The sequence below is a fragment of the Phyllobates terribilis genome, unplaced genomic scaffold (assembly GCF_046119375.1).
Source record: "Phyllobates terribilis strain yellow unplaced genomic scaffold, ASM4611937v1 Scaffold_42__1_contigs__length_11168841, whole genome shotgun sequence".
In the NCBI taxonomy this organism is placed as follows: Eukaryota; Metazoa; Chordata; class Amphibia; order Anura; family Dendrobatidae; genus Phyllobates; species Phyllobates terribilis.
This window is the reverse complement of record NW_027362802.1, coordinates 4,734,852-4,806,940: the sequence shown is the minus strand read 5'-3', so window position 1 is coordinate 4,806,940 and position 72,089 is coordinate 4,734,852.

The window sequence follows — 72,089 nt, the reverse complement described above, 5'->3', positions numbered from 1 at the left end:
CCACACACTGCTAGAAGCTGAAATATTTTTTCAGAGCTAGATGCAGAAAAAAATTATATTGAATTTGCAACCTGATGGAGGTCGGTATAGATGGACTAATAGACCAAGTCCCACACACTGCTAGAAGCCCAAATATTTTTTCAGAGCTAGATGCAGAAAAAAAATATATTGAATTTGCAAACTGGTGGAGGTCAGTATAGATTGACTAATAGACCAAGTCCCACACACTGCTAGAAGCCCAAATATTTTTTCAGAGCTAGATGCAGATAAAAAATATTTTTAATTTGCAACCTGGTGGAGGTTAATATAGATGGACTAATAGAACAAGTCCCACACACTGCTAGAAGCCTAAATATTTTTTCAGAGCTAGAGGCAGAAAAAAATTATATTCAATTTGCAACCTGATGGAGGTCAGTATAGATGGACAAAAAGACGAAGTCCCACACACTGCTAGAAGCCCAACTATTTTTCAGAGCTGGATGCAGAAAAAAATATTTTCAATTTGCAACCTGATGGAGGTCAGTATAGATGGACTAATAGACCAAGTCCCACACACTGCTAGAAGCCCAGATATTTTTTAAGAGCTAGATGCAGATAAAAATTATTTTTAATTTGCAACCTGATGGAGGTCAGTATAGATGTGTGGCACCCCAGGGGTCTGGTTTCCACAGTAATGTAATGTTATGTCTGAGAGCAGGTGGGAGGTCCTTTGGTCAGGGATCCTGTGCATGCCACACCTCCTGCCCAGTCTTGGGAGGGGAAGGACTTCCCCTATATAAACCCGGGGCTGAGGCAGGGTTAGTCAGTCAAGGAGAGTAGAGACGAGAAACAGTCATAGGAAGAGACAGCAGAAGCAATACTACTACGAGTCAGGGGCTGGCAGCTGCAGAGCTCGCCCTGACTGAGAAGATTTCTTACCGGACCCGGAGTCCGAGGCTGTGGGGACTAACTCCTACCCAGCAGCAGAAACCGACCGGCAGGGGATTGCAGGTCCTCTGGCCCAGAAACCCGAAGGCACGGTCACACGCGTGGGACCAGCACCGCCATCGTGGAGCGGAAGCCATTAGAAGGCCCCGAGTCACCGGCCATACGGGTGAGCACCACACGGTACACTCAGGGACGTGGGCTACTTTTACCCGCCTCTAGCGAGGTAGCCAGAAGAGTACAGTTAGTTGGGAAGGCCTACAACTCCGCCTGGCCAGGGGAGATCCCATCTGCTCAAGGACTGACCAGGCCCCGATTGCTAGCAAGTACTCCGGGAGGGTCTATCTTTGTCACCAGTAAAGACCCTGAACTACACCGCATCGTCTCTGAGTGGTTCCTGCTACCCCCATCATCCACGTCGGCTGCCCTGAGGCCATACCCCTCCCGTTGGGGGTTATACCATCCACGCTGCACCATCCTTCCACCAGCCTCAGCGGTCTGCCCTGCAGCGGCAGCTCCATAGCTGCATTCAACGGGTGGCGTAGTCATCCAACATCCACTGCTAATTTACCGCCACTTAGTCTGACTCCCTGGGCACGGACCGGGTCACCGCCACAAGACTACTACCCTCATCTGATCCGGCTCCGGGTAAGCTCCCGCGTGCGCAACGCAGCACGACACAGGCCCAGGGGCGCGTCAGATGGACTAATAAACCAAGTCCCAGACACTGCTAGATGCCCAAATATTTTTTCAGAGCCAGATGCAGAAAAAAAATATTTTTAATTTACAACCTGATGGAGGTCAGTATACATGGACTAATAGACCAAGTCCCACACACTGCTAGAAGCCCAAATATTTTTTCAGAGCTAGATGCAGAAAAAAATTATATTGAATTATGCAACCTGGTGGAGGTTAGTATAGATGGACTAATAGACCAAGTCCCACACACTGCTAGAAGCCCAAACATTTTTTCAGAGCTAGATGCAGATAAAAATGATTTTTAATTTGCAACCTGATGGAGGTCAGTATAGATGGACTAATAGATCAAGTCCCACACACTGCTAGAAGCTAAAATATTTTTTCAGAGCTAGATGCAGATAAAAATATTTTTAATTTGCAACCTGATGGAGGTCAGTATAGATGGACTAATAGACCAAGTCCCACACACTGATAGAAGCCCAACTATTTTTTCAGAGCTAGATGCAGAAAAAAAATATTTTTAATTTGCAACCTGGTGGAGGTTAGTATAGATGGACTTATAGAATGATGCTATGCCCAAAAGGATTTACTTCACTAGGTGCAGTAAAAAAATTGGTATTCTATACACAGGTGGTGTAGCTTGCAACACATATAGGCTACTCCACTGACTAACACACTCTGCAATAAGCCAAAAAGGATTTGCTTTGCTAGATTTAGCCAAATGCTGCGAAAAAAACTTGCACAGTACTGGCACAGACCTGCCTGGAATAACTGATAGGAACTGATGTAACTTTGTCCTGAAAAGGACTGCAATTACAATTAGTCTTTACTCCCAACCTATCTATTTAAGAGCACAGACCTGCCTGATAAAACTCGTAAGAAATGCTGTAACCTAGTCCTTTAAAGGACTGCAATCACAACTTTTCCCTACTCCCAAGCTATCTGTAGATTTGTGCGAAAATTGGCTTGAAATTAACAAGGTATAGCGCACACAGCAACAGCGGTGCCGTCTAACACGCAGCTGCAGCAGTGAGAAAATGGTGGCGACGTGGAAAATGGCTGGGTCTTATAGGGCAAGGACATGTGACATACACTGCCAATGACACATGCCCTTGCTTGTGTGAAAAAAAGCACTTCGCTCCGTGTGTGCACTGCTGATAGATTGACAGATTGCACCTCCCGACTGTAAATGTGTGAAAGAGAAAAAAAAATGGAGATCTTCATTATTCCTGCAGAGATCCATCCCCTGCCCCTCCCCCCGCCCCACTGTACACTCAAATTGCATATTAACATTAATTTTCAGCATTACTGAGAAAAAATCCAGTTATGATTTTTGTGCACGAACAGTTATCGAACATAACCTCGAACAGCCAAATTTTTTTCAAATCGTTCGTGATCGCCGAACGGCTCGAACACCGCCCAAAACAGCTCGAATTTGAGATAGGCGAACAGTTCGAGTCGAACACCGCTCATCCCTAAATATGACATCATCATCGCCACGATGACCATTATGAAATCAATGTCGCCATGACGACCATTATGACATCATCGTAGCCTTGACGACTACTATGACATCATCGTCGCCATGACGACCATGATGACATCATCATCATCGCCATGACGACAATTATGACATCACCTTCGCCATGACGACCATTATGACATCACGGTCGCCATGTCGACCATTATGACATCATCATCGCCTTGACGACCAATATGACATGATCGTCGCCATGACGACCAATATGACATCATCGTTGCCTTGACGACTACCATGACATCATCGTCGCCATGACGACCATGATGACATCACAGTCGCCATGATGACCATTGTACCATCATCATCAACGCCTTGATGACCAATATGACATTATCGTCGCCATGATGACCAATATGACATCATCGTCGCCTTGATGACCAATATGACATCATCGTCGCCATGACGACCATTATGACATCATCGCCATGACGACTATTATGACATCATTGTTGCCATGGCGAGCATTATGACGTAATCGTCGCCATGATGACCACTATGACATCATTGTCGCCATGACGACCATTATGACATCACCGTCACCTTGACGACCAAAATGACATGATCGTCACCATGCCGACCAATATGACATCATCGTCGCCTTGATGAACACATGACATCATCGTCGCCATGACGACCATTATGACATCATCCTTGCCATGATGACCATTATGCTATAACCGTCACCATGACGACCATTATGACATCATCGTCGCCTTGACAACCAATATGGCATCATCGTCACCATGATGACCAATATGAAATCACCGTCACCATGACGACCATTATGACATCATCGTTGCCATGACGACCATTATGACATCATCAACGCCATGACAACCAATGACATCATCAATGTCATGACTACCTTTATGACATCATCGTTGCCATGATGACCATAATGACATCACCGTTGCCATAGCGACCATTATGACATCACCGTCGCCATAGCCACCATTATGACATTATCGTTGACTTGACGAGAATTGTGACGTCATAGTCGCCTTGATGACTAATATGACATCATCGTCGCCATGACGACCACTATGACATCATCGTCAAAATGACGACCATTATGACATCACCGTCGCCATGACTACTATTATGACATCACCGTCGCCATGATGACCAATATGACATCATCGTCGCTATGATGACCATGATGACATCTCGGTCGCCATGACGACCATTACGACGTCATGGTCGCCATTATGACCATTATGACATCGTCACCATAACTACCAATATGACATCATTGTTGAAATGACGACCTTTATGATATCACTGTCACCATGACGACCATTATGAAGTCATCGTTGCCATGATGACCATTATGACATCATCGCGATGACGACCATTATGAAATCAATGTCGCCATGACGACCATTATGACTTAATCGTCGTCATGACTACCATTATGACATCACCGTCACCTTGACGACCAAAATGACATGATCGTCACCATGCCGACCAATATGACATCATCGTCGCCTTGATGAACACATGACATCATCGTCGCCATGACGACTATTATGACATCATCGTTGCCATGACGACCATTATGATATCACCGTCACCACCACGACTATTATGACATCATCGTTGCCATGACTATTAGGACATCATCAACGCCATGACAACCAATATGGCATCATCAACGTCATGACGACCATTATGACATCATCGTTGCCATGATAACCATAATGACATCACCGTCGCCATAGCGACCATTATGACATCACCGTCGCCATGGCCACCATTATGACATCATCATTGACATGACGAGAATTGTGACGTCATAGTCGCCTTGATGACGAATAAGACATCATCGTCGCCATGACGACCACTATGACATCATCGTCACCATGACAACCATTATGACATCACCGTCGCCATGACTACTATTATGACATCACCGACGCCATGACGACCATTATGACATCATCATCGCTTTGACGACCAATATGACATCATCGTCGCTATGATGACCATGATGACATCTCGGTCGCCATGACGACCATACGACGTCATGGTCGCCATGATGACCATTATGACATCATAGTCGCCATGACTACCATTATGACATCATTGTTGAAATGACGACCTTTATGACATCACTGTCACCATGACGACCATTATGACATCATCGCCATGACGACCATTATGAAATCAATGTCGCCATGACGACCCTTATGACTTATTCGTCGTCATGATGACCATTATGACATCACCGTCGTCATGACAACCATTATGACATCATAGTCGCTATGACGACCATTATGACATCATCATTGACATGACGAGAATTATGACGTCATCGTCGCCTTGATGACTAATATGACATCATCGTCGCCATGATGACCATTATGACATAAATGTCGCCATGACGACCAATATGACATCATCGTCGCCATGACCACCATTATGACATCTTTGTTGCCATGACGAAAATTATGACATCACAGTCGCCATGACGACCATTATGACGTTACCGTCGCCATGACGACCATTATGACATCATCGTCGCATTGATGACCAATATGACTTCATCATCGCCATGACGACCATTATGGCATCATCATCGCCATGATGACCATGGTGACATCTCGGTTGCCATGACAACCATTATGACATCATTGTCGCCATGATGACCATTATGAAGTCATTGTTGCCATGATGACCATTATGTCATCATCGTCGCCATGACGACCATTTTGAAATCAGTGTAACCATTACGACCATTATTACATAATCTTCGCCATGACGACCATGATGACATCATCTTCGCCTTGATGACCAATATGACAACATCATCGCCATGACGACCATTATGACGTAATCGTCGCCATGATGACCAGTATGACATCATCGTCGCCATGACTACCATTATGACATATCCGTTGCCATGACGACCATTATGACATCACCGTCGCCATGACAACCATTATGACATCATCGTCGCCATGACGACCATTATGAAATCAACATCACCATGACGACCGTTATGACCGTCGCCTTGTCAACTAATATGACATAATCTTCGCCATGACGACCATTATGATATCATCGTCGCCACGATGATTATGAAGTCATCGTTGCCATGATGACCATTATGACATCATCGCCATGACGACCATTATAAAAACAACGTCGCCATGACAGTTATGACATCATCGTCAACTTGACGACCAATATGACATCATCGTCGCCATGATGACCATTACGACATAATCGTCGCCATGACGACCATTATGACATCATCGTCGCGTTGACGACCAATTTGACAACATAGTCGCCATGACGACCATTATGAATGCATCGTCGCCTTGAATACTAATATGACATCATTGTCGCCATGACGACCATTATGACATCAACGTCGCCATGATGACCATTATGACATCACCGTCGCCATGATGACCATTGTGACATCACCGTCGCCATGATGACCATTGTGACATCACCGTCGCCTTGTCGACCAATATGATATGATCGTGACCATGACGAACTAGATCACTTCATCGTCGTCGTGATGACCATATGTTATCATCGTCCGAATGTCGACCATTATGACATCATCGTTGCCATGATGACCATAATGATATTACCGTCGCCATGACGACCATTATGACATCAAAGTCGCCATGACGACCTTTATGGCATCACCGTTGCCATGACGAAAATTATGACTCCATCATCGCCTTGACGGCCAATATGACCTGATCGCTGCCATGACGACCAATATGACATGATTGTCGCCGTGACGACCATTATGATATCACCGTCGCCATGACGAGCATTATGACATCAGCATCGCCATGACGACCATTATGACGTCTTTGACGTCATGGCGACCATTGTGACGTCATAGACGCCATGATGACCATTATGACATCATCGTCGTGTTGACGATAAATATGACATCATTGTCGCCACGACAACCATTATGAAGTCATCGTTGCCATGATGACTATTATGACATCGTCGCCCTGATGACTAATATGACATCATCGTCGCCATGACGACCATTATGACATCAACGTCGCCATGATGACCATTATGACATCATCGTCGAATTGAATACTAATATGACATCACTGTAGCCATGACCATAATTACATCACCGTCACCATGAAGACATTTATGACATCATCGTCGTCTTGATGACCAATATGACATCATCGTCGCTATGACGAACATTATGACATCATCAACGCCATGATGACCATTATGACATCATCAACGTCATGACGACCATTATGACATCATCGTCGCCACGATGATTATTATGACAAAATTGCCACCATGAAGACCATTATATCATCGTCGCCATGACGACCATTATGACATCATCGTTGCCACGATGACATTATGACATCATCGTCGCCTTGACAACCAATATGGCATCATTGTCGCCATGACGACCAATATGAAATCACCGTCACCATGACGACCATTATGACATCATCGTTGCCATGACGATTATGACATCATCAACGCCATGACAACCAATATGACATCAACGTCATGATGACCATAATGACATCATCGTTTCCATGATGACCATAATGACATCACCGTCGCCATAGTGACCATTATGACATCACCGTCGCCATAGCCACCATTATGACATCATCGTTGACATGACGAGAATTGTGATGTCATAGTCGCCTTGATGACTAATATGACATCATCGTCGCCATGACGATCACTATGACATCATCGTCATCATGACGACCATTATGACCTCACCGTCGCCATGACTACTATTATGACATCACCGTCGCCATGATGACCATTATGACATCATCATCGCTTTGACGACCAATATGACATCATCGTCGCTATGATGACCATTATGACATCTCGGTCGCCATGACTTACAATATGACATCATTGTTGAAATGACGACCTTTATGACATCACTGTCACCATGACGACCATTATGAAGTCATCGTTGCCATGATGACCATTATGACATCATCATCGCCATGACGACCATCATGAAATCAATGTCGCCATGACGACCATTATGACTTATTTGTCGTCATGATGACCATTATGAAATCACCGTCGCAATGACAACCATTATGACATCATAGTCGCTATGACGACCATGATGACATCATCGTCGCCTTGAATACCAATCTGACATCATCGTCGCCATGACGACCATTATGACATCATCGTTGACATAACGAGAATTATGACGTCATCGTCGCCTTGATGACCATTATGACATAATTGTCGCCATGACGACCAATATGACATCATCATCGCCATGACGACCAATATGACATCATCGTCGCCTTTATGAACATATGACATCGTCGCCATGATGACCATTATGACATCTTTGTTGCCATGACGACCATTATGACGTCACCGTAGCCATGACGACCATTATGATATCACCATTACCATGACGACTATTATGACATCACTGTCGTCATGACGACAATTATGGCATCATTGTTGCCATGATGACCATTATGACATCATCATCGCATTGATGACCAATATGACTTCGTCGTCGCCATGACGACCATTATGACATCATCATCGCATTGATGACCAATAGGACTTCATCGTCGCCATGACAACCATTATGACATCATGGTCACCATGATGACCATTATGACATTGTCGTCGTCATAACGACCATTATGAAGTCATTGTTGCCATGATGACCATAATGTCATCATCGTCGCCATGACGACCATTTTGAAATCAATGTCGCCATTACGACCATTATGACAATCTTCGCCATGACGACCATGATGACATCATCGTCGCCTTGAATACCAATCTGACATCATCGTCGCCATGACGACCATTATGGCATCACCTTCGGCATGATGACCATTATGACATCATCATCGCCTTGACGACCAATATGACATTATCGTCGCCATGACGACCAATATGACATTATCTTCGCCTTGATGACCAATATGACAACATCGTCGCCATGACGACCATTATGACATAATGGTCGCCATAAAGACCATTATGACATCATCATCGCCATGACGACCATTATGACATCATTGTTGCCATGACGACCATTATGACATCATCGTCGCCATGACGACCATTATGAAATCAACATCATCATGACGACCGTTATGACATCATCGTCGCCATGACTACCATTATGACATATTTGTCGCCATGACGACCATTATGACATCACCGTCGCCATGACGACCATTATGACATCATCGTCGCCATGACAACTAATATGACATATTCTTCGCCATTACGACCAATATGACATCGTCACCTTGACGACCAATATGACATCATCGTCGAAATGACGACCATTATGACATCATCGTCGCAATGACGAAAATTATGACATCATCGTCGCCTTGAATACCAATCTGATATCATCGTCACCATGACGACCATTATGACATCAACGTCGACATGACGACCGTTATGACATCACCATCGCCATGATGACCATTATGATATCATCATCATCGCCTTGTCGACCAATATGACATTATCGTTGCCATGATGACCAATATGACATCATCGTCGCCTTGACCAATATGACATCACCGTCGCCATGATGACCATTGTGCCATCATCAACGCCTTGACGACCAATATGACATTATCGTCGCCATGATGACCAATATGACGTAATCGTCGCCATGACCTCCATTCTGACATCATCATCGCCATGACGACAATTATGACATCATTGTTGCCATGGCGACCATTATGGCTTAATCGTCGCCATGATGACCACTATGACATCAATGTCGCCATGATGACCATTATGACATCACCATCACCTTGACGACCAAAATGACATGGTCGTCATGGCGACGATGATGTCATTTTGATCGTCAAGGTGACGGTGATGTCATAATGGTCGTCATGGCGACGGTGATGTCAAAATGGTCGTCATGGCGACGGTGATGTCATATTGGTCGGCATGGTGACGATCATTTTGACATCATCGTTGCCATGACGACCATTATGATATCACCGTCACCACCACGACTATTATGACATCATCGTTGCCATGACGATTATGACATCATCAACGCCATGACAACCAATATGACATCATCAACGTCATGACGACCATTATGACATAATCGTTGCCATGATAACCATAATGACATCACCGTTGCCATAGCGACCATTATGACATCATCGTTGACATGACGAGAATTGTGACGTCATAGTCGCCTTGATGACTAATATGACATCGTCGCCATGGCGACCACTATGACATCATCGTCACCATGACGACCATTGTGACATCACCGTCGCCATGATTACTATTATGACATCAACGTCGCCATGACGACCATTATGACATCATCATCGCTTTGATGACCAATATGACATAGTCGCTATGATGACCATGATGACATCATCGTCGCATTGATGACCAATATGACAACATCATTGCCATGACGACCATTATGACATAATCTTCGCCATGACGACCATGATGACATCATCTTCGCCTTGATGACCAATATGACAACATCATCGCCATGATGACCAGTATGACATAATCGTCGCCATGACTACCATTATGACATTCGTCGCCATGACGACCATTATGACATCACCGTCGCCATGACAACCATTATGACATCATCGTCGCCATGACGACCATTATGAAATCAACATCACCATGACGACCATTATGACATCAACATCACCATGACGACCGTTATGACATCATCGTCGCCTTGACAACTAATATGACATATTCTTCGCCATGACGACCATTATGACATCACCGTCGCCATTACGACCAATATGACATCGTCACCTTGACGACCAATATGACATCATCGTCGAAATGACGACCATTATGACATCATCGTCGCAATGACGAAAATTATGACATCATCGTCGCCTTGAATACCAATCTGATAATCGTCACCATGACGACCATTATGACATCAACGTCGACATGACGACCGTTATGACATCACCATCGCCATGATGACCATTATGATATCATCATCATCGCCTTGTCGACCAATATGACATTATCGTTGCCATGATGACCAATATGACATCATCGTCGCCTTGACCAATATGACATCACCGTCGCCATGATGACCATTGTGCCATCATCATCAACGCCTTGACGACCAATATGACATAATCGTCGCCATGATGACCAATATGACATAATCGTCGCCATGATGACCAATATGACATAATCGTCGCCATGATGACCAATATGACATAATCGTCGCCATGATGACCAATATGACATAATCGTCGCCATGACCTCCATTCTGACATCATCGCCATGACGACAATAATGACATCATTGTTGCCATGGCGACCATTATGGCTTAATCGTCGCCATGATGACCACTATGACATCAATGTCGCCATGATGACCATTATGACATCACCGTCGCCATGATGACCATTATGACATCACCGTCGCCATGATGACCATTATGACATCACCGTCACCTTGACTACCAAAATGACATGGTCGTCATGGCGACGATGATGTCATATTGGTCGGCATGGTGAAGATCATTTTGACATCATCGTTGCCATGACGACCATTATGATATCACCGTCACCACCACGACTATTATGACATCATTGTTGCCATGACGATTATGACATCATCGTCGCCTTGTCAACTAATATGACATAATCTTCGCCATGACGACCATTATGACATCACCGTCGCCATTACGACCATTATGACATCATCGTCACCATGACGACCAATATGACATCATCGTCGGCATGACGACCATTATGACATCGTCGAAATGACGAAAATTATGACATCATCGTCGCCTTGAATACCAATCTGATATCATCGTCACCATGACGACCGTTATGACATCACCATCGCCATGATGACCATTATGATATCATCATCATCGCCTTGTCGACCAATATGACATTATCATCGCCATGACGACCAATATGACATCATCGTAGCCTTGATGACTAATATGACATCACCGTCGCCATGGTGACCATTGTACCATCATCATCAACGCCTTGACGACCAATGTGACATTATTGTCGCCATGATGACCAATATGACATCATCATCGCCATGACGACAATTATGACATCATTGTTGCCATGGCGAGCATTATGAAGTAATCGTCGCCATGATGACCACTATGACATCAATGTCGCCATGACGACCATTATGACATCACCGTCACCTTGACGACCAAAATGACATCATCGTCGCCTTGATGAACACATGACATCGTCGCCATGACGACCATTATGACATCATCCTTGCCATGACGACCATTATGATATCACCGTCACCATGACGACCATTATGACATCACCGTTGCCATGACGATTATGACATCAACGCCATGACAACCAATATGACATCATCAATGTCATGACGACCTTTATGACATCATCGTTGCCATGACGACCATTGTGCCATCATCATCAACGCCTTGACGACCAATATGACATTATCGTCGCCATGATGACCAATATGACATCGTCGCCTTGATGACCACTATGACATCAATGTCGCCATGACGACCATTATGACAACACCGTCACCTTGACGACCAAAATGACATGATCGTCACCATGCCGACCAATATGACATCATCGTCGCCTTGATTAACACATGACATCGTCGCCATGACGACCATTATGACATCATCCTTGCCATGACGACCATTATGATATCACCGTCACCATGACGACCATTATGACATCACCGTTGCCATGACGATTATGACATCAACGCCATGACAACCAATATGACATCATCAATGTCATGACGACCTTTATGACATCATCGTTGCCATGACGACCATTGTGCCACCATCATCAACGCCTTGACGACCAATATGACATTATCATCGCCATGATGACCAATATGACATCGTCGCCTTGATGACCAATATGACATCATCGTCACCATGACGACCATTATGACATCATCATCGCCATGACGACAATTATGACATCATTGTTGCCATGGCGACCATTATGACGTAATCCTCACCATGATGACCACTATGACATCAATGTCGCCATGATGACCATTATGACATCATCGTTGCCATGACGACCATTATGATATCACCGTCGCCACGATGACAATATGACATCATCATTGCCATGATGACCATTATGACATCACCGTCACCATAGCCATTATGACATCATCGTTGACATGACGAGAATTGTGAAGTCATCGTCGCCTTGATGACTAATATGACATCATCGCCAAGACGACCAATATGAGATCATCGTCGCCATGACTACCATTATGACATCATTGTTGAAATGACGACCTTTATGACATCACTGTCACCATGACGACCATTATGAAGTCATCGTTGCCATGATGACCATTATGACATCATCGCCATGACGAACATTATGAAATCAATGTCACCATGACGACCCTTATGACTTAATCGTCGTCATGATGACCATTATGACATCACCGTCGCCAGGACAACCATTATGACATCATAGTCGCTATGAGGACCATGATGACATCATCGTCGCCTTGAATACCAATCTGACATCATCGTCGCCATGACGACCATTATGACATCATCATCGCCATGACGACCAATATGACATCATCATCGCCTTGATGATCATATAACATCACCGTCGCCACGAAGAGCATTATGACATCACCGTGACCATGACGACCATAATGACATCACGGTCGCCATGACGAACATTATGACATCAGCGTCGCCATGACGACCATTATGACATCAGCGTCGCCATGACGACCATTATGACATCAGCGTCGCCATGACGACCATTATGACATCAGCGTCGCCATGACGACCATTATGACATCAGCGTCGCCATGACGACCAAAATGACATGATCGTCACCATGCCGACCAATATGACATCATCGTCGCCTTGATGAACACATGACATCGTCGCCATGACGACCATTATGACATCATCCTTGCCATGACGACCATTATGATATCACCGTCACCATGACGACCATTATGACATCACCGTTGCCATGACGATTATGACATCAACGCCATGACAACCAATATGACATCATCGTTGCCATGACGACCATTGTGCCATCATCATCAACGCCTTGACGACCAATATGACATTATCATCGCCATGATGACCAATATGACATCGTCGCCTTGATGACCAATATGACATCATCGTCACCATGACGACCATTATGACATCATCATCGCCATGACGACCATTATGATATCACCGTCACCATGACGACCATTATGACATCACCGTTGCCATGACGATTATGACATCAACGCCATGACAACCAATATGACATCAGCGTCGCCATGACGACCATGATGACATCAGCGTCGCCATGACGACCATGATGACATCAGCGTCGCCATGACGACCATGATGACATCAGCGTCGCCATGACGACCATGATGACATCAGCGTCGCCATGACGACCATGATGACATCAGCGTCGCCATGACGACCAGTATGACATCACCGTCGCCATGACGACCAGTATGACATCACCGTCGCCATGACGACCAGTATGACATCACCGTCGCCATGACGACCAATATGGCATCATCGTTGCCATGACGACGATTATGACATCATCAACTCTATGACAACCAATATGACATCATCAACATCATGATGACCATTATGACATCATCGTTGCCATGATGACCATAATGACATAACCGTCGCCATAGCCACCATTATGACATCATCGTTGCCATGACGAGAATTATGACGTAATCGTCGCCTTGATGACTAATATGACATCATCGTCGCCATGACGACCACTATGACATCATCGTCACCATGACGACCATTATGACATCACCATCGCCATGTCGACTATTATGACATCACCATCGCCATGACGACCATTGTGATATCATCATCGCTTTTACGACCAATATGACATCATCGTCGCCATGATGACCATGATGACATCTCGGTCGCCATGACGACCATGACAACGTCATGGTCGCCATGATGACCATTATGACATCATCGTCGCCATAACTACCATTATGACATCATTGTTGAAATGACGACCTTTATGACATCACCGTCGCCATGACGACCATTATAAAGTCATCGTCGCCATGACAACCATTATGACATTATCGTCACCATGATGACCAATATGACATCACTTTCACCTTGATGACCAATATGACATCACCGTCATCTTGATGACCATGATGACATCATTATCATCGCCTTGACAACCAATATGACATTATCGTCGTCATGACGACCGTTATGAAATCAACATCACCATGACGACCATTATGACATCACCGTCGCCATGACGACCAATATGACATAATCGTCGCCATGACGACCAATATGACATCACCGTCGCCATGATGACATTATGACATCATCGTCGCCATGACGACCAATATGACATCATCGTTGCCATGACGACGATTTTGACATCATCAACATCATGATGACCATTATGACATCATCGTTGCCATGATGACCATAATGACATCACCGTCGCCATGATGACATTATGACATCATCGTCGCCATGACGACCAATATGACATCATCGTTGCCATGACGACTATTATGACATCATCAACATCATGATGACCATTATGACATCATCGTTGCCATGATGACCATAATGACATCACCGTCGCCATGATGACATTATGACATCATCGTCGCCATGACGACCAATATGACATCATCGTTGCCATGACGACGATTATGACATCATCAACATCATGATGACCATTATGACATCATCGTTGCCATGATGACCATAATGACATCATCGTCGCCATGACGACCAATATGACATCATCGTTGCCATGACGACGATTATGACATCATCAACATCATGATGACCATTATGACATCATCGTTGCCATGATGACCATAATGACATCATCGTCGCCATGATGACATTATGACATCATCGTCGCCATGACGACCAATATGACATCATCATTGCCATGACGACGATTATGACATCATCAACATCATGACGACCATTATGACATCACCGTCGCCATGACGACCAATATGACATAATCGTCGCCATGACGACCAATATGACATCACCGTCGCCATGATGACATTATGACATCATCGTCGCCATGACGACCAATATGACATCATCGTTGCCATGACGACGATTTTGACATCATCAACATCATGATGACCATTATGACATCATCGTTGCCATGATGACCATAATGACATCACCGTCGCCATGATGACATTATGACATCATCGTCGCCATGACGACCAATATGACATCATCGTTGCCATGACGACTATTATGACATCATCAACATCATGATGACCATTATGACATCATCGTTGCCATGATGACCATAATGACATCACCGTCGCCATGATGACATTATGACATCATCGTCGCCATGACGACCAATATGACATCATCGTTGCCATGACGACGATTATGACATCATCAACATCATGATGACCATTATGACATCATCGTTGCCATGATGACCATAATGACATCATCGTCGCCATGACGACCAATATGACATCATCGTTGCCATGACGACGATTATGACATCATCAACATCATGATGACCATTATGACATCATCGTTGCCATGATGACCATAATGACATCATCGTCGCCATGATGACATTATGACATCATCGTCGCCATGACGACCAATATGACATCATCATTGCCATGACGACGATTATGACATCATCAACATCATGATGACCATTATGACATCATCGTTGCCATGATGACCATAATGACATCATCGTCGCCATGATGACATTATGACATCATCGTCGCCATGATGACATTATGACATCATCGTCGCCATGATGACATTATGACATCATCGTCGCCATGATGACATTATGACATCATCGTCGCCATGATGACATTATGACATCATCGTCGCCATGATGACATTATGACATCATCGTCGCCATGATGACATTATGACATCATCGTCGCCATGATGACATTATGACATCATCGTCGCCATGATGACATTATGACATCATCGTCGCCATGATGACATTATGACATCATCGTCGCCATGATGACATTATGACATCATCGTCGCCATGATGACATTATGACATCATCGTCGCCATGATGACATTATGACATCATCGTCGCCATGATGACATTATGACATCATCGTCGCCATGATGACATTATGACATCATCGTCGCCATGATGACATTATGACATCATCGTCGCCATGATGACATTATGACATCATCGTCGCCATGATGACATTATGACATCATCGTCGCCATGACGACCAATATGACATCATCGTTGCCATGACGACGATTATGACATCATCAACATCATGATGACCATTATGACATCATCGTTGCTATGATGACCATAATGACATCATCGTCGCCATGATGACCATAATGACATCATCGTCGCCATGACGACCAATATGACATCATCGTTGCCATGACGACGATTATGACATCATCAACATCATGATGACCATAATGACATCATCGTCGCCATGATGACATTATGACATCATCGTCGCCATGACGACCAATATGACATCATCGTTGCCATGACGACGATTATGACATCATCAACATCATGATGACCATAATGACATCATCGTCGCCATGATGACATTATGACATCATCGTCGCCATGACGACCAATAGGACATCATCGTTGCCATGACGACCAATAGGACATCATCGTTGCCATGACGACCAATATGACATCAACATCATGATGACATTATGACATCGTCGCCATGACGACCAATATGACATCATCGTTGCCATGACGACGATTATGACATCATCAACATCATGATGACCATTATGACATCATCGTTGCCATGATGACCATAATGACATCATCGTCGCCATGATGACATTATGACATCATCGTCGCCATGACGACCAATATGACATCATCGTTGCCATGACGACGATTATGACATCATCAACATCATGATGACCATAATGACATCATCGTCGCCATGATGACATTATGACATCATCGTCGCCATAACGACCAATATGACATCATCGTTGCCATGACGACGATTATGACATCATCAACATCATGATGACCATAATGACATCATCGTCGCCATGATGACATTATGACATCATCGTCGCCATGACGACCAATATGACATCATCGTTGCCATGACGACGATTATGACATCATCAACATCATGATGACATTATGACATCATCGTCGCCATTATGACATTATGACATCGTCGCCATGACGACCAATATGACATCATCGTTGCCATGATGACATTATCGTCGCCATGATGACATTATGACATCATCGTCGCCATGACGACCAATATGACATCATCGTTGCCATGACGACGATTATGACATCATCAACATCATGATGACCATTATGACATCATCGTCGCCATGACGACCAATATGACATCATCGTTGCCATGACGACGATTATGACATCATCGTCGCCATGATGACATTATGACATCATCGTCGCCATGATGACATTATGACATCATCGTCGCCATGATGACATTATGACATCATCGTCGCCATGATGACATTATGACATCATCGTCGCCATGACGACCAATATGACATCATCGTTGCCATGACGACGATTATGACATCATCAACATCATGATGACATTATGACATCATCGTCGCCATGACGACCAATATGACATCATCGTTGCCATGACGACGATTATGACATCATCAACATCATGATGATCATTATGACATCATCGTCGCCATGACGACCAATATGACATCATCGTTGCCATGACGACCAATATGACATCATCAACATCATGATGACCATAATGACATTATCGTCGCCATGATGACATTATGACATCATCGTCGCCATGACGACCAATATGACATCATCGTTGCGATGACGACGATTATGACATCATCAACATCATGATGACCATTATGACATCATCGTCGCCATGATGACATTATGACATCATCGTCGCCATGACGACCAATATGACATCATCAACATCATGATGACCATAATGACATCATCGTTGCCATGATGACATTATGACATCATCGTCGCCATGACGACCAATATGACATCATCGTTGCCATGATGACATTATGATATCATCGTCGCCATGACGACCAATATGACATCATCGTTGCCATGACGACGATTATGACATCATCGTTGCCATGACGACGATTATGACATCATCAACATCATGATGACCATTATGACATCATCGTCGCCATGATGACATTATGACATCATCGTCGCCATGATGACCAATATGACATCATCGTTGCCATGACGACGATTATGACATCATCCACATCATGATGACATTATGACATCATCGTCGCCATGACGACCAATATGACATCATCGTTGCCATGACGACGATTATGACATCATCAACATCATGATGACCATTATGACATCATCGTCGCCATGACGACCAATATGACATCATCGTTGCCATGACGACGATTATGACATCATGATGACATTATGACATCATCGTTGCCATGACGACGATTATGACATCATCAACATCATGATGACCATTATGACATCATCGTCGCCATGACGACCAATATGACATCATCGTTGCCATGACGACGATTAGGACATCATCAACATCATGATGACCATAATGACATCATCGTCGCCATGACGACCAATATGACATCATCGTTGCCATGACGACAATTATGACATCATCAACATCATGATGACATTATGACATCATCGTCGCCATGACGACCAATATGACATCATCGTTGCCATGACGACGATTATGACATCATCAACATCATGATGACATTATGACATCATCGTTGCCATGACGACGATTATGACATCAACATCATGATGACATTATGACATCGTCGCCATGACGACCAATATGACATCATCAACATCATGATGACATTATGACATCATCGTTGCCATGACGACGATTATGACATCATCAACATCATGATGACCATTATGACATCATCGTCGCCATGACGACGAATATGACATCATCGTTGCCATGACGACGATTAGGACATCATCAACATCATGATGACCATAATGACATCATCGTCGCCATGACGACCAATATGACATCATCGTTGCCATGACGACAATTATGACATCATCAACATCATGATGACATTATGACATCATCGTCGCCATGACGACCAATATGACATCATCGTTGCCATGACGACGATTATGACATCATCAACATCATGATGACATTATGACATCATCGTTGCCATGACGACGATTATGACATCAACATCATGATGACATTATGACATCATCGTTGCCATGACGACAATTATGACATCATCAACATCATGATGACATTATGACATCAACATCATGATGACATTATGACATCATCGTTGCCATGACGACGATTATGACATCATCAACATCATGATGACATTATGACATCATCGTTGCCATGACGACGATTATGACATCAACATCATGATGACATTATGACATCATCGTTGCCATGACGACAATTATGACATCATCAACATCATGATGACATTATGACATCATCAACATCATGATGACATTATGACATCAACATCATGATGACATTATGACATCAACATCATGATGACATTATGACATCAACATCATGATGACATTATGACATCAACATCATGATGACATTATGACATCAACATCATGATGACATTATGACATCAACATCATGATGACATTATGACATCAACATCATGATGACATTATGACATCAACATCATGATGACATTATGACATCAACATCATGATGACATTATGACATCAACATCATGATGACATTATGACATCATCGTTGCCATGACGACGATTATGACATCATCAACATCATGATGACATTATGACATCATCGTTGCCATGACGACCAATATGACATCATCGTTGCCATGACGACGATTAGGACATCATCAACATCATGATGACCATAATGACATCATCGTCGCCATGACGACCAATATGACATCATCGTTGCCATGACGACAATTATGACATCATCAACATCATGATGACATTATGACATCATCGTCGCCATGACGACCAATATGACATCATCGTTGCCATGACGACGATTATGACATCATCAACATCATGATGACATTATGACATCGTTGCCATGACGACGATTATGACATCAACATCATGATGACATTATGACATCATCGTTGCCATGACGACAATTATGACATCATCAACATCATGATGACATTATGACATCAACATCATGATGACATTATGACATCATCGTTGCCATGACGACGATTATGACATCATCAACATCATGATGACATTATGACATCATCGTTGCCATGACGAGAATTATGACGTAATCGTCGCCTTGATGACTAATATGACATCATCGTCGCCATGACGACCACTATGACATCATCGTCACCATGACGACCATTATGACATCACCATCGCCATGTCGACTATTATGACATCACCATCGCCATGACGACCATTGTGATATCATCATCGCTTTTACGACCAATATGACATCATCGTCGCCATGATGACCATGATGACATCTCGGTCGCCATGACGACCATGACAACGTCATGGTCGCCATGATGACCATTATGACATCATCGTCGCCATAACTACCATTATGACATCATTGTTGAAATGACGACCTTTATGACATCACCGTCGCCATGACGACCATTATAAAGTCATCGTCGCCATGACAACCATTATGACATTATCGTCACCATGATGACCAATATGACATCACTTTCACCTTGATGACCAATATGACATCACCGTCATCTTGATGACCATGATGACATCATTATCATCGCCTTGACAACCAATATGACATTATCGTCGTCATGACGACCGTTATGAAATCAACATCACCATGACGACCATTATGACATCACCGTCGCCATGACGACCAATATGACATAATCGTCGCCATGACGACCAATATGACATCACCGTCACCATGATGACATTATGACATCATCGTCGCCATGACGACCAATATGACATCATCGTTGCCATGACGACGATTTTGACATCATCAACATCATGATGACCATTATGACATCATCGTTGCCATGATGACCATAATGACATCACCGTCGCCATGATGACATTATGACATCATCGTCGCCATGACGACCAATATGACATCATCGTTGCCATGACGACTATTATGACATCATCAACATCATGATGACCATTATGACATCATCGTTGCCATGATGACCATAATGACATCACCGTCGCCATGATGACATTATGACATCATCGTCGCCATGACGACCAATATGACATCATCGTTGCCATGACGACGATTATGACATCATCAACATCATGATGACCATTATGACATCATCGTCGCCATGATGACCATAATGACATCATCGTCGCCATGATGACATTATGACATCATCGTCGCCATGATGACATTATGACATCATCGTCGCCATGATGACATTATGACATCATCGTCGCCATGATGACATTATGACATCATCGTCGCCATGATGACATTATGACATCATCGTCGCCATGATGACATTATGACATCATCGTCGCCATGATGACATTATGACATCATCGTCGCCATGATGACATTATGACATCATCGTCGCCATGATGACATTATGACATCATCGTCGCCATGATGACATTATGACATCATCGTCGCCATGATGACATTATGACATCATCGTCGCCATGATGACATTATGACATCATCGTCGCCATGACGACCAATATGACATCATCGTTGCCATGACGACGATTATGACATCATCAACATCATGATGACCATTATGACATCATCGTTGCTATGATGACCATAATGACATCATCGTCGCCATGATGACCATAATGACATCATCGTCGCCATGACGACCAATATGACATCATCGTTGCCATGACGACGATTATGACATCATCAACATCATGATGACCATAATGACATCATCGTCGCCATGATGACATTATGACATCATCGTCGCCATGACGACCAATATGACATCATCGTTGCCATGACGACGATTATGACATCATCAACATCATGATGACCATAATGACATCATCGTCGCCATGATGACATTATGACATCATCGTCGCCATGACGACCAATAGGACATCATCGTTGCCATGACGACCAATAGGACATCATCGTTGCCATGACGACCAATATGACATCAACATCATGATGACATTATGACATCGTCGCCATGACGACCAATATGACATCATCGTTGCCATGACGACGATTATGACATCATCAACATCATGATGACCATTATGACATCATCGTTGCCATGATGACCATAATGACATCATCGTCGCCATGATGACATTATGACATCATCGTCGCCATGACGACCAATATGACATCATCGTTGCCATGACGACGATTATGACATCATCAACATCATGATGACCATAATGACATCATCGTCGCCATGATGACATTATGACATCATCGTCGCCATAACGACCAATATGACATCATCGTTGCCATGACGACGATTATGACATCATCAACATCATGATGACCATAATGACATCATCGTCGCCATGATGACATTATGACATCATCGTCGCCATGACGACCAATATGACATCATCGTTGCCATGACGACGATTATGACATCATCAACATCATGATGACATTATGACATCATCGTCGCCATTATGACATTATGACATCGTCGCCATGACGACCAATATGACATCATCGTTGCCATGATGACATTATCGTCGCCATGATGACATTATGACATCATCGTCGCCATGACGACCAATATGACATCATCGTTGCCATGACGACGATTATGACATCATCAACATCATGATGACCATTATGACATCATCGTCGCCATGACGACCAATATGACATCATCGTTGCCATGACGACGATTATGACATCATCGTCGCCATGATGACATTATGACATCATCGTCGCCATGATGACATTATGACATCATCGTCGCCATGATGACATTATGACATCATCGTCGCCATGACGACCAATATGACATCATCGTTGCCATGACGACGATTATGACATCATCAACATCATGATGACATTATGACATCATCGTCGCCATGACGACCAATATGACATCATCGTTGCCATGACGACGATTATGACATCATCAACATCATGATGATCATTATGACATCATCGTCGCCATGACGACCAATATGACATCATCGTTGCCATGACGACCAATATGACATCATCAACATCATGATGACCATAATGACATTATCGTCGCCATGATGACATTATGACATCATCGTCGCCATGACGACCAATATGACATCATCGTTGCGATGACGACGATTATGACATCATCAACATCATGATGACCATTATGACATCATCGTCGCCATGATGACATTATGACATCATCGTCGCCATGACGACCAATATGACATCATCAACATCATGATGACCATAATGACATCATCGTTGCCATGATGACATTATGACATCATCGTCGCCATGACGACCAATATGACATCATCGTTGCCATGATGACATTATGATATCATCGTCGCCATGACGACCAATATGACATCATCGTTGCCATGACGACGATTATGACATCATCGTTGCCATGACGACGATTATGACATCATCAACATCATGATGACCATTATGACATCATCGTCGCCATGATGACATTATGACATCATCGTCGCCATGATGACCAATATGACATCATCGTTGCCATGACGACGATTATGACATCATCCACATCATGATGACATTATGACATCATCGTCGCCATGACGACCAATATGACATCATCGTTGCCATGACGACGATTATGACATCATCAACATCATGATGACCATTATGACATCATCGTCGCCATGACGACCAATATGACATCATCGTTGCCATGACGACGATTAGGACATCATCAACATCATGATGACCATAATGACATCATCGTCGCCATGACGACCAATATGACATCATCGTTGCCATGACGACAATTATGACATCATCAACATCATGATGACATTATGACATCATCGTCGCCATGACGACCAATATGACATCATCGTTGCCATGACGACGATTATGACATCATCAACATCATGATGACATTATGACATCATCGTTGCCATGACGACGATTATGACATCAACATCATGATGACATTATGACATCGTCGCCATGACGACCAATATGACATCATCAACATCATGATGACATTATGACATCATCGTTGCCATGACGACGATTATGACATCATCAACATCATGATGACCATTATGACATCATCGTCGCCATGACGACGAATATGACATCATCGTTGCCATGACGACGATTAGGACATCATCAACATCATGATGACCATAATGACATCATCGTCGCCATGACGACCAATATGACATCATCGTTGCCATGACGACAATTATGACATCATCAACATCATGATGACATTATGACATCATCGTCGCCATGACGACCAATATGACATCATCGTTGCCATGACGACGATTATGACATCATCAACATCATGATGACATTATGACATCATCGTTGCCATGACGACGATTATGACATCAACATCATGATGACCATTATGACATCATCGTCGCCATGACGACCAATATGACATCATCGTTGCCATGACGACGATTAGGACATCATCAACATCATGATGACCATAATGACATCATCGTCGCCATGACGACCAATATGACATCATCGTTGCCATGACGACAATTATGACATCATCAACATCATGATGACATTATGACATCATCGTCGCCATGACGACCAATATGACATCATCGTTGCCATGACGACGATTATGACATCATCAACATCATGATGACATTATGACATCATCGTTGCCATGACGACGATTATGACATCAACATCATGATGACATTATGACATCATCGTTGCCATGACGACAATTATGACATCATCAACATCATGATGACATTATGACATCAACATCATGATGACATTATGACATCATCGTTGCCATGACGACGATTATGACATCATCAACATCATGATGACATTATGACATCATCGTTGCCATGACGACGATTATGACATCAACATCATGATGACATTATGACATCATCGTTGCCATGACGACAATTATGACATCATCAACATCATGATGACATTATGACATCATCAACATCATGATGACATTATGACATCAACATCATGATGACATTATGACATCAACATCATGATGACATTATGACATCAACATCATGATGACATTATGACATCAACATCATGATGACATTATGACATCAACATCATGATGACATTATGACATCATCGTTGCCATGACGACGATTATGACATCATCAACATCATGATGACATTATGACATCATCGTTGCCATGACGACCAATATGACATCATCGTTGCCATGACGACGATTAGGACATCATCAACATCATGATGACCATAATGACATCATCGTCGCCATGACGACCAATATGACATCATCGTTGCCATGACGACAATTATGACATCATCAACATCATGATGACATTATGACATCATCGTTGCCATGACGACGATTATGACATCATCAACATCATGATGACATTATGACATCAACATCATGATGACATTATGACATCAACATCATGATGACATTATGACATCAACATCATGATGACATTATGACATCAACATCATGATGACATTATGACATCAACATCATGATGACATTATGACATCAACATCATGATGACATTATGACATCAACATCATGATGACATTATGACATCAACATCATGATGACATTATGACATCAACATCATGATGACATTATGACATCATCGTTGCCATGACGACGATTATGACATCATCAACATCATGATGACATTATGACATCATCGTTCCCATGACGACCAATATGACATCATCAACATCATGATGACATTATGACATCATCGTTGCCATGACGACCAATATGACATCATCGTTGCCATGACGACGATTAGGACATCATCAACATCATGATGACCATAATGACATCATCGTCGCCATGACGACCAATATGACATCATCGTTGCCATGACGACAATTATGACATCATCAACATCATGATGACATTATGACATCATCGTCGCCATGACGACCAATATGACATCATCGTTGCCATGACGACGATTATGACATCATCAACATCATGATGACATTATGACATCATCGTTGCCATGACGACGATTATGACATCAACATCATGATGACATTATGACATCATCGTTGCCATGACGACAATTATGACATCATCAACATCATGATGACATTATGACATCAACATCATGATGACATTATGACATCATCGTTGCCATGACGACGATTATGACATCATCAACATCATGATGACATTATGACATCATCGTTGCCATGACGACGATTATGACATCATCAACATCATGATGACATTATGACATCAACATCATGATGACATTATGACATCAACATCATGATGACATTATGACATCAACATCATGATGACATTATGACATCAACATCATGATGACATTATGACATCAACATCATGATGACATTATGACATCAACATCATGATGACATTATGACATCAACATCATGATGACATTATGACATCAACATCATGATGACATTATGACATCATCGTTGCCATGACGACGATTAGGACATCATCAACATCATGACGACCATAATGACATCATCGTCGCCATGACGACCAATATGACATCATCGTTGCCATGACGACAATTATGACATCATCAACATCATGATGACATTATGACATCATCGTCGCCATGACGACCAATATGACATCATCGTTGCCATGACGACGATTATGACATCATCAACATCATGATGACATTATGACATCATCGTTGCCATGACGACGATTATGACATCAACATCATGATGACATTATGACATCATCGTTGCCATGACGACAATTATGACATCATCAACATCATGATGACATTATGACATCAACATCATGATGACATTATGACATCAACATCATGATGACATTATGACATCAACATCATGATGACATTATGACATCAACATCATGATGACATTATGACATCAACATCATGATGACATTATGACATCATCGTTGCCATGACGACGATTATGACATCATCAACATCATGATGACATTATGACATCATCGTTGCCATGACGACGATTATGACATCAACATCATGATGACATTATGACATCATCGTTGCCATGACGACGATTATGACATCATCAACATCATGATGACATTATGACATCATCGTTGCCATGACGACGATTATGACATCAACATCATGATGACATTATGACATCATCGTTGCCATGACGACAATTATGACATCATCAACATCATGATGACATTATGACATCAACATCATGATGACATTATGACATCATCGTTGCCATGACGACGATTATGACATCATCAACATCATGATGACATTATGACATCATCGTTGCCATGACGACGATTATGACATCAACATCATGATGACATTATGACATCATCGTTGCCATGACGACAATTATGACATCATCAACATCATGATGACATTATGACATCAACATCATGATGACATTATGACATCATCGTTGCCATGACGACGATTATGACATCAACATCATGATGACATTATGACATCAACATCATGATGACATTATGACATCAACATCATGATGACATTATGACATCATCGTTGCCATGACGACGATTATGACATCAACATCATGATGACATTATGACATCATCGTTGCCATGACGACAATTATGACATCATCAACATCATGATGACATTATGACATCAACATCATGGTGACATTATGACATCAACATCATGATGACATTATGACATCATCGTTGCCATGACGACGATTATGACATCATCAACATCATGATGACATTATGACATCATCGTTGCCATGACGACGATTATGACATCAACATCATGATGACATTATGACATCATCGTTGCCATGACGACAATTATGACATCATCAACATCATGATGACATTATGACATCAACATCATGATGACATTATGACATCATCGTTGCCATGACGACGATTATGACATCATCAACATCATGATGACATTATGACATCATCGTTGCCATGACGACGATTATGACATCAACATCATGACGACAATTATGACATCATCAACATCATGATGACATTATGACATCAACATCATGATGACATTATGACACCATCATTGCCATGACGACGATTATGACATCATCAACATCATGATGACATTATGACATCATCGTTGCCATGACGACGATTATGACATCAACATCATGACGACAATTATGACATCATCAACATCATGATGACATTATGACATCATCGTTGCCATGACGACGATTATGACATCAACATCATGATGACATTATGACATCATCGTTGCCATGACGACAATTATGACATCATCAACATCATGATGACATTATGACATCAACATCATGATGACATTATGACATCATCGTTGCCATGACGACGATTATGACATCATCAACATCATGATGACATTATGACATCATCGTTGCCATGACGACGATTATGACATCAACATCATGACGACAATTATGACATCATCAACATCATGATGACATTATGACATCAACATCATGATGACATTATGACATCATCATTGCCATGACGACGATTATGACATCATCAACATCATGATGACATTATGACATCATCGTTGCCATGACGACGATTATGACATCAACATCATGACGACAATTATGACATCATCAACATCATGATGACATTATGACATCATCGTTGCCATGACGACGATTATGACATCAACATCATGATGACATTATGACATCATCGTTGCCATGACGACAATTATGACATCATCAACATCATGATGACATTATGACATCAACATCATGATGACATTATGACATCATCAACATCATGATGACATTATGACATCATCGTTGCCATGACGACGATTATGACATCAACATCATGACGACAATTATGACATCATCAACATCATGATGACATTATGACATCATCGTCGCCATGACGACGATTATGACATCATCGTCGCCATGCCGACCATTATGACATCATCGTCGCCATGCCGACCATTATGACATCATCGTCGCCATGCCGACCATTATGACATCATCGTCGCCATGCCGACCATTATGACATCATCGTCGCCATGCCGACCATTATGACATCATCGTCGCCATGCCGACCATTATGACATCATCGTCGCCATGCCGACCATTATGACATCATCGTCGCCATGCCGACCATTATGACATCATCGTCGCCATGCCGACCATTATGACATCATCGTCGCCATGCCGACCATTATGACATCATCGTCGCCATGCCGACCATTATGACATCATCGTCGCCATGCCGACCATTATGACATCATCGTCGCCATGCCGACCATTATGACATCATCGTCGCCATGCCGACCATTATGACATCATCGTCGCCATGCCGACCATTATGACATCATCGTCGCCATGCCGACCATTATGACATCATCGTCGCCATGCCGACCATTATGACATCATCGTCGCCATGCCGACCATTATGACATCATCGTCGCCATGCCGACCATTATGACATCATCGTCGCCATGCCGACCATTATGACATCATCGTCGCCATGCCGACCATTATGACATCATCGTCGCCATGCCGACCATTATGACATCATCGTCGCCATGCCGACCATTATGACATCATCGTCGCCATGCCGACCATTATGACATCATCGTCGCCATGCCGACCATTATGACATCATCGTCGCCATGCCGACCATTATGACATCATCGTCGCCATGCCGACCATTATGACATCATCGTCGCCATGCCGACCATTATGACATCATCGTCGCCATGCCGACCATTATGACATCATCGTCGCCATGCCGACCATTATGACATCATCGTCGCCATGCCGACCATTATGACTTCATCGTCGCCATGCCGACCATTATGACTTCATCGTCGCCATGCCGACCATTATGACTTCATCGTCGCCATGCCGACCATTATGACTTCATCGTCGCCATGCCGACCAATATGACTTCATCGTCGCCATGCCGACCAATATGACTTCATCGTCGCCATGCCGACCAATATGACTTCATCGTCGCCATGCCGACCAATATGACTTCATCGTCGCCATGCCGACCAATATGACTTCATCGTCGCCATGCCGACCAATATGACTTCATCGTCGCCATGCCGACCAATATGACTTCATCGTCGCCATGCCGACCAATATGACTTCATCGTCGCCATGCCGACCAATATGACTTCATCGTCGCCATGCCGACCAATATGACTTCATCGTCGCCATGCCGACCAATATGACTTCATCGTCGCCATGCCGACCAATATGACTTCATCGTCGCCATGCCGACCAATATGACTTCATCGTCGCCATGCCGACCAATATGACTTCATCGTCGCCATGCCGACCAATATGACTTCATCGTCGCCATGCCGACCAATATGACTTCATCGTCGCCATGCCGACCAATATGACTTCATCGTCGCCATGCCGACCAATATGACTTCATCGTCGCCATGCCGACCAATATGACTTCATCGTCGCCATGCCGACCAATATGACTTCATCGTCGCCATGCCGACCAATATGACTTCATCGTCGCCATGCCGACCAATATGACTTCATCGTCGCCATGCCGACCAATATGACTTCATCGTCGCCATGCCGACCAATATGACTTCATCGTCGCCATGCCGACCAATATGACTTCATCGTCGCCATGCCGACCAATATGACTTCATCGTCGCCATGCCGACCAATATGACTTCATCGTCGCCATGCCGACCAATATGACTTCATCGTCGCCATGCCGACCAATATGACTTCATCGTCGCCATGCCGACCAATATGACTTCATCGTCGCCATGCCGACCAATATGACTTCATCGTCGCCATGCCGACCAATATGACTTCATCGTCGCCATGCCGACCAATATGACTTCATCGTCGCCATGCCGACCAATATGACTTCATCGTCGCCATGCCGACCAATATGACTTCATCGTCGCCATGCCGACCAATATGACTTCATCGTCGCCATGCCGACCAATATGACTTCATCGTCGCCATGCCGACCAATATGACTTCATCGTCGCCATGCCGACCAATATGACTTCATCGTCGCCATGCCGACCAATATGACTTCATCGTCGCCATGACGACCAATATGACATCATGATGACATGATGACATCATCAACATCATGATGACATGATGACATCATCAACATCATGACGACATCATCAACATCATGACGACATCATCAACATCATGATGACATCATGACGACATCATCAACATCATGATGACATCATGACGACATCATCAACATCATGATGACATCATGACGACATCATCAACATCATGATGACATCATGACGACATCATCAACATCATGATGACATCATGACGACATCATCAACATCATGATGACATCATGACGACATCATCAACATCATGATGACATCATGACGACATCATCAACATCATGATGACATCATGACGACATCATCAACATCATGATGACATCATGACGACATCATCAACATCATGATGACATCATGACGACATCATCAACATCATGATGACATCATGACGACATCATCAACATCATGATGACATCATGACGACATCATCAACATCATGATGACATCATGACGACATCATCAACATCATGATGACATCATGACGACATCATCAACATCATGATGACATCATCAACATCATGACGACATCATCAACATCATGATGACATCATCAACATCATGATGACATCATGACGACATCATCAACATCATGATGACATCATGACATCATCAACATCATGATGACATCATGACATCATCAACATCATGACATCATCAACATCATGATGACATCATGACATCATCAACATCATGATGACATCATGACATCATCAACATCATGATGACATCATGACATCATCAACATCATGATGACATCATGACATCATCAACATCATGATGACATCATGACATCATCAACATCATGATGACATCATGACATCATCAACATCATGATGACATCATGACATCATCAACATCATGATGACATCATGACATCATCAACATCATGATGACATCATGACATCATCAACATCATGATGACATCATGACATCATCAACATCATGATGACATGATGACATCATCAACATCATGATGACATCATGATGACATGATGACATCATCAACATCATGATGACATCATGATGACATGACGACATCATCAACATCATGATGACATCATGACGACATCATCAACATCATGATGACATCATGACGACATCATGACATCATCAACATCATGATGACATCATGACGACATCATCAACATCATGATGACATCATGACGACATCATCAACATCATGATGACATCATGACGACATCATCAACATCATGATGACATCATGACGACATCATCAACATCATGATGACATCATGACGACATCATCAACATCATGATGACATCATGACGACATCATCAACATCATGATGACATCATGACGACATCATCAACATCATGATGACATCATGACGACATCATCAACATCATGATGACATCATGACGACATCATCAACATCATGATGACATCATGACGACATCATCAACATCATGATGACATCATGACATCATCAACATCATGATGACATCATGACATCATCAACATCATGATGACATCATGACATCATCAACATCATGATGACATCATGACATCATCAACATCATGATGACATCATGACATCATCAACATCATGATGACATCATGACATCATGATGATATCATGACATCATGATGACATCATGACATCATCGACATCATGATGACATCATGACATCATCAACATCATGATGACATCATGACATCATCAACATCATGATGACATCATGACATCATCAACATCATGATGACATCATGACATCATCAACATCATGATGACATCATGACATCATCAACATCATGATGACATCATGACGACATGATGACATCATCAACATCATGACGACATCATCAACATCATGATGACATCATGACGACATGATGACATCATCAACATCATGACGACATCATGACATCATCAACATCATGACGACATCATGACATCATCAACATCATGACGACATCATGACATCATCAACATCATGACGACATCATGACATCATCAACATCATGACGACATCATGACATCATCAACATCATGACGACATCATGACATCATCAACATCATGACGACATCATGACATCATCAACATCATGACGACATCATGACATCATCAACATCATGACGACATCATGACATCATCAACATCATGACGACATCATGACATCATCAACATCATGACGACATCATGACATCATCAACATCATGACGACATCATGACATCATCAACATCATGACGACATCATCAACATCATGACGACATCATGACATCATCAACATCATGACGACATCATGACATCATCAACATCATGACGACATCATGACATCATCAACATCATGACGACATCATGACATCATCAACATCATGACGACATCATGACATCATGATGACATCATGATGACATCATGATGACATCATCGACATCATGATGACATCATCGACATCATGATGACATCATCGACATCATGATGACATCATCGACATCATGATGACATCATCGACATCATGATGACATCATCGACATCATGATGACATCATCGACATCATGATGACATCATCGACATCATGATGACATCATCGACATCATGATGACATCATCGACATCATGATGACATCATGACATCATCAACATCATGATGACATCATGACATCATCAACATCATGATGACATCATGACATCATCAACATCATGATGACATCATGACATCATCAACATCATGATGACATCATGACATCATCAACATCATGATGACATGATGACATCATCAACATCATGATGACATCATGATGACATGATGACATCATCAACATCATCATCACATCATGATGACATCATGACGACATCATCAACATCATGATGACATCATGACGACATCATCAACATCATGATGACATCATGACGACATCATCAACATCATGATGACATCATGACGACATCATCAACATCATGATGACATCATGACGACATCATCAACATCATGATGACATCATGACGACATCATCAACATCATGATGACATCATGACGACATCATCAACATCATGATGACATCATGACGACATCATCAACATCATGATGACATCATGACGACATCATCAACATCATGATGACATCATGACGACATCATCAACATCATGATGACATCATGACGACATCATCAACATCATGATGACATCATGACGACATCATCAACATCATGATGACATCATGACGACATCATGATGACATGATGACATCATGACGACATCATGATGACATCATGACATCATCAACATCATGATGACATCATGACATCATCAACATCATGATGACATCATGACATCATCAACATCATGATGACATCATGACATCATCAACATCATGATGACATCATGACATCATCAACATCATGATGACATCATGACGACATGATGACATCATCAACATCATGACGACATCATCAACATCATGATGACATCATGACGACATCATGACATCATCAACATCATGACGACATCATGACATCATCAACATCATGACGACATCATGACATCATCAACATCATGACGACATCATGACATCATCAACATCATGACGACATCATGACATCATCAACATCATGACGACATCATGACATCATCAACATCATGATGACATCATGACATCAACATCATGATGACATCATCAACATCATGATGACATCATCAACATCATGATGACATCATCAACATCATGATGACATCATCAACATCATGATGACATCATCAACATCATGATGACATCATCAACATCATGATGACATCATGACATCATCAACATCATGATGACATCATGACATCATCAACATCATGATGACATCATGACATCATCAACATCATGATGACATCATGACATCATCAACATCATGATGACATCATCGACATCATGATGACATCATGACATCATGATGACATCATCAACATCATGATGACATCATCAACATCATGATGACATCATCAACATCATGATGACATCATCAACATCATGATGACATCATCAACATCATGATGACATCATGACATCATCAACATCATGATGACATCATGACATCATCAACATCATGATGACATCATGACATCATGATGACATCATGACATCATGATGACATCATGACATCATGATGACATCATGACATCATGATGACATCATGACATCATGATGACATCATCGACATCATGATGACATCATCGACATCATGATGACATCATCGACATCATGATGACATCATCGACATCATGATGACATCATCGACATCATGATGACATCATCAACATCATGATGACATCATCAACATCATGATGACATCATCAACATCATGATGACATCATCAACATCATGATGACATCATCAACATCATGATGACATCATCAACATCATGATGACATCATCAACATCATGATGACATCATCAACATCATGATGACATCATCAACATCATGATGACATCATCAACATCATGATGACATCATCAACATCATGATGACATCATCAACATCATGATGACATCATCAACATCATGATGACATCATCAACATCATGATGACATCATCAACATCATGATGACATCATCAACATCATGATGACATCATCAACATCATGATGACATCATCAACATCATGATGACATCATCAACATCATGATGACATCATCAACATCATGATGACATCATCAACATCATGATGACATCATCAACATCATGATGACATCATCAACATCATGATGACATCATCAACATCATGATGACATCATCAACATCATGATGACATCATGACATCATCAACATCATGATGACATCATGACATCATCAACATCATGATGACATCATGACATCATCAACATCATGATGACATCATGACATCATCAACATCATGATGACATCATGACATCATCAACATCATGATGACATCATGACATCATCAACATCATGATGACATCATGACATCAACATCATGATGACATCATGACATCATCATCATGATGACATCATGACATCATCAACATCATGATGACATCATGACATCATCAACATCATGATGACATCATGACATCATCAACATCATGATGACATCATGACATCATGATGACATCATGACATCATGATGACATCATGACATCATCAACATCATGATGACATCATGACATCATCAACATCATGATGACATCATGACATCATCAACATCATGACATCATGACATCATCAACATCATGACATCATCAACATCATCATGACATCATGACAACGTCATCAACATCATCATGACATCATGACGACGTCATCAACATCATCATGACATCATGACGACGTCATCAACATCATCATGACATCATGACGACGTCATCAACATCATCATGACATCATGACGACGTCATCGACATCATGACGACGTCATCGACATCATGACGACATCATGACGACGTCATCGACATCATGACGACATCATCGACATCATGACGACATCATGACGACATCATGACATCATCGACATCATGACGACATCATGACATCATCGACATCATGACGACATCATGACATCATCGACATCATGACGACATCATGACATCATCGACATCATGACGACATCATGACATCATCGACATCATGACGACATCATGACATCATCGACATCATGACGACATCATGACATCATCGACATCATGACGACATCATGACATCATCGACATCATGACGACATCATGACATCATCGACATCATGACGACATCATGACATCATCGACATCATGACGACATCATGACATCATCGACATCATGACGACATCATGACATCATCAACATCATGACGACATCATGACATCATCAACATCATGACGACATCATGACATCATCAACATCATGACGACATCATGACATCATCAACATCATGACGACATCATGACATCATCAACATCATGATGACATCATGACATCATCAACATCATGATGACATCATGACATCATCAACATCATGATGACATCATGACATCATCAACATCATGATGACATCATGACATCATCAACATCATGATGACATCATGACATCATCAACATCATGATGACATCATGACATCATCAACATCATGATGACATCATGACATCATGATGACATCATGACATCATCAACATCATGATGACATCATGACATCATCAACATCATGACATCATCAACATCATGACATCATCAACATCATCATGACATCATGACAACGTCATCAACATCATCATGACATCATGACGACGTCATCAACATCATCATGACATCATGACGACGTCATCAACATCATCATGACATCATGACGACGTCATCGACATCATGACGACATCATGACGACGTCATCGACATCATGACGACATCATCGACATCATGACGACATCATGACGACATCATCGACATCATGACGACATCATGACATCATCGACATCATGACGACATCATGACATCATCAACATCATGATGACATCATGACATCATCAACATCATGATGACATCATGACATCATCAACATCATGATGACATCATGACATCATCAACATCATGATGACATCATGACATCATCAACATCATGATGACATCATGACATCATCATCATCATGATGACATCATGACATCATCATCATGATGACATCATGACATCATCAACATCATGATGACATCATGACATCATCAACATCATGATGACATCATGACATCATCAACATCATGATGACATCATGACATCATCAACATCATGATGACATCATGACATCATGATGACATCATGACATCATCAACATCATGATGACATCATGACATCATCAACATCATGACATCATGACATCATCAACATCATGACATCATCAACATCATGACATCATCAACATCATCATGACATCATGACAACGTCATCAACATCATCATGACATCATGACGACGTCATCAACATCATCATGACATCATGACGACGTCATCGACATCATCATGACATCATGACGACGTCATCGACATCATGACGACGTCATCGACATCATGACGACATCATGACGACGTCATCGACATCATGACGACATCATCGACATCATGACGACATCATGACGACATCATGACGACATCATGACATCATCGACATCATGACGACATCATGACATCATCGACATCATGACGACATCATGACATCATCGACATCATGACGACATCATGACATCATCGACATCATGACGACATCATGACATCATCGACATCATGACATCATCAACATCATGACGACATCATGACATCATCAACATCATGACGACATCATGACGACATCATGACGACATCATGACGACATCATGACGACATCATCACGACATCATCACGACATCATGACGACATCATGACGACATCATGACGACATCATCACGACATCATCGACATCATGACGACATCATCGACATCATGACGACATCATCGACATCATGACGACATCATCGACATCATGACGACATCATCGACATCATGACGACATCATCGACATCATGATGACATCATCGACATCATGATGACATCATCGACATCATGATGACATCATCGACATCATGATGACATCATCGACATCATGATGACATCATCGACATCATGATGACATCATCGACATCATGATGACATCATCGACATCATGATGACATCATCGACATCATGATGACATCATCGACATCATGATGACATCATCGACATCATGATGACATCATCGACATCATGATGACATCATCGACATCATGATGACATCATCGACATCATGATGACATCATCGACATCATGATGACATCATCGACATCATGATGACATCATCGACATCATGATGACATCATCGACATCATGATGACATCATCGACATCATGATGACATCATCGACATCATGATGACATCATGATGACATCATCAACATCATGATGACATCATCAACATCATGATGACATCATGATGACATCATCAACATCATGATGACATCATGATGACATCATCAACATCATGATGACATCATCAACATCATGACGACATCATCAACATCATGACGACATCATCAACATCATGACGACATCATCAACATCATGACGACATCATCAACATCATGACGACATCATCAACATCATGACGACATCATCAACATCATGACGACATCATCAACGTCATGACGACATCATCAACGTCATGACGACATCATCAACGTCATGACGACATCATCAACGTCATGACGACATCATCAACGTCATGACGACATCATCAACGTCATGACGACATCATCAACGTCATGACGACATGACGACATCATCACGACATGACGACATCATCAACATCATGACGACATCATCAACATCATGACGACATCATCAACATCATGACGACATCATCAACATCATGACGACATCATCAACATCATGACGACATCATCAACATCATGACGACATCATCAACATCATGACGACATCATCAACATCATGACGACATCATCAACATCATGACGACATCATCAACATCATGACGACATCATCAACATCATGACGACATCATCAACATCATGACGACATCATCAACATCATCAACGACATGACGACATCATCGACATCATGACGACATCATCGACATCATGACGACATCATCGACATCATGACGACATCATCGACATCATGACGACATCATCGACATCATGACGACATCATCGACATCATGACGACATCATCGACATCATGACGACATCATCGACATCATGACGACATCATCGACATCATGACGACATCATCGACATCATGACGACATCATCGACATCATGACGACATCATCGACATCATGACGACATCATCGACATCATGACGACATCATCGACATCATGACGACATCATCGACATCATGACGACATCATCGACATCATGACGACATCATCGACATCATGACGACATCATCGACATCATGACGACATCATCGACATCATGACGACATCATCGACATCATGACGACATCATCGACATCATGACGACATCATCGACATCATGACGACATCATCGACATCATGACGACATCATCGACATGACGACATCATCGACATGACGACATCATCGACATGACGACATCATCAACATCATGACGACATCATCAACATCATGACGACATCATCAACATCATGACGACATCATCAACATCATGACGACATCATCAACATCATGACGACATCATCAACATCATGACGACATCATCAACATCATGACGACATCATCAACATCATGACGACATCATCAACATCATGACGACATCATCAACATCATGACGACATCATCAACATCATGACGACATCATCAACATCATGACGACATCATCAACATCATGACGACATGACGACATCATCAACATCATGACGACATGACGACATCATCAACATCATGACGACATGACGACATCATCAACATCATGACGACATCATCAACATCATGACGACATGACGACATCATCAACATCATGACGACCAGTATGACATCGTCGCCGCCATGACGACCAGTATGACATCGTCGCCGCCATGACGACCAGTATGACATCGTCGCCGCCATGACGACCAGTATGACATCGTCGCCGCCATGACGACCAGTATGACATCGTCGCCGCCATGACGACCAGTATGACATCGTCGCCGCCATGACGACCAGTATGACATCGTCGCCGCCATGACGACCAGTATGACATCGTCGCCGCCATGACGACCAGTATGACATCGTCGCCGCCATGACGACCAGTATGACATCGTCGCCGCCATGACGACCAGTATGACATCGTCGCCGCCATGACGACCAGTATGACATCGTCGCCGCCATGACGACCAGTATGACATCGTCGCCGCCATGACGACCAGTATGACATCGTCGCCGCCATGACGACCAGTATGACATCGTCGCCGCCATGACGACCAGTATGACATCGTCGCCGCCATGACGACCAGTATGACATCGTCGCCGCCATGACGACCAGTATGACATCGTCGCCGCCATGACGACCAGTATGACATCGTCGCCGCCATGACGACCAGTATGACATCGTCGCCGCCATGACGACCAGTATGACATCGTCACCATGACGACCAGTATGACATCGTCGCCATGACGACCAGTATGACATCGTCGCCATGACGACCAGTATGACATCGTCGCCATGACGACCAGTATGACATCGTCGCCATGACGACCAGTATGACATCGTCGCCATGACGACCAGTATGACATCGTCGCCATGACGACCAGTATGACATCGTCGCCATGACGACCAGTATGACATCGTCGCCATGACGACCAGTATGACATCGTCGCCATGACGACCAGTATGACATCGTCGCCATGACGACCAGTATGACATCGTCGCCATGACGACCAGTATGACATCGTCGCCATGACGACCATTATGACATCACCTTCGCCATGACGACCATTATTACGTCGTCGTCGCCTTGACGACCAATATGACATCATTGTCGCCATGACGACCATTATGACTTCACTGTCGCCATGATGACCATTATGACTTCACTGTCGCCATGATGACCATTATGACATCATCATTGCCTGGACGACCAATATGACATGATTGTTGTCATGACGACCATTATGACTTCATCGTCGCCTTGCTTACCATATGACATCATCATCGCTATGACGACCATTATGACATCATTGTTGCCATGACGAAAATTATGACATCACCCGCGCCATAATGAGCATGATGACATCAATGTCGCCATGACGACGATTATGACATGATAGTCTCCATGAGGACAATTATGACATCACAGTCGCCCTGACGAGCATTATGACATCACAGTCGCCATGACAACCATTATGACGTCACAGTCGCCATGATGACCATTATAACGTCATCGTCGCCTTGATGACAATTATGACATCACCGTCGCCATGACGACAATTATGACGACATAGTTGCCATGATGACCATTATGACATCACCGTCGCCATAGCCACCACTATGACGTCATCATCGCCATGATGACCATCATGACATCATCGTCGCATTGACGGCCAATATGACTTCATTGTCACCATGATGACCATTGTGGCATCATCATCGCCATGATGATCATGACGACATCTTCTTCGCCATGAATACCATTATGACATCATTGTTGAAATGACGACCATTATGAGGTCACCGTCACCATGACGACCATTAAGAAGTCATCGTTTCCATGATGACCATTATGACATCATCGTCGACATGACGACCTTTATGAAATCAATGTCACTATGACGACTATTATGACATATTCGTCGCCATGACGATCATTATGATATCACCGTCGCCATAGCCACTATTATGACGTCATAGTCGCCATGACGAACATTATGGCATCATTGTTGCCATGATGACCATTATGACATCAATGTCACATTAACGACCAATATGACTTCATCGTCGCCATGATGACCATGATGACATCATGGTCTCCATGATGACCATGATGACATCATGGTCTCCATGATGACCATGATGACATCATCGTCGCCATGACTACCATTATGAAGTCATCGTTGCCATGATGTCCATTATGACATCTTTGTCGCCATGACGACCATTATGAAATCAAAGTCGACGTGACGACCATTATGACATAATCTTCGCCATGATGACCATTATGACATCACCGTCGCCATGATGACCAGTATGACAGCAACGTCGCCATGACGACCACTATGACATCATCATCGCCCTGACGACCAATATGACATGATCGTCGCAATGATGACCATTATGATATCATCATCATCTTGACGACCTATATGACATCATTGTCGCAATGACGACCATTATGACATCAACGACGCCATTACGACTGTTATGACATCACCGTCGTCATGACGACCATTATGATATTATCGCCTTGACGACCAATATGACATGATTGTTGTCATGACGACCAATATGACATCACCCACGCCATGACGAGCATGATGACATCAACGTCGCCATGACGACGATTATGACATCATGGTCTTCATGAGGACAATTATGACATCACAGTCGCCCTGACGAGCATTATGACATCACAGTCGCCATGACAACCATTATGACGTCACGGTCGCCATGATGACCATTATGACGTCATCGTCGCCTTGATGACAATTATCACATCACCGTCGCCATGACGACAATTATGACGTCATAGTTGCCATGATGACCATTATGACATCACCGTCGCCATAGCCACCACTATGACATCATCGTCGCCATGACGAACATTATGGCATCATTGTTGCCATGATTACCATTATGACATCATCGTCGCATTGACGACCAATATGACTTCATCGTCGCCATGATGACCATTATGGCATCATCGCCATGATGATCATGATGACATCTTCTTCGCCATGAAAACCATTATGACATCATTGTTGAAATGATGACCATTATGAGGTCACCGTCACCATGATGTCCATTATGAAGTCATCGTTGCCATGATGACCATTATGAAATCAATGTCGCTATGACGACTATGTAAAGAGAGGAGAGAACAAGGCGCAATGCGCGACTCAGTATTGCAATTTGTAGAGGGGTGTGGGAATGGCTACTAACCTTATGAAGTTGTGCACCTCTGCACAACCCCAGTGTAAAGCTCCACAAGCTCCGCTCTGTTGGTGGCTGTCATATATTTCCAGCGGCGTTCACAGATCCTGATCTCTCGGTGGTGTATCACGTGGTCAGGTTAGTAGCATGTAACGCCGAGATAGACGCCGAGCTTCACCAACACCCCGGCAGCATTCCGGAGGGGTTAGGGCAGCGCAGCTTGGAAAACTAGGGTAGTAACTCTAATTATATTGCTCCCACAGGTGAAAGAACAATAGATTAAAGGCAGCTCTACCGCACCCCAACAGGGGGAAAAGGACAATCAGTGAGTATGAATAGCGGTACCAGAGCGCCAATAACAGGGCAAAAATATTAAAAGGACTGATTTATTAATACACACAACGCGTTTCGGTGGACACAGCCACCTTCATCAGGTGTGACAAGCAGCAAACAATTGATCCTTATATACATTTGACTAGGTATACAATTACTTAAAAGGGGCGGGGCCAGATACAGAGTAATACCTCTATATTAACCCCTTAAGTTCATATATGCTCAATAGAGTAAAAAGGATTGTTAAAATTAATGCCTAATGAAGCATATAGGGTTCTTATAAAAAGGATTCGCTGTATAAAAACTTTTGAATCCTATAAGCATAATACTTCATAGGATATATTGTCATCTACCACCCTATATTTTAGATTATAAAAAAAATAATAATAATTTTTACATACAACATAAAACAATGTATAAATATAAAGTTATAAAATTACAATCAGTTTCTATCATTATAATTAGGAAAAGTAGACGAAGAAAGGAAAGAGGAAAAAAAAATAAATAAATAAATTATATATATATATATATATAAAATAAATAATAAAAAAAAAATAAAATAAAATAAAAAAAAATTAAAAAAATTTTATCCCAAAAAAATAAATAAATAAATTTAAAAAAAAATACAATTTTTATCAAAAAAAAAAAAAAAAAATTTTTTAAACTTTTATTACTTAATTTTTTATTTTATTATTATCATATTATTATTATTTATTTATTTATTTTTTTTTTTTTTTTAAATATATATATTTATTTATTTATTTTATTATTTTTTTTTCCTCTTTCCTTTCTTTGTCTACTTTTCCTAATTATAATGATAGAAACTGATTGTAATTTTATAACTTTATATTTATACATTGTTTTATGTTGTATGTAAAAATTATTATTTTTTTTTTTATAATCTAAAATATAGGGTGGTAGATGACAATATATCCTATGAAGTATTATGATTATAGGATTCACAAGTTTTTATACAGCGAATCCTTTTTATAAGAACCCTATATGCTTCATTAGGCATTAATTTTAACAATCCTTTTTACTCTATTGAGCATATATGAACTTAAGGGGTTAATATAGAGGTATTACTCTGTATCTGGCCCCGCCCCTTTTAAGTAATTGTATACCTAGTCAAATGTATATAAGGATCAATTGTTTGCTCCTTGTCACACCTGATGAAGGTGGCTGTGTCCACCGAAACGCGTTGTGTGTATTAATAAATCAGTCCTTTTAATATTTTTGCCCTGTTATTGGCGCTCTGGTACCGCTATTCATACTCACTGATTGCTATGACGACTGACATAATCGTTGACATGACAACCGTTATGACATATCACCGTCGCCACGACGACCAACATGACATATCACCGTCGCCAAGATGACCATTATGACGTCGCCAAGACGACCATTATGACGTCACCGTCACCAAGATGACCATTATGACGTCACCAAGATGACCATTATGACGTCACCAAGATGACCATTATGACATCACCGTCGCCATTACGACCATTATGACATCACAGTCGCCATTACGACCATTATGACATCACCGTCGCCATTACGACCATTATGACATCACCGTCGCATTGACGAACAATATGACATCATCAACGTCATGACGACCATTATGACATCATCTTTGCCATAGCCACCATTATGACATCATCGTTGACATAAAGAGAATTATGACGTCATCGTCGCCTTGATGACTAATATGACATCATGGTCGCCTTGACGACCATTGTGACATAATTGTCGCCATGACGACCAATATGACATCATCGTCACCTTGATGACCATTATGACATCTTTGTTGCCATGACGAACATTATGACATCACAGTCGCCCTGACAAGCATTATGACATCACAGTCGCCATTACGACCATTATGACATCATCGTCGCCTTGAATACCAATCTGACATCACCTTCGGCATGATGACCATTATGACATCACCTTCGGCATGATGACCATTATGACATCATCGTTGCCATGGCGACCATTATATCACCGTCACCATGACGACCATTATGACATCACCGTCGCCATGATGACATTATGACATCATCGTCGACTTGACAACCAATATGGCATCATCGTCTCCATGACGACCATTATGACATCATCGTTTTCATGACGACGATTATGACATCATCAACTCCATGACAACCATAATGACATCATGAATGTCAAGATGACCATTAAGACATCATCGTTGCCATGATGACCATAATGACATCACCGTCGCCATAGCCACCATTATGACATCACCGTTGCCATGACGAGAATTATTACGTAATAGTCGCCTTGATGACTAATATGACATCATCGTCACCATGACGACTATTATAATATCACCGTCATTATGACGACCATTATGATATCATCATCGCTTTGACGACCAATATGACATCATCGTCGCCATGATGACCATGATGACATCTCGGTCGCCATGACGACCATTTCGACGTCATGGTCGCCATGATGACCATTATGACATCATCGTCGCCATAACTACCATTATGACATCATTGTTGAAATGACGACCTTTATGACATCACCGTCGCAATGACGACCATTATGAAGTCATCATTGCCATGATGACCATTATGACATCATCGTCGCCATGACGACCTTTATGACTTAATCGTCACCATGATGACCATGAGAACATCATCGTCGTCTTGAATACCAATCTGACATAATCGTCGCCATGACGACCATTATGACATCAACGTCGCCATGACGACGGTTTTGACATCACCGTCGCCATGATGAGAAATATGACATCATCATCACCTTGACGACCAATATGACATTATCTTCGCCTTGATGACCAATATGACATCATCGTCGCCATGACGACCATTATGAGATAATCGTCGCCATGATGACCATTATGAAATCAACGTCGCCATAACGACCATTATGACATCATTATCACCGTGACGACCAATATGACATGATCGTTGCCATAACGACCAATATGACATCATCGTCACCTTGATAACCACAAGACATCGTTGCCATGACGATTATTATGCTTTCAACGTCACCATGACGACGGTTTTGACATCACCGTCGCCATGATGAGCAATATGACATCATCATCACCTTGACGACCATTATGACATCATTGTTGCCATGACGACCATTATGACGTAATCGTCGCCATGATGACCACTATGACATCACCGTCGCCATCTTGACCATGATGACATCATTATCATCGCCTTGACGACCAATATGACATTATCGTCGCCATGATGACCAATATGACATCGTCGCCTTGACGACCAATATGACATTATTGTTGCCATGACGACCAATATGACTTAATCGTCGCCATGATGACCACTATGAAATAAACGTCGCCATGACGACCATTATGACATCATTATCACCGTGACGACCAATATGACATGATCGTTGCCATGACGACCAATATGACATCATCGTCACCTTGATAACCACATGACATCATCGTCGCCATGACGACCATTATGACATCATCGTTGCCATGACGACCATTATGCTTTCAACGTCACCATGACGACCATTATAACATCACCGTCGCCATGACGACATTATGACATCATCGTCGCCTTGACAACTAATATGACATAATCATCGCCATGACGACCATTATGACATCACCTTCGCCATGACGTCCATTATGACATCACAGTCTCCATGATGACCATTATTACATCCTCGTCGCCTTGACGACCAATATGACATCATTGTCGCCATGATGATGACCATTATGAAATCAACGTCGCCATGACGACCAATATGACATCATCATCGCCTTGATGACATCTACCTCGCAATGATGACCATTATGACATCACCTTTACCATGACGACCATTATGACTTCACTGTCGCCATGATGACCATTATGACATCATCATCGCCTGGGCGACCAATATGACATTATTGTTGTCATGACGACCATTATGACTTCATCATCGCCTTGCTGACCATATGACATCATCTTCGCTATGACGACCATTATGACATCATTGTTGCCATGACGAAAATTATGACATCACCCGCGCCATAACGAGCATGATGACATCAACGTCGCCATGCCGACGATTATGACATCATGGTCTCCATGAGGACCATTATGACATCACAGTCGCCCTGACGAGCATTATGACATCACAGTCGCCTTGACAACCATTATGACGTCACGGTCGCCATTATGACCATTATGACGTCATCGTCGCCTTGGTGACAATTATGACATCACCGTCGCCATGACGACAATTATGACGTCATAGTTGCCATGATGACCATTATGACATCACCGTCGCCATAGCCACCACTATGACGTCATCGTCGCCATGACGAACATTATGGCATCATTGTTGCCATGATGACCATTATGACATCATCTTCGCCATAATGATCATGACGACATCATCTTCGCCATGAATACCATTATGGCATCATTGTTGAAATGACGACCATTATGAGGTCACCAATAAACACTAAACTATAGAGGGCACCATCCAAATCAAAAAGGGGATCAACATGCTGCACACCACATAAATACACGTGAAAAAAGGGAAAAGAGGTGTGCTATGAAGTAGTGATCACCCAGCAATACTTCAATAAATTATCAAACGTTATAATAAGTGACAATAAATTTTATTCATTACAAATATAAATACATACAAACAACATCAAAAAACCCAAATAGCTAAAACACAAGTAAAATCAATATAGTGGGGTTACCCACTAATTTGAAGCCCACCTGCTCCAAAAAAACATCCCTAGTTACAACAGAACAAGCAGTACCATAATACAACAAGTGCCAGTATTATCCCTGGTGATCAATATCGTACACATGCAAATTAGTTATGACTGCCTGACATTAGCATTCAAGGAGGTGTACTATAGTCCAGAAAGATGAAGAGGGAAATATGTGCCTACTACAGCAAAGTATATATTGAAAAATACAAAGAGTCCCAAACATAAATGAAGCCCATATAGAATATCTGAGCTGACAAATACTATATACTCACATACCACAAAAAGTACTATTCAGGGTATAAATAAATACAAAACCCTTTCATGCTGTAAGTATCCCTCCTGCACATAATAGCGCTACGATCAATCACCTCCCTTAGCACAAAATCCTATGCTGGGATGAAGCAGGCGGGCATTCAGTGCCCTACACGTGGCTTCATCAGGGGTCTATAGGGCACAGGTAAGATGACGCTGTTATATATAATCAAGAACCTAATTACCATTTCAGCAGCTGATATGCGGCCACTCCAAACCATACATTGCAGGAACATGGCGTGACCCCCAACCTGGAAGTGCTATGCATTGCACATGTGCTGGAGAGCATACAGGAAGTGAGGGGGAGGATCGCATCCTCCCCATGGTAACCCAGACGATGCAGCTGGTAACCCAAACGCTGCAGCTTGTGCATAGATGCACATTGCACAAAGCAGACAAAGTCATGATGAGCAGGGTGATGCCTGCATCCCAAAGGCTAAAGGTCACATCATATATGTTGGAAAGTTATGCATTATGCGCAAGGAAAGAGCACGATCATAGTGAGAATATTTTGTCTTTCATAGGTGTAATGCCATATGCTGGGCATCCTGCCACAGGCTATCCCAAGTCCTAATAAATCCTGTCTGACCCTAAAGGTCATCAAATTAATCTAGTTATTTATAACATACCCCCATAACAGCTTGGCACACAGGAGAGTTGGCCAGAGGCAAACAAAGTATACCTGAATCAGAGAGAGCACAATTATGGATAGTTAGCAAAAAAAAAAAAAAAAGCGCTTTTAAAAACAACTTTTTTTTCCCTTTCTTTTTTTTCTCTCCTTTTGTGAAGGAAAAAAAAAAAATTTCTTATATTTTTAAAAATAATATTATGCCGATACACACTGACAGTATCACAAGCATTCTCCAATATACAGTGCGCACTGCTCATTCAAACATGGTATACGACCCGGCTCCATCGCCTGTTTGGACCTCACATATGGAATAGTGCAACCATCTGGAAACATCTGGACTGGACTAATGGAACGAGCATTGGTGGCTATTGCTATTGTTTTGATGACTCTGTTTCTGGACTCTCCATGGCAATTGCCTGGTATATCATGAACTATAAAATAATTAATTGTCTTTTGATGATCTGAGCTATGGGTCTGTTTTTATGGAGACTTTTCCTCTGTTGTGTTCCAGGTGGTTTGACATTTTGTCCGTTCTTTGTCTCCCTGATGATCAATATTGCATATATGGGGGGGTTTTCCTCATCTTTAGACGTAAAGCCTGACATATTTATAATAACTTTTACTTTGTCTTTATATATATCAACAACTCATTTGAGGTTTGGGTCTTTCCAAAGGGGGTAAAAGGTATGCGTAGTGGCTGTATCAGCTATATGTCGAACTTGGATATCGCATAAGATACTCAAATATGAGGGTCTCGTCTCTCTTTGAATGGCACCTTGTCCTCATAAACCCGAGTGAATATATTTGTTTAACATCAATCTTGTGGCAGATAATTACACTTGGATACCTAACATACATGCAAGCACTTGGGTCTGTCCTGCGGTGTTATGGGCATCTTGATTGTTTGTGGAGACTAAAAGTACCCCTTATTCACCATCAGTATTTCATATAGAATTTTACTTGCCTTGCAGACCTGATTGGCCCCCCACTGAGATATAATTAAACCAACCGCATCACAGCGTAATACAGCAGTTTTTTGGGGGGAGCTTTGGGATGATGAGAAGCCCTCTATATAATGGGGTTCTTGGGATCGACTGAAATCCAATTTGGTCATATTTATCCATAATAAAATCGTATATATATATTTTTTTGTCTCTGACTTATGTGTACGTTTATCTATAGCTGTGCGGGTGCTACGCCGGGTCGTATACCATGTTTGAATGAGCAGTGCGCACTGTATATTGGAGAATGCTTGTGATACTGTCAGTGTGTATCGGCATAATATTATTTATAAAAATATAAGAAAATTTTTTTTTTCCTTCACAAAAGGAGAAAAAAAAAAGAAAGGGAAAAAAAAGTTGTTTTTAAAAGCGCTTTTTTTTTTTTTTTTTTGCTAACTATCCATAATTGTGCTCTCTCTGATTCAGGTATACTTTGTTTGCCTCTGGCCAACTCTCCTGTGTGCCAAGCTGTTATGGGGGTATGTTATAAATAACTAGATTAATTTATTGACCTTTAGGCTATGTGCCCACGTTGCATTTATGAAGCAGAAAATTTCTGCTTCATTTCTGCAAGTCCTCTCCCGGAAAAACGCATGCGGAATTCCGCACGCGTTTATCGCGCATTTTTCGCGCGTTTATCACGCGTTTTCCACATGCGGAATTGCCTTGCGTTTTTTATGCATTGGACAAAGGCAATTCTGCTTGCGGAAACGCAAAATTAAATGACATGCTGCGGATTTTTGAACGCAGCATAAACGCTGCGGAAAAATCCGCAGCATGGGCATTGACATTGCGGAATGCCATTGGGGACCATGGGGTGCGGATATACATGCGTTTTTCAAGCGTTTACGCTGCGGAAATTCCGCAGCATATACGCTTGAAAAACGCTACGTGGGCACACAGCCTTAGGGTCAGACAGGATTTATTAGGACTTGGGATAGCCTGTGGCAGGATGCCCAGCATATGGCATTACACCTATGAAAGACAAAATATTCTCACTATGATCGTGCTCTTTCCTTGCGCATAATGCATAACTTTCCAACATATATGATGTGACCTTTAGCCTTTGGGATGCAGGCATCACCCTGCTCATCATGACTTTGTCTGCTTTGTGCAATGTGCATCTATGCACAAGCTGCAGCGTTTGGGTTACCAGCTGCATCGTCTGGGTTACCATGGGGAGGATGCGATCCTCCCCCTCACTTCCTGTATGCTCTCCAGCACATGTGCAATGCATAGCACTTCCAGGTTGGGGGTCACGCCATGTTCCTGCAATGTATGGTTTGGAGTGGCCGCATATCAGCTGCTGAAATGGTAATTAGGTTCTTGAATATATATAACAGCGTCATCTTACCTGTGCCCTATAGACCCCTGATGAAGCCATGTGTAGTGGCGACACGCGTTGGGCACTGAATGCCCGCCTGCTTCATCCCAGCATAGGATTTTGTGCTCAGGGAGCTGATTGATCGTAGCGCTATTATGTGCAGGAGGGATACTTACAGCATGAAAGGGTTTTGTATTTATTTATACCCTGAATAGTACTTTTTGTGGTATGTGAGTATATAGTATTTGTCAGCTCAGATATTCTATATGGGCTTCATTTATGTTTGGGACTCTTTGTATTTTTCAATATATACTCTGCTGTAGTAGGCACATATTTCCCTCTTCATCTTTCTGGACTATAGTACACCTCCTTGAATGCTAATGTCAGGCAGTCAAACTAATTTGCATGTGTACGATATTGATCACCAGGGATAATACTGGCACTTATATTATGGTACTGCTTGTTCTGTTGTAACTAGGGATGTTTTTTTGGAGCAGGTGGGCTTCAAATTAGTGGGTAACCCCACTATATTGATTTTACTTGTGTTTTAGCTATTTGGGTTTTCTGACGTTGTTTGTATGTATTTATATTTGTAATGAATAGAATTTATTGTCACTTATTATAACGTTTGATAATTTATTGAAGTATTGCTGGGTGATCACTACTTCATAGAACAGCTCTTTTCCCTTTTTTCACATTATGAGGTCACCGTCACCATGATGACCATTATGAAGTCATCGTTGCCATGATGACCATTATGACATCATCGTCGCCATGACGTCCCTTATGACATCACCGTCGCCATGATGACCATTAGGATATCATCATCATCGCCTTGACGACCAATATGACATTATCGTCGCCATGACGACCAATATGACATCATCGTCGCTTTGATGACCAATATGACATCATCGTCGCCATGATGACCATTATGACATCCTCATCGCCATGACGACCATTATGACATCATTGTTGCCATGACGACCAGTATGATATCACCATCGTCATGACTATCATTATGACTTCACCGTCGCCATGACGACCATTATGACATCACCGTCGCCATGATGAACATTATGACATCATCATTGCCTTGACGACCAATATGACATGATCGTCGCCATGACAACCAATATGACATCATAGTCGCCTTGATGACCATATGACATCATCGTCGCCATTCCGACCAATATGACATTATCGTTACCATGACGATCATTATGATATCACCGTCGCCACGACGACCATTATGAAGTCATCGTTGCCATGATTACCATTACGACATTATCGACGCTATGAAGACCATTATGACATCATCGTTGCCATGAGGACCATTATGATATCACCTACGCCATGATGACCATAATGACGTCATCGTCGCCATGATGACCATTATGAGATCATCGCCACCACGACGACCATTCTGAAGACATCGTTGCCATGCCGACCATTATGACATCATCGTCGCCACGACGACCATTATGAAGTCATCTTTGCCATGATAACAATTATGACATCATCGTCGCCATGATGACCATTATGACAACATTGTCGCCTTCACGACCAATATGATATCATCGTCGCCTTGACGACCATTATAACATCATCGATGCAATGATGACCATTATGACATCATCTTCGCCTTGAATACCAATCTGACATCACCGTCGCCATGACGACCATTATTACATCATCGTTGCCATGAGGACCATTATTATATCACCTACGCCATGATGACCATTATGATATCATCATCATCGCCTTGACGACCAATATGACATTATCGTCGCCATGACTACCAATATGACATCATCGTCGCCTTGATGACCACTATGACATCATCTTTGCCATGATGACCATTATGACATCATTGTCGCCTTGAATACCAATCTGACATCATCGTCGCCATGACCACCATTATGACATCAACGTCGCCATGATGACCACTATGACATCATCTTTGCCATGATGACCATTATGACATCATTGTCGCCTTGAATACCAATCTGACATCATCGTCGCCATGACCACCATTATGACATCAACGTCGCCATGACGTCCCTTATGACATCACCGTCGCCATGATGACCATTATGATATCATCATCATCGCCTTGACGACCAATATGACATTATCGTCGCCATGACTACCAATATGACATCATCGTCGCCTTGATGACCAATATGACTTCACCGTCGCCATGACAACCATTATGACATAATCGTCGCCATGATGACCACTATGACATCATCGTCGCCATGAAGACCATTATGATATCATCGTCGCCATGAAGACGATTATGACATCACCGTCTTCATGACGACCAATATGACATCACCATCGCCATGACGACCAATATGACATGATCGTCGCCATGACAACCAATATGACATCATAGTCGCCTTGATGACCATATGACATCATCGTCGCCATGCCACCCAATATGACATCATCGTTGCCATGACGACCATTATGACGTCATCATCACCATGATGACCATTATGAGAGTATCGTCGCCACGACGACCATTATGAAGACATCGTTGCCATGACGACCATTGTGACATCATCGTCGCCACGACGACCATTATGAAGTCATCTTTGCCATGATAACAATTATGACATCATCGTCGCCATGATGACCATTATGACAACATCGTCGCCTTGACGACCATTATAACATCATCGATGCAATGATGACCATTATGACATCATCTTCGCCTTGAATACCAATCTGACATCACCGTCGCCATGACGACCATTATTACATCATCGTTGCCATGAGGACCATTATTATATCACCTACGCCATGATGACCATAATGACGTCATCATCGCCATGATGACTATTATGAGATCATCGTCACAACGATGACCATTATGAAGTCATCGTTGCCATGATGACCATTATGACATCATCGTCGCCATGACAACCATTATGACAAAAACGTCGCCATGACGACCATTATGACATCACCGTCGCCATGATGACCATTATGGAATCACCGTCGCCATGACGACCACTGACTTCATCTTTGCCATGATGACCATTATGACATCATTGTCGCCTTGAATACCAATCTGACATCATCGTCGCCATGACGACCATTATGACATCAACGTCGCCATGACGTCCCTTATGACATCACCGTCGCCATGATGACCATTATGATATCATCATCATCGCCTTGACGACCAATATGACATTATCGTCGCCATGACTACCAATATGACATCATCGTCGCCTTGATGACCAATATGACTTCACCGTCGCCATGACAACCATTATGACAAAATCGTCGCCATGATGACCACTATGACATCATCGTCGCCATGAAGACCATTATGATATCATCGTCGCCATGTAGACGATTATGACATCATCGTCGCCATGCCACCCAATATGACATCATCGTTGCCATGACGACCATTATGACGTCATCATCACCATGATGACCATTATGAGAGTATCGTCGCCACGACGACCAATATGAAGTCATCGTTGCCATGATTACCATTATGACATTATCAACGCCATGACGACCATTATAACAACATCGTCGCCATTATGACCATTCTGACATCACCGTAGCCATGACGACCATTATGACATCACCGTCGCCATGATGACCATTATGACATTATTGTTACCATGACGATAATTATGACATCATTGTCGCCATGACGACCATGATGACATCATGGTCTCCATGATGACCATTATGACATCACCGTCGCCCTGACGAGCATTATGACATCACAGTCGCCATTACGACCATTATGACGTCACAGTCGCCATGATGACCATTATGACGTCACAGTCGCCATGATGACCATTATGAGGTCATCGTCGCCATGATGACCATTATGACATCATTGTTGCCATGATGACCATTATGACATCATCGTCTCATTGACGACCAATTTGACTTCATCGTCGTTTTGATGATCAATATGACATCATCGTCGCCTTGATGACCAATATGACATCACCGTTGCCATGATGATCATTATGACATCATCATCATCGCCTTGACGACCAATATGACATTATCGTCGCCTTGATCCCCAATATGACATCATCGTCGCCTTGATGACCAATATGATATCATCGTCGACATGACGACCATTATGACATAATCGTCGCCATGACGACCATTATGACATCATCATCGACATGACGACCATTATGACATCATTTTTGCCATGACGACCATTATAACGTAATCATCGCCATGATGACCACTATGACATCATCGTCGCTATAACGACCATGATGACATCACCGACGCCATGATGACCATTATGACATCACCGTCTCCATGACGTCCCTTATGAGATCAACGTCGCCATGATGACCATTATGATATCATCATCATCGCCTTGACGACCAATATGACATTATCGTCGCCATGACGACCAATATGACATCATAGTCGCCTTGATGACCAATATGACATCATCGTCGCCATGATGACCATTATGACATAATCGTCGCCATGAGGACCATTATGACATCATCATCGCCATGACGACCATTATGACATCATTGTTGCCATGACGACCAGTATGATATCACCATCGTCATGACGAGCATTGTGACTTCACCGTCGCCATCACGACCATTATGACATCACCGTTGCCATGACGACTATTATGACATCACCATCGCCATGATGAACATTATGACATCATCATCGCCTTGACGACCAATATGACATAATCGTCGCCATGACAACCAATATGACATCATAGTCACGTTGATGAACATATGACATCATCATTGCCATGACGACCATTTTGAGATAATCGTAGCCACGACGACCATTATGAAGACATTGTTGCCATGATGACCATTATGACATCATCGTCGCCATGACGACCATTATGACAACATTGTCGCCTTCACGACCAATATGATATCATCGTCGCCTTGACGACCATTATAACATCATCGATGCAATGATGACCATTATGACATCATCGTCGCCTTGAATACCAATCTGACATCACCATCGCCATGAGGACCATTATGATATCACCTACGCCATGATGACCATTATGACATCATCGTCGCCATGACGACCATTATGACAAAAACTTCGCCATGACTACCATTATGACATCACCGTCGCCATGATGACCATTATGACATCATCATCGCCCTGACGACAAATATGACATGATCGTCGCAATGATGACCATTATGACATCATCGTCACCTTGATGACCATATGACATCATCGTCGCCTTGACGACCAATATGACATTATCGTCGCCTTGACGACCAATATGACATCATCGTCGCCATGACGACCAATATGACATTATCGTCGCCATGATGACCATTATGACATAATCGTCGCCATGAGGACCATTATGACATAATCATTGCCATGACGACCATTATGACATCATCGTCGCCTTGATGACCAATATGACATTATCGTCGCCATGATGACCATTATGACATAATCGTCGCCATGAGGACCATTATGACATAATCATTGCCATGACGACCATTATGACATCATTGTTGCCATGACATCCAGTATGACATCACCGTCGCCATGACAACCATTATGTCGTAATCGTCGCCATGATGACCACTATGACATCATTGTCGCCATGAAGACCATTATGACATCATCGTCGCCATGACAACCATTATGACATCACCGTCGCCATGACGACCATTATGACTTCACCTTCGCCATGATGACCATTATGACATCATCATTGCCATGACGACCAATATAACATGATAGTCGCCATGATAACCAATATGACATCATAGTCGCCTTGATGACCATATGACATCATCGTCGCCATGCCGACCAATATGACATCATCGTTGCCATGACGACCATTATGATGTCATCATCACCATGATGACCATTATGAGATCATCGTCGCCACGACGACCATTATGAAGTCATCGTTGCCATGATGACCATCATGACATCATCGTTGCCATGACGACCATTATGATATCACCGTCGCCATGACAACCATTATGACATCATCGTCGCCTTGAATAGTAATATCACATCATCGTCGCTATGATGACCAATATGACATCAACTTCGCCATGATGACCATTATGACATCATCATCGCCTTGACGACCAATATGACATGATCGTCACCATGATGACCAATACGACATCATAGTCACCTTGATGAACATATGACATCATCGTCGCCATGACGACCATTATGAGATCATCATAGCCACGACGACCTTTATGAAGTCATCGTTGCCATGTTGACCATTATGACATAATCGTCGCCATGACGACCATTATGACAACATTGTCGCCTTCACGACCATTATGACATCATCGACGCCATGACGACCATTATGACAACATTGTCGCCATAACGACCATTATGACATCATTGTCGCCATGACGACCATTATGACAAAAACGTCGCCATGACGACCATTATGACAACATTGTTTCCTTCACGACCAATATGATATCATCGTCGCCTTGACGACCATTATAACATCATCGATGCAATGATGACCATTATGACATCATCTTCGCCTTGAATACCAATCTGACATCATCGTCGCCATGACGACCATTATGACATCAACTTCGCCATGACGTCCCTTATGACATCACCGTCGCCATGATGACCATTATGATATCATCATCATCGCCTTGACGACCAATATGACATTATCGTCGCCATGACGACCAATATGACATCATCGTCGCCTTGATGACCAATATGACTTCACCGTCGCCATGACAACCATTATGACAAAATCGTCGCCATGATGACCACTATGACATCATCGTCGCCATGAAGACCATTATGACATCATCGTCGCCATGAAAACCATTATGACATCACCGTCGCCATGACGACCATTATGACATCATCATCGCCTTGAAGACCAATATGACATGATCGTCGCCATGACATCCAATATGACATCATAGTCGCCTTGATGACCATATGACATCATCGTCGCCATGCCAACCAATATGACATCACCGTCGCCATGACGACCATTATGACATCATCATCGCCTTGACCACCAATATGACATGATCGTCACATGACAACCACTATGACATCATAGTCGCCTTGATGACCATATGACATCATCATCGCCATGCCAACCAATATGACATCATAGTTGCCATGACGACCATTATGATATTACCGTCGCCATGACGACCATTATAACAACATCGTCGCCATTACGACCATTCTGACATCACCGTAGCCATGACGACCATTATGACATCAACGTCACCATGACGTCCCTTATGACATCACCGTCGCCATGATGACCATTATGATATCATCATCATCGCCTTGACAACCATTATGACATCAACGTCGCCATGACGACCACTATGACATCATCACCTTGACGACCATTATGACATAATCGTCGCCATGATGACCATTATGACATCATCGTTGCCATGACGACCATTATGACATTATTGTTGCCATGACGACCATTATGATGTAATCGTCGACAAGATGACCACTATGACATCATCGTCGCCATGACTACGATTATGACATAATCGTCGCCATAACGACCATTTTGATATCACCGTCGACATGACAACAATTATGACATCATCTTCGCCATGAGGACCGTTATGAAATCAACATCACCATGACGACCATTATGACATCACCGTCGCCATGACGACCAATATGACATTATCGTCACCATGGTGACCATGATGACATCATTATCATCGCCTTGACGACCAGTATAGCATTATCGTCGCCATGAAGATCAATATGACATCATCGTCGCCTTGATGACCAATATGACATTATTGTTGCCATGACGACCAATATGACTTAATCGTCGCCATGATGACCATTATGATATCATCATCATCGCCTTGTCGACCAATATGACATTACCGTCGCTATTACGACCAATATGACATCATCGTCGCCTTGATGATCAATATGACATCACCGTCGCCATGATCACCATTGTGCCATCATCATCAACACCTTGACGACCAATATGACATTATCGTCGCCATGATGACCAATATGACTTCATCGTCACCTTGATGACCAATATGACATCATCGTCACCATGACGACCATTGTGACAATCGTCGCCATGACGACCATTATGACATCATCATCGCCATGATGACCATTATGACATCATCGTTGCCATGACGACCAATATGATATCACCGTAACCATGACGACCATTATGACATCACCGTCGCCACGATGACATTATGATATCATCGTCGCCTTGACAACCAATATGGCATCATCGTCGCCTTGATGACCACATGACATCATCGTCGACTTGATGACCACATGACATCATCGTCGCCATGACGACCATTATGACATCATCGTTGCCATGACGACCATTATGATTTCACCGTCACCATGACGACCATTATGACATCACCGTCGCCATGACGACATTATGACATCATCGTCGCCTTGACAACCAATATGACATCATAGTCGCCTTGATGACCATATGACATCATCGTCGCCATGCCAACCAATATGACATCACCGTCGCCATGACGATCATTATGACATCATCATCGCCTTGACGACCAATATGACATGATCGTCGCCATGACAACCACTAAGACATCATAGTCTCCTTGATGACCATATGACATCATCGTCGCCATGCCAACCAATATGACATCATCGTTGCCATGACGACCATTATGATATCACGTCGCCATGACGACCATTATAACAACATCGTCGCCATTACGACCATTCTGACATCACCGTAGCCATGACGACCATTATGACATCACCGTCGCCATGATGACCATTATGACATCACCGTCGCCATGATGACCATTATGACATCATAGTCACGTTGATGAACATATGACATCATCGTCGCCATGACGACCATTTTGAGATAATCGTAGCCACGACGACCATTATGAAAACATTGTTGCCATGATGACCATTATGACATCATCGTCGCCATGACGACCATTATGACAACATTGTCGCCTTCACGACCAATATGATATCATCGTCGCCTTGACGACCATTATAACATCATGGATGCAATGATGACCATTATGACATCATCGTCGCCTTGAATACCAATCTGACATCACCATCGCCATGAGGACCATTATGATATCACCTACGCCATGATGACCATAATGACGTCATCGTTGCCATGATGACCATTATGACATCATCGTCGCCATGACGACCATTATGACAAAAACGTCGCCATGACTACCATTATGACATCACCGTCGCCATGATGACCATTATGACATCATCATCGCCCTGACGACAAATATGACATGATCATCGCAATGATGACCATTACGACATCATCGTCACCTTGATGACCATATGACATCATCGTCGCCTTGACGACCAATATGACATTATCGTCGCCATGACGACCAATATGACATCATCGTCGCCTTGATGACCAATATGACATTATCGTCGCCATGATGACCATTATGACATAATCGTCGCCATGAGGACCATTATGACATAATCATTGCCATGACGACCATTATGACATCATTGTTGCCATGACGTCCAGTATGACATCACCGTCGCCATGACAACCATTATGTCGGAATCGTCGCCATGATGACCACTATGACATCATTGTCGCCATGAAGACCATTATGACATCATCGTCGCCATGACAACCATTATGACATCACCGTCGCCATGACGACCATTATGACTTCACCTTCGCCATGATGACCATTATGACATCATCATTGCCTTGACGACCAATATAACATGATAGTCGCCATGATAACCAATATGACATCATAGTCGCCTTGATGACCATATGACATCATCGTCGCCATGCCGACCAATATGACATCATCGTTGCCATGACGACCATTATGATATCACCGTCGCCATGACGACCATTATGATGTCATCATCACCATGATGACCATTATGAGATCATCGTCGCCACGACGACCATTATGAAGTCATCGTTGCCATGATGACCATCATGACATCATCGTTGCCATGACGACCATTATGATATCACCGTCGCCATGACAACCATTATGACATCATCGTCGCCTTGAATAGTAATATCACATCATCGTCGCTATGATGACCAATATGACATCAACTTCGCCATGATGACCATTATGACATCATCATTGCCTTGACGACCAATATGACATGATCGTCACCATGATGACCAATACGACATCATAGTCACCTTGATGAACATATGACATCATCGTCGCCATGACGACCATTATGAGATCATCATAGCCACGACGACCTTTATGAAGTCATCGTTGCCATGTTGACCATTATGACATAATCGTCGCCATGACGACCATTATGACAACATTGTCGCCTTCACGACCATTATGACATCATCGCCGCCATGACGACCATTATGACAACATTGTCGCCATAACGACCATTATGACATCATTGTCGCCATGACGACCATTATGACAAAAACGTCGCCATGACGACCATTATGACATCACCGTCGCCATGAAGACCACTATGACATCATCGTCGCCATGATGACCATTATGACAACATTGTTTCCTTCACGACCAATATGATATCATCGTCGCCTTGACGACCATTATAACATCATCGATGCAATGATGACCATTATAACATCATCTTCGCCTTGAATACCAATCTGACATCATCGTCGCCATGACGACCATTATGACATCAACTTCGCCATGACGTACCTTATGACATCACCGTCGCCATGATGACCATTATGATATCATCATCATCGCCTTGACGACCAATATGACATTATCGTCGCCATGACGACCAATATGACATCATCGTCGCCTTGATGACCAATATGACTTCACCGTCGCCATGACAACCATTATGACAAAATCGTCGCCATGATGACCACTATGACATCATCGTCGCCATGAAGACCATTATGACATCATCGTCGCCATGAAAACAATTATGACATCACCGTCGCCATGACGACCATTATGACATCATCATCGCCTTGAAGACCAATATGACATGATCGTCGTCATGACAACCAATATGACATCATAGTCGCCTTGATGACCATATGACATCATAGTCGCCATGCCAACCAATATGACATCACCGTCGCCATGACGACCATTATGACATCATCATCGCCTTGACCACCAATATGACATGATCGTCGCATGACAACCACTATGACATCATAGTCGCCTTGATGACCATATGACATCATCGTCGCCATGCCAACCAATATGACATCATAGTTGCCATGACGACCATTATGATATTACCGTCGCCATGACGACCATTATAACAACATCGTCGCCATTACGACCATTATGACATCACCGTAGCCATGACGACCATTATGACATCAACGTCACCATGACGTCCCTTATGACATCACCGTCGCAATGATGACCATTATGATATCATCACCATCGCCTTGACAACCATTATGACATCAACGTCGCCATGACGACCACTATGACATCATCGCCTTGACGACCATTATGACATAATCGTCGCCATGATGACCATTATGACATCATCGTTGCCATGACGACCATTATGACATTATTGTTGCCATGACGACCATTATGATGTAATCGTCGACAAGATGACCACTATGACATCATCGTCGCCATGACTACGATTATGACATAATCGTCGCCATAACGACCATTTTGATATCACCGTCGACATGACAACAATTATGACATCATCTTCGCCATGAGGACCGTTATGAAATCAACATCACCATGACGACCATTATGACATCACCGTCGCCATGACGACCAATATGACATTATCGTCACCATGGTGACCATGATGACATCATTATCATCGCCTTGACGACCAGTATAGCATTATCGTCGCCATGAAGATCAATATGACATCATCGTCGCCTTGATGACCAATATGACATTATTGTTGCCATGACGACCAATATGACTTAATCGTCGCCATGATGACCATTATGATATCATCATCATCGCCTTGTCGACCAATATGACATTACCGTCGCTATTACGACCAATATGACATCATCGTCGCCTTGATGATCAATATGACATCACCGTCGCCATGATCACCATTGTGCCATCATCATCAACACCTTGACGACCAATATGACATTATCGTCGCCATGATGACCAATATGACTTCCTCGTCACCTTGATGACCAATATGACATCATCGTCACCATGACGACCATTGTGACAATCGTCGCCATGACGACCATTATGACATCATCATCGCCATGATGACCATTATGACATCATCGTTGCCATGACGACCAATATGATATCACCGTAACCATGACGACCATTATGACATCACCGTCGCCACGATGACATTATGATATCATCGTCGCCTTGACAACCAATATGGCATCATCGTCGCCTTGATGACCACATGACATCATCGTCGACTTGATGACCACATGACATCATCGTCGCCATGACGACCATTATGACATCATCGTTGCCATGACGACCATTATGATTTCACCGTCACCATGACGACCATTATGACATCACCGTCGCCATGACGACATTATGACATCATCGTCGCCTTGACAACCAATATGACATCATAGTCGCCTTGATGACCATATGACATCATCGTCGCCATGCCAACCAATATGACATCACCGTCGCCATGACGATCATTATGACATCATCATCGCCTTGACGACCAATATGACATGATCGTCGCCATGACAACCACTAAGACATCATAGTCTCCTTGATGACCATATGACATCATCGTCGCCATGCCAACCAATATGACATCATCGTTGCCATGACGACCATTATGATATCACGTCGCCATGACGACCATTATAACAACATCGTCGCCATTACGACCATTCTGACATCACCGTAGCCATGACGACCATTATGACATCACCGTCGCCATGATGACCATTATGACATCACCGTCGCCATGATGACCATTATGACATCATAGTCACGTTGATGAACATATGACATCATCGTCGCCATGACGACCATTTTGAGATAATCGTAGCCACGACGACCATTATGAAAACATTGTTGCCATGATGACCATTATGACATCATCGTCGCCATGACGACCATTATGACAACATTGTCGCCTTCACGACCAATATGATATCATCGTCGCCTTGACGACCATTATAACATCATGGATGCAATGATGACCATTATGACATCATCGTCGCCTTGAATACCAATCTGACATCACCATCGCCATGAGGACCATTATGATATCACCTACGCCATGATGACCATAATGACGTCATCGTTGCCATGATGACCATTATGACATCATCGTCGCCATGACGACCATTATGACAAAAACGTCGCCATGACTACCATTATGACATCACCGTCGCCATGATGACCATTATGACATCATCATCGCCCTGACGACAAATATGACATGATCATCGCAATGATGACCATTACGACATCATCGTCACCTTGATGACCATATGACATCATCGTCGCCTTGACGACCAATATGACATTATCGTCGCCATGACGACCAATATGACATCATCGTCGCCTTGATGACCAATATGACATTATCGTCGCCATGATGACCATTATGACATAATCGTCGCCATGAGGACCATTATGACATAATCATTGCCATGACGACCATTATGACATCATTGTTGCCATGACGTCCAGTATGACATCACCGTCGCCATGACAACCATTATGTCGGAATCGTCGCCATGATGACCACTATGACATCATTGTCGCCATGAAGACCATTATGACATCATCGTCGCCATGACAACCATTATGACATCACCGTCGCCATGACGACCATTATGACTTCACCTTCGCCATGATGACCATTATGACATCATCATTGCCTTGACGACCAATATAACATGATAGTCGCCATGATAACCAATATGACATCATAGTCGCCTTGATGACCATATGACATCATCGTCGCCATGCCGACCAATATGACATCATCGTTGCCATGACGACCATTATGATATCACCGTCGCCATGACGACCATTATGATGTCATCATCACCATGATGACCATTATGAGATCATCGTCGCCACGACGACCATTATGAAGTCATCGTTGCCATGATGACCATCATGACATCATCGTTGCCATGACGACCATTATGATATCACCGTCGCCATGACAACCATTATGACATCATCGTCGCCTTGAATAGTAATATCACATCATCGTCGCTATGATGACCAATATGACATCAACTTCGCCATGATGACCATTATGACATCATCATTGCCTTGACGACCAATATGACATGATCGTCACCATGATGACCAATACGACATCATAGTCACCTTGATGAACATATGACATCATCGTCGCCATGACGACCATTATGAGATCATCATAGCCACGACGACCTTTATGAAGTCATCGTTGCCATGTTGACCATTATGACATAATCGTCGCCATGACGACCATTATGACAACATTGTCGCCTTCACGACCATTATGACATCATCGCCGCCATGACGACCATTATGACAACATTGTCGCCATAACGACCATTATGACATCATTGTCGCCATGACGACCATTATGACAAAAACGTCGCCATGACGACCATTATGACATCACCGTCGCCATGAAGACCACTATGACATCATCGTCGCCATGATGACCATTATGACAACATTGTTTCCTTCACGACCAATATGATATCATCGTCGCCTTGACGACCATTATAACATCATCGATGCAATGATGACCATTATAACATCATCTTCGCCTTGAATACCAATCTGACATCATCGTCGCCATGACGACCATTATGACATCAACTTCGCCATGACGTACCTTATGACATCACCGTCGCCATGATGACCATTATGATATCATCATCATCGCCTTGACGACCAATATGACATTATCGTCGCCATGACGACCAATATGACATCATCGTCGCCTTGATGACCAATATGACTTCACCGTCGCCATGACAACCATTATGACAAAATCGTCGCCATGATGACCACTATGACATCATCGTCGCCATGAAGACCATTATGACATCATCGTCGCCATGAAAACAATTATGACATCACCGTCGCCATGACGACCATTATGACATCATCATCGCCTTGAAGACCAATATGACATGATCGTCGTCATGACAACCAATATGACATCATAGTCGCCTTGATGACCATATGACATCATAGTCGCCATGCCAACCAATATGACATCACCGTCGCCATGACGACCATTATGACATCATCATCGCCTTGACCACCAATATGACATGATCGTCGCATGACAACCACTATGACATCATAGTCGCCTTGATGACCATATGACATCATCGTCGCCATGCCAACCAATATGACATCATAGTTGCCATGACGACCATTATGATATTACCGTCGCCATGACGACCATTATAACAACATCGTCGCCATTACGACCATTATGACATCACCGTAGCCATGACGACCATTATGACATCAACGTCACCATGACGTCCCTTATGACATCACCGTCGCAATGATGACCATTATGATATCATCACCATCGCCTTGACAACCATTATGACATCAACGTCGCCATGACGACCACTATGACATCATCGCCTTGACGACCATTATGACATAATCGTCGCCATGATGACCATTATGACATCATCGTTGCCATGACGACCATTATGACATTATTGTTGCCATGACGACCATTATGATGTAATCGTCGACAAGATGACCACTATGACATCATCGTCGCCATGACTACGATTATGACATAATCGTCGCCATAACGACCATTTTGATATCACCGTCGACATGACAACAATTATGACATCATCGTCGCCATGAGGACCGTTATGAAATCAACATCACCATGACGACCATTATGACATCACCGTCGCCATGACGACCAATATGACATTATCGTCACCATGGTGACCATGATGACATCATTATCATCGCCTTGACGACCAGTATAGCATTATCTTCGCCATGAAGATCAATATGACATCATCGTCGCCTTGATGACCAATATGACATTATTGTTGCCATGACGACCAATATGACTTAATCGTCGCCATGATGACCATTATGATATCATCATCATCGCCTTGTCGACCAATATGACATTACCGTTGCTATTACGACCAATATGACATCATCGTCGCCTTGATGATCAATATGACATCACCGTCGCCATGATCACCATTGTGCCATCATCATCAACACCTTGACGACCAATATGACATTATCGTCGCCATGATGACCAATATGACTTCATCGTCACCTTGATGACCAATATGACATCATCGTCACCATGACGACCATTGTGACAATCGTCGCCATGACGACCATTATGACATCATCATCGCCATGATGACCATTATGACATCATCGTTGCCATGACGACCAATATATCACCGTAACCATGACGACCATTATGACATCACCGTCGCCACGATGACATTATGACATCATCGTCGCCTTGACAACCAATATGGCATCATCGTCGCCTTGATGACCACATGACATCATCGTCGCCTTGATGACCACATGACATCATCGTCGCCATGACGACCATTATGACATCATCGTTGCCATGACGACCATTATGATTTCACCGTCACCATGACGACCATTATGACATCACCGTCGCCATGACGACATTATGACATCATCGTCGCCTTGACAACCAATATGACATCATCGTCGCCATGACAACCATTATAAAATCAACGTCAGCATGATGACCATGATGACATCATCGTCGCCTTGACAACTAATATGACATAATCATCGCCATGACGACCATTATGACATCATCGTCGCCATGACAACCATTATGACATCATAGTCGCTATGACGACCATGATGACATCATCGTCGCCATGACGACCATTATGACATCCTCGTTGACATGACGAGAATTATGACGTCATGATCGCCTTGATGACTAATATGACATCATCGTCGCCATGACGACCATTAGGACATAATTGTCGCCATGACGACCAATATGACATCATCATCGCCATGGCAACAAATTTGACATGATTGTTGCTATGACGACCAATATGACATCATCGTCGCCTTGATGACCATATGACATCGTCACCATGATGAACATTATGACATCACAGTCGCCATGGCGACCATAATGACATCATGGTCGCCATGACAACCATTATGACATCTCGATCGCCATGACGAAAATTATGACATCACAGTCGCCCTGACAAGCATTATGACATCACAGTCGCCATGATGACCATTATGACATCACCGTCGTCATGACGACCATTATGATATCACCATCACCATGACTACTATTATGACATCACTGTCGCCATGACGAGAATTATGGCATCATTGTTGCCATGATGACCATTATGACATCATCGTCGCCATGATGACCATGATGACATCTCGGTCGCCATGACAACCATTATGACATCATGGACGCCATGATGACCATTATGACATCATCGTCGCCATGACGACCATTATGAAGTCATTGTTGCCATGATGACCATTATGTCATCATCGTCGCCATGATGACCATTTTGAAATCAATGTCGCCATGACGACCATGATGACATCATCGTCACCTTGAATACCAATCTGACATCATCGTCGCCTTGACGACCATTATGGCATCACCTTTGGCATGATGACCATTATGACATCATCATCATCGCCTTGACGACCAATATGACATTATCGTCGCCATGACGACCAATATGACATCTTCTTCGCCTTGATGACCAATATGACATCATCATCGCCATGACGACCATTATGACATCATTGTTGCCATGATGACCATTATGACGTAATCGTTGCCATGATGACCAGTATGACATCATCGTCGCCATGACTACCATTAAGACATATTCGTCGCCATGACAACCATTATGACATCATCGTCGCCATGACGACCATTGTGAAATCAACATCACCATGACGACCGTTATGACATCATTGTCGCCTTGACAACTAATATGACATAATCTTCGCCATGACGACCATTATGACATCACCGTCGCCATTACGACCATTATGACATCATCGTCACCTTGACGACAAATATGACATCATCGTCGACATGACGGCCATTATGACATCATCGTCGCAATGACAAAAATTCTGACATCATCGTCGCCTTGAATACCAATCTGATATCATCATCACCATGACGACCATTATGACAATCGTCGCCATGACGACCATTATGACAATCGTCGCCATGACGACCATTATGACATCATCATCGCCATGACGACAATTATGACATCATTGTTGCCATGGCGACCATTATGACGTAATCGTCGCCATGATGACCACTATGACATCAATGTCGCATGATCACCATTATGACATCATCGTTGCCATGACGACCATTATGATATCACCGTCACCATGACAACCATTATGACATCACCATCGCCACGATGACATTATGACATCATTGTCGCCTTCACAACCAATATGGCATCATCGTCGCCTTGATGACCACATGACATCATCGTCGCCTTGATGACCACATGACATCATCATCGCCATGACGACCATTATGACATCATCGTTGCCATGACGACCATTATGATTTCACTGTCACCATGACGACCATTATGACATCACCGTCGC